Raw genomic sequence first — 72089 nt, 5'->3', positions numbered from 1 at the left:
ACCATTTAGGATATAAAAATAATACATTGGTGAAACAAAAACTCTTTCATGACGAAACATCTTTGATGGTAAAATTAATAGCAAAGAGCTCATGTCTTTCTGTAGAGAGAATTATCCTCCAAAATCTTGAGAGCATCCCCTCCCACTTGGCATAGAGATGGAAGCTCTGTTGTATTCACTGCTATACTCATATTATTTATACACTTTCTGTTTATAGATGAGGCAGCTGTGTGTGTAGTTGGCTAGCTGGCTATTTCAGCTGAAAGTAAAAGGTACTGGACACATTGCTGGTCAATACAGCTGTCAGGCTTGGATATATGACAGAACCACATAAACCCACTGGCTCACCTGAATTTGATAAATGGAAAGCTGAAGCATGGAGAATTCAACAAGGCCAGGAGGACAATGCATGCCTTTCAAATGCTACTATAGGTAGGTCTCTCAGAATGTAACTGACACATTATGACTGTCTTGCACCTTCCCTTTTGGTTTCTCTCCATAAAGCTTCCTACCTGTTTCCACAATGTACACATTTTCCAGCTGACCATTCCTCTCCTTGCTCTAGGTGTTGCTAACCAGATCCTTCAACTTTATTCTTCACAGCACAGCAGGCTATCTGTCTTGATTTCTTACCATGTTAAAGTCCAGACTCATCTAAGCAGTCCTGACACACTGCAAGGCTGATCCTCCATGAGAAGCACATTCCTGTCATGCTGCATATTTGACTTCTGTTCAGCTTCTTCTGCTCTTTTTTGACCATTTCAAGAGCCAACAAAAAGCTGGGTGACACATTTGGGGATGATTTACATATACAAATACTCCAGGCTTAGGTACATAACAGCATAGATAGGTCCTGGATGAGGTTGGGGATAAAAATGTGCTGAGAAGGCATCTGCCTTTGGAACAATTTTTAGTCAACTGGAAAGCCAATCTGAGTATTTTACCTTCCAAAAAACTGCAGTAGTTGCTAGGTCTGTGGAACTGGCCTGCTGTAGTGCATATTATTACTGTCACCCCTTACCGGACTTTACAGAGCTACAGCTTGTGTTATGTTGAATCAGTATTTTTCTTGTGAACAAATGCATTAAATCTTTAGCTATTTTAACAGTAAACTTAACTAAATTACTAACACTAGTTCTAGTATCTTGTATTACTGAAGCTTTCATAAGGTAATTCACTGGATCAGAAAATCAGCTGGGAAAAAAAAAAAAAAATTACAATACTACTCTCAAGGGGCCTAGATCAACAGTAAATATTTTGACCAAATGTGATACTTTCCATCAAAGAATTTCCATTTAAGAATACCGTTTAATTAAAGAATGCTTTCTTGTGATATACTGGAGTTGTATTCTGCTTTCAGGCAGGGCTTAATTTATTGCTGGAGATTCTGAGACATTTTTTAGATTCTATAGAAGAAATCTTGCTCTTAATAACATTTAAAGGTGCAAGCAGGTGGATGACCTGGTCCACCTCGTGGAAAAACTCAAGGAGGAGGTTGAGAGGTTGAGGGATATCAGTGAGTGTGAGCACAAGATACACTTGTGGAGCGACTCCCTGCGTGGCCTGAAGGACAGGACCCGGGGTGAGATACCCCAAATGGGAGTGGACCCCCTGCCCTGTTGCTGTCAGGAAGAGGAAGGGGACCTAGGAGTTGAGGAGGAATGGAAACAGGTCCCTGCTCAACATCACAGATGATGCCCTCCCCCACTGACCCCACCTTCCCAGGTGCCCTTATGCAACAGGTTTGAGGCCCTGGAGCTTGAGAGACCAGTAAGTGAGGATGAGGTAGAAAGTCTACCCAGGAGGATGCCTAGAGTGAAGAAGTTGACTCCACACCTCAGGACTGCCTCCACCAGGACAGAAAGAAGGGTGATTGTTGTGGGAGACTCCCTTCTCAGGGGAACAGAGTTTGTTGGCCTGACTCTACCGGGGAAGTCTGCTGCCTCCCTGGGGCCAGGGTCAGGGACATTGCCAGAAAGCTTCCCAACCTGATTCACCCCTCTAACTATTATCCTCTTTTAATAGTCCAGGCTGGCAGTGATGACATTGAAGAGAGAAGCCTGAAGACCATCAAACAGGACTTTAGGGGACTGGAACGGTTAGTGAATGGAGTGGGAGTACAGGTGGTGTTTTCGTCCATCCCTACAGTGACAGGGAGAGGAACAGAGAGGACACAGAAAGCCTACCTAATAAACACGTGGCTCAGAGGCTGGTGCCAACACAGAAATTTTGTTTTTTTTGACCATGGGGCGCTTTACTCGGCACCCGGCCTGATGGCCGCAGACGGGTCCCTATCTCTAAGGGGAAAACGGATCCTGGGCCAGGAGCTGGCGGGGCTCATTGAGAGGGCTTTATACTAGGTGAGAAGGGGGACAGGACTGAAACAAGGCTTGTTACAGCTGTGCCAAGGGGAACAATAGCAAGGCTGGGAGAGAAGGCAATGGCCCAACTGAAGTGCATCTACACCAATGCACGCAGCATGGGTAACAAATAGGAGGAGCTGGAAGCCATCATGTGGCAGGCAAGCTACTACTTGGTTGCCATCACAGAAACGTGGTGGGACCACTCTCATGACTGGAGTGCTGCAATGTCTGGCTATAAGCTCTTCAGAAGGGACAGGCAGCATGGAAGGGGTGGTGGAGTGGCTCTCTATATCAGAGAGAGTTTTGATGTTGTGGAACTTGAGGCTGGGAATGATAAGGTTGAGTCCTTACAGGTTAGGATCAGTGGGAAGGCCAACAAAGCAAGCATCCTGATGGGGGTCTGTTATAGACTGCCAAACCAGGATGAGGAGACTGATGACGAGTTCTACAGGCAGCTAACAAAAGTTGCGAAATTGTCAGCGCTTGTTCTCATGGGGACTTCAACTTCCCAGATATATCCTGGAAGCACAACACAGCCCAGAGAAAGCAGTCTAAGAGGTTTCTGGAGAGCGTGGAAGATAGCTTCCTAACGCAGCAGGTTAGTGAGCCTATCAGGGGAGGTGCCCTGCTAGACCTTCTCTTCACAAACAGAGAAGGACTGGTGGGAGATGTGGTGGTTGGAAACTGTCTTGGGCAGTGACCATGAAATGGTAGAGTTCTCCATTCTTAGAGAAGCCAGGAAGGGGACCAGTAAAACCAATGTATTGGACTTCCGGAGGGCTGACTTTGAACTGTTCAGGACACTGGTTGGTAGAGTCCCTTGGGAGGCGGTTCCGAAGGACAGAGGAGTCCAGGCAGGCTGGGCGCTCTTCAAGAAAGAAATCTTAATGGAGCAGGAGCGGTCTGTCCCCACGTGCCCAAAGACAAACTGGTGGGGAAGAAGACCAGCCTGGCTGAACAGAGTTGTGGCATGAGCATAGCAGGATAAAGAGGGTTTGCAATCTTTGGAAAAGAGGGTGGGCCACTCGGAAGGACTATAAGGATGTTGCGAGGCAGTGCAGGGACAAAATTACAAAGGCTCATCTGGAGCTCAATCTGATGACTGCTGTCAAAGACAACAAAAAAAATTTTTACAAATACATTAATGCAAAATGGAGGACTAAGGAGAATCTCCAGCCTTTACTAGATGCGGGGCAGAACTTAGTTACGAAAGATGAGAAAAAGGTGGAGGTGCTTAATGCCTTCTTTGCCTTAGTCTTTAGCGGCAAAACCAGTTGCTCTCTGGATACCCAGTACCCTGAGCTGGTGGAAGGGGATGGGGAGCAGAATGTGGCCCTCACTATCCATGAGGAAATGGTTGGCGACCTGCTACGGCACTTGGATGTACACAAGTCAATGGGGCCAGATGGGATCCACCCGAGAATACTGAGAGAACTGGCGGAGGAGCTGGCCAAGCCACTTACCATCATTTATCAGCAGTCCTGACTATCAGGGGAGGTCCCAGTCGACTGGCGGCTAGCAAACATGATGCCCATCTACAAGAAGGGCCGGAGGACAGACCCGGGAAACTATAGGCCTGTCAGTTTGACCACAGTGCCAGGGAAACTCATGGAGCAGATTATCTTGAGTGTCATCATGTGGCACTTATGGGGCAACCAGTTGATGAGGCCCAGTCAGCATGGGTTCATGAAAGGTAGGTCCTGCATGATGAACCTGATCTCCTTCTATGACAAAGTGACGTGTTGGTCGATGAGGGAAAGGCTGTGGATGTGGTCTGCCTTAACTTCTACTTGACTTCTACTACTTGACTACTACTACTTGAACAAGAAACTGTCTGCTCTTGGCTTGGACTGGCATATGCTTCGTTGGGTTAAAAACTGGATGGATAGCCGGGCCCAAAGAATCGTGGTGAATGGAGTCAAATCCAGTTGGAGGCCGGTCACTAGTGGCGTTCCCCAGGGCTCAGTACTGGGGCCAGTTCTCTTTAATATCTTTATCAATGATCTGGATGAAGGGATCGAGTGCACCCTCAGTAAGTTTGCAGACTATATCAAGTTAGGTGTGTGTGTCGATCTGCTCGAGGGTAGGAAGGCTCTGCAGGAGGATCTGGATAGGCTGCGCCGATGGGCTGAGGTCAACTGCATGAAGGCCAAGTGCTGGGTCCTGCACCTGGGGTGCAACAACCCTAAGCTACAGGCTGGGAGATGAATGGTTGGAAAGCTGCCTGGTGAAGAAGGACCTGGGAGTATTGGTTGATAGTCAGCTGAATATGAGCCAGCAGTGTGCTCAGGTGGCCAAGAAGGCCAACAGCATCCTGGCTTGCATAAGAAGCAGTGTGGCCAGCAGGTCTAGGGAAGTGATCGTCCCCCTGTACTCGGCACTGGTGAGGCCGCACCTCAAGTACTGTGTTCAGTTTTGGGCCCCTCGCTACAAGAAGGACATCGAGGTGCTCGAGTGTGTCCAGAGAAGAGCGACGAAGCTGATGAGGAGTCTGGAGAACAAGTCCTACGAGGAGCAGCTGAGGGAGCTGGGATTGTTCAGCCTGGAGGAAAGGAGGCTCAGAGGCGACCTTATCGCTCTCTGTAGGTACATTACATTAGAGGCTGTAGAGAGATTGGGGTTGGTCTATTCTCCCACGTGCCTAGTGACAGGACGAGGGGGAACGGGCTAAACGTTGCACCAGGGGTGTTTTAGGTTGGCTATTAGGAAGAACTTCTTTACTGAGAGGGTTGTGAGGCATTGGAATGCTTTAGTGGAGGACTTATTAGTGTTAGGTCGGAGGTTGGACTCGATGATCTTGAGGTCTCTTCCAACCTAGACGATTCTGTGATTCTGTGATTACATAGATACGAAATAATTCCAGTCTCATCACTGTTGGAAATGTAACAGCAGCAAAAAGCACAAACCATTTCTTCTTTTCCCTGTAGTAAATATGAGGAAAAGTTATGGTAACTGTGTATTTAGATACTTCTAAATGCTCAGTGGGTAAGTATGTGTGAAATACATATTGCTGTGGTCTAGAAAAACTACAAAAGATACATGTGGCTGTGAATTTCCTAACACACATTAGACTGTGGAGATTACCTAAGCAGCACTGAAAATATAGACTTTGGTGGTATGCCACAGGTCTCAGTTCCAGCTTTCATCCTATGTAAGGAGTTCAGAGGAGCTGAGAAGAACAGGGGGAAGTGGACTTGACATGTTTTGAAGATGGCATGAGCAGAAATGAGGCTCTCAGGGAGGTTGCGGAAGAGGCTGAGGGTCTGGACAGTAGTCTGAACCCGGGAAGCAAACACGAGAAGAGAATCAAGACTGGGGGAAGTGCAAAACATAAGGATCAGGGCTGGATGGAGCACCGCATTGTAACCGGTGCCACAAAAATAGAGCAGAGAGTCCTGGTGACTGGGGACTCCTTGCTGAGGGGCACTGGGGCTCCCATTTGTTGCCCAGATAACCTATCCAGAGAGGTGTGCTGTTCCTGGAGCATGTGTCAGAAATTTTAGGAAGGCTCTGCCATAACTCATTACACCGGAGGACTACTATCCTCTTGTAGTCATTCAGGTTGGATCCCAGGAAGCCACTATTAGAAAAATGAAGAATATTTAAAAGATCTTTGCATCCTTGGGGAGGATGTTGAGGGGATCAGGGGTGCAGGTAGTGTTCTCCTCTGTCCTCCCGCTGGGTTACTGGGGTGCAGATAGAAGGAGCAGAACAGGACAGGTAAATGACTGGCTGAGGGGGTGATGTCTGGACCAGGGATTTGGGTATTTTGATCTTGGGCTGTCCTTTGAGAGGGCTATGGACAGACAGCAAGCAAGTGGGGTGCAAGTGTGTTGGGGAGCAAGCTCTCTGGGCTGATTACCAGGGCTTTAAACTAGGTTTGATGGGGGAAGGGAGGGGAGCTAAAGGTGACAGAGAAGGGCTGGGGGAAGTCGTCACTGCTGTCACTGTTGAAGACAGGGAAAAACTTCTGAGCTCTCCTGTAGGACTGTCTGAGGGCTCCTCAGAAAAGGTAGTCTTCCCGATCCCCCATCTAGTATCTTCTTCTTGCATCCCCCCAGAGTAACTGCACCTGCTGCTTCCCCAAAGTGTCTGTACACCAATGCACAGAGCGTGGGAAATAAACAGGATGAGCTCGAGATCTGTGTTCGGTCGCAGGGCCACGATCTCATTGTGATCACTGAGATGTGGTGGGAAAGCTCGTATGACTGGAACGCTGTCATTGAGGGCTATGTCCTCTTTAGGAAAGACAGGCTGGGGAAGCGAGGGGGTGGGATTGCCCTTTATGTGAAGGAGCAATTAGAGTGTACCCAGCTCCAGCTGGGGGAGGGTGAAGGACAAGTGGAGAGCTTGTGGGTAAGAATTAAGGGGTGTGCTGATATGGGAGACATGGTGGTGGGGGTCTACTACAGGTCTCCAGATCAGGAGGAGGAAGTCGATAAGGCCTTCTACGAGCAGCTGCTAGTGGCCTCACGATCACAAACGCTGGTCCTCATGGGGGACTTCAATTACCCAGACATCTGCTGGGTCAGCAACTCGGCCAGGCATGAGCAGTCCAAACAGTTCCTGCATTGCGTTGAGGACAATTTTCTGATGCAGGTGGTGGAGGAGCCAATGAGGTAGGAGGTGCTCCTGGACCTCATTCTTACCAACAGGGATGGCCTTGTTAGGGATGTGAAGGTTGGGGGCAGCTTGGGATGCAGCGCCCATGCGATGGTGGAGTTCCAGATGGAACTAGGCAAAGGAAGTAAGGCTAAAAGCAGGATTGCTACCCTGGACTTCCAAACAGCCAACTTCAACCTCTTCCAGGACCTGCTTGGGAGTATCTCATGGGATAGGCAGCTAGAAGGCAAGGGTGCTTGTGAGAGCTGGGCTACATTTAAGCAGCACTTCTTCCATGCTCAGGATCGGTGCATCCCAAAGAATAGGAAATCGGGGAAGGGGGGCAGGAAACCCGCGTGGATGAGCAAGAAGCTCATCAATAAGATCAAAAGGAAGAGGATGGTCTATAAAATGTGGAAAAAGGTCCTGTCCTCTTGGGAGGAGTATAGATGTGTTGTCAGGGCCTGCAGGGACGCAACGAGGAAGGCTAAAGCCCACCTAGAGATGAGGCTTGCAAAAGAGATAAAGGATAATAAGAAAGGCTTTTTCAAGTATGTAAACAGCAAGAGGAAGACTAGGGTACAATGTGGGTACCTTGCAGAATGACAGAGGTGCCCTGGTCACGGGAGATGCTGAGAAGGCAGAGATACTGAATGCTTTCTTTGCTTCAGTCTTTGCTTCAGGGACGCTCCCCCGGGACTCCTCACCCCTGACAATAGGACAAAGTGTCTGGGAAATGGAGGTCTCCCCCCTGGTGAACGTGGGAGTAGTTCAGGAGCATCTGAGTGGGCTCAACGCACACAAATCCATGTGTCCCGATGGGATGCATCCATGTGTGCTAAGGGAGCTGGCAGATGTGATCGCCGAACCACTCTCTATCATCTTTGAAAGGTCCTGGAGAACGGTCTGAAGACTGGAGGATAGCCAATGTCACTCTGGTCTTCAAGAAGGGCAGGAAGGAGGATCCGGGAAATTACAGGCCAGTCGTTCTCACCTCTGTCCCTGGAAAGGTATTGGAGCAGCTTGTTCTGGATGCCATCTCCAAGCAATTGGAAGAAAAGAAGATTATGAGGAGTAGTCAGCATAGATTCACCAAGGGGAAGTAGTGCTCGACCAATCTCATTGCCTTCTATGATGGCATCACCAGCTGGGTAGAAGGGGGGGAGAGCAGTGGATGCCATCTACCTTGACTTTAGCAAGGCTTTCGATACTGTCTCCCACGACATCCTACTAGCAAAACAGAGAAAGTGTGGGATAGATGAGTAGACGGCAAGGTGGGTTGAGAACTGGCTGACTGGCCAAGCTCAGAGGGTGGTGATCGGAGGAGCAGAGTCTGGCTGGAGGCCTGTGACTAGCGGTGTTCCCCAGGGGTCAATGCTGGGTCTGGTCTTGTTCAACATCTTCATCGACGATCTTGATGAGGGAATAGTGTCTGCCCTCAGCAAGTACGCTGATGACACAAAGCTGGGAGGAGTGGCTGACACGCCAAAAGGCTGTGCTGCCATTCAGCGAGACCTGGACCGGCTGGAGAGATGGGCAGGAAGAAACCAAATGAGATTTATAAGAGCAAGTGTAGAGTCCTGCACGTGGGAAGGAACAACCCGAAGTATCAGTACAGGCTGGAGGACGACCTGCTGGAGAGGAGCTCTGAGAAGAAGGACCTGGGGTCCTGGTGGACGACAGGTTGACCATGAGCCAGCAGTGTGCCCTTGTGGCCAAGAGGGCTAATGGCATCCTGGCGTGCATTAAAAGGAGCGTGGCCAGCAGGTCAAGGGAGGTGATTCTCCCCCTCTAGTCTGCCCTGGTCAGGCCTCACCTGGAGTACTGTGTCCAGTTCTGGGCTCCCTGGTGCAAGAAAGACAGGGATCTCCTGGAAAGAGTCCAGCGGAGGGCCACAAAGATGATACGGGGCCTGGAGCATCTTCCCTCTGAAGAAAGGCTGAGAGACCTGGGTCTGTTCAGCCTGGAGAAGAGAAGATTGAGAGGGGATCTCCTCAGTGTATATAAATATCTGAGGGTGGGGGACAGAAGGATGTAGCCGACCTCTTCTCAGTGGTTTGTGGGGATAGGCAATGGCTGCAAGTTAGAGCACAGGAAGTTCCGCACTGACATGTGAAAGAACTTCTTCACGGTGAGGGTGACGGAGCATTGGAACAGGCTGCCTAGGGAGGTTGTGGAGTCTCCTTCTCTGGAGATATTCAAGTCCTGTCTGGACACCTACGTGGGCAGCCTGCTCTGAGGAACCTGCTTTGGCAGGGGGGTTGGAACCGATGATCTTTTGAGGTCCCTTCCAACCCCTACAGTTCTGTGATTCTGTGGTTCTGTTATTCTGTGAAATGCATGATGTTGTTTCTTCTGGAGAAGGTCTATGCTTCCTGGACAGAAAGCTGACCCTGGGTTCCTGCACACAACCTTACTGCAGCCAGACAGACTTGAAAGACCCCTGTTTTACTTTTAATTTACATTAATTCCAACTTTCCAAAGGTCTCCTCTATCCAGCCTCAGAGATGAACAATTTTCTTTGCTGCTTCTTTTCTACATGGTTGCCTGGATACTCAGTCGAATTTTTCTTGCAGCACTACTAGCAACAAGATATCTCCCAGACTCCTATTATCAGGTCTCTCCCATATAGATATTTATGAGGCATACAAGTTTCTCCAAAAGGCCAGTTTCTAAGTCTGGGAGAATACATTTCTGAACCAGGCTCTGGGGTGCTGTCTTGCTCATTTCACCTAGGTGTTGTGGGATGGGGCAGTGGTCCATGGATCCCCTGCCCAGCTCTGTTTGCTTGGGGACCTAATCTTGCAAATTCCTGAAGCCTACAGTCACCTATGCCTTGCTCCAGTATTACAGTGGTATAGTCACCCAAACTAATTCCACATCTGGGAATTTTGAATGCTTATCTGAAATGGCATTTGCAGCTCATCATTTGGCTTTCTGCAGGAGTGCTGAGTGTGCTCTTCTGCACTGGCAGTGACACAGGATGACTCTTTCTCTGGGGGAGAGTGGCTGCCAGCAACTGCCACTGCACTAATTTGCTAGTGGAAATGTCCAGAAAGTCTGATAACAGATTTCAGCATAATTTTTTTCAAACCATGTAAGTTTAATGCATGAACTTTATGTATCTATGTGTATATGTATGTTTCTATAAGAGGTAGTACTGCTTGCTCAGTTTGCAATATTCATATCCTTGTTTCAGGAGTTGGATTTAAGACACACATAAAAATAAACACAGTTTGTATCAGCCTCTGCACAAAGACACATACAGCTTCACTGGAGATAGGGTAATTTACATCAAAGATCTGACTGAAGCATCACAGAAAGCAGAAAATAGGAGTCTTTGTAAATAAATACTTCTAAAATACATTTTGGATTCCACAGGTTTAGGATATAGGGGTTATGTATAATATTACTGAACAAATGTAATTAATTTCAACTAAAAAGAAATAAGCATACCTCATCAAAATGAAATACATAAGAAATCTCAAACAATGAATTATTTTCTATATTGCAGTGACTCAGGCTGCCTCCTAGCATTAATAACAAAACAACTTGTAACATTTAAAAAAGGGCTCTTGATTATTCAAATAAATCTGTAACATTTTGTTATCTTAGCTTTTTGTTTCTTCTTCACAACCTCTCTGGGCAACCTGTGCCAGCGCTCCGTGACCCACTCTGTAAAGAACTGTTTGCTGATGTAATCTCTTGTGTTCCAGTTTGTGCCCATTTCTTCTCGTCATGGAACAGGGCACTATTGAAAAGAGCCTGGCTCCATCTTCTTTGCACTTCCAGGTATTTCTTAATAAGTTCTCCCCTGAACCTCCTGTTCTCCTGGATGTACTGTCCCAGCTCCCTCAGCCTCTCCTCATAGGAGACGTGTTCCAGTCCTTTGATCATCTTTCTGGATCTCCACTGGACTTCTTCCACTACATTTTCCTGCATCACTTTGTAGTTAAGAACCTTTTAGAAGCAGTTGATTCTCATCCATAATGGAAAATACATTGAGAATTACCGACAACAGGCTTGCTGCAGTTATCTGTTCATATATGTAAAAACCAGGTTTATATGTCTTGATGTTGAATTCTGGAAGGGTACCTCTTGAATATTTGCTGACATTTCAGATTGTAGCAAAAATTGCTAATTAAGGCAGTGGGTTCTATCTTGTGTATCGTAGAGATGTAATGTGTCCTTTACTTGAAAACAATAGTATGCTGTTGACTTAAACTGAAGTACAAATCTGACAGCTGCCAGGAAAGGGCAAGACAACCACATACTGACAAGATTTTCACTTGTTTGGTATTATGTTTAAAACTGGAGGGAAATGAACATCCCAAGGAACGGATTTGATGTGCTGTGATGCAACTGAAACAAAGTGTTTACAGCTTCTCCTATATGTACTAGACTTTACATAAATGCACAGTAAGCTCTTAAAGTGATTTACAATACTGAAAACATTCTCATATAGATAGTAAGGTTGTACAAGTGACATTATAATCATAATGGTGGATAATATTCTGTGAACTGCAGGATATCCATAAATCTCAACAGGATTGTCTTAAAGCCACTTATGCCTTATTTTCTCCAGAGGGAGAAAAATATTTTCCAACATTCCCCAATCTACAAACAAGTCCTGCTTCTAATAGAAAACAAAACCAAACAAATACCAAACAACAACACAAACCAAACAAAATAACAAAAAAAAAATAATAAAAACACAACAAACACAGTGTTGTGTTTGGGTCATAGACAGAAAGGGTGGGAGGGTCTAGGTTCCTTTCCATGTCCTCATCTTCTGCACATAGCCAATGATATCCAGTCCTGCTTCGAGGGCACAGGAATTTGCTCAGAAAAATGTTGCTTAGCAGGTCAGACAGCTCAGCTGTCAATCAGGAGACGTATCTTCACATATCTTCCTCCAAAAGTTCAGCTTCCCGGTGTTTCCTCAGAAACATTTTCCTCTTAATACTAGTGGTGCCAGATATCTGGCAATGTTTGAAGTTATGAGCCTTTAATTTTTCTCTAGCCTAGTCTTCCTTACACTTGAAGATGGCAAGAGAACTATGGATCTTACCAAACCATACGCTTTGACCATACAACAGTCATGGTCGTAGCTTATGGAAAAAATTCATTAGCTTGTCAGGAAACCTTGGTCACTTCTATTTGAATAACCAGCTCTTAAATTTTCCCTTAAGAAAGGAAATAAAAAAAAAAAATAGACTGAAAAGGGAGAAAATTTAAAGGATAATTTCGTGAAAGAAAAATCTGGAAACAAGAATGTTATAAAGGAAATAAAGTTTAAATGGTAGAAAGAAGGGTTGTGCCTGGGTCTTATCAACCTTTACCATGCTCCACTCTTTATTAGCCAAAGGAGTTATATATTTATATTTATATTTATATTTATATTTATATTTATATTTATATTTATATTTATATTTATATTTATATTTATATTTATATTTATATTTATATTTATATATTTTTTTCAATATAAGTCTTTCCTTTCTGAATTTAAAGGGTACTTGAATATCATCACAACCTCATATTGAGTTGTACCATTCTTAATCTTTTTGTGCTCATTTTGCTCACTCAAATAACACCTACATCTGCAGTGAGTTTAGTTATGGGATAAAGAATCACATAAAAAAAAATCTAGAAAAGATTCTAGAAAATCTAGAATCCACTCCATGATTTCTCTCAGTCTAAGAATTGAGTATTCTGTAAGTCTTTGCATTCAGATATCCTCCAGATCATATGTTAATTAAGACTTGAGGTCATTTTTCAATGGTCCTAAATGAATGCAAAATCCAAGGAGATGTCAGTATGCCCACTGTTAACCCAATTTTAATTAATATTTACGTTTTTTTCTTAGTTGTTCAGAAAAGATAACAACATGATCTTGACACTAGAGATGTAAATGCATGGCATGTTTGGAAGAGGGTGAGAAACATCTTTGTAATTTACTGCTACTCATCAAACATATTGCCTTACTAGCAGCTAAGAACCAGATACAAAGTACACAGAAGTAATGGAAAATGAATATAATAGACTTTGATGATCTTTCTATCCTGTCATTTTATTTCATGTGCTCTGGAAGTATTTACTCTCCATGAAAAATTTTGAAATGAATGGATTGTGTCCTCCAGTTTTTATTTGAATCCCTTATAAGGATTCATAAAGAAGTGATGTTAACAGCTTTATCAATCCTTCTGATAGATTCAAAATTGTTTTCAGTTCATCTCAAAGTCTCATTTTTTCCAAGGGGAAAAACAAAGCCAAATACCTTAACCTTTGTACGTGATTTATAGTAAATCTGTTGCATTGAATCTATTGTTCAGACAATGTTTCATTTGTCTTGGCCTACACTGCACTTTTGACAAGGAAATAACACAGTTTTCTTTCGCTGATTTATGCTAGAAATGTAATTATTAAATTCCAAGTCTGTGTCTTGCACTTCCTTCTCAGTCTGACACACACATACACACACAGACACACACACAGACACAAAAAAAAAATACACCACCAAAAACAACAACAAAAACTTTGAAACTGAAAGAAAGGAAGAAAAGACAAATCAGGGCCAATTTCTTGTAAACATATCTGGGAAAGTCTTTTACACCTGTTCATACTGTGAAGCCCTGCAAATATGTTTTAGTGGCCAACCAGGAGTAAAGGGGAAAAAGGATAAGAAGACAATACAGCTGCTGTGGGAAGTGCTCTCACCTCCAAGCTATGTAAAGAGCCAGAGTCAGCATGTTCTCCAGGTATGCAGGAGACCTTTTGTTATGGGTTGCTGAAAGACTTGTGAATTTTTCCAAGCCTCACTTAGCTCTGATGTCCTAAGGGTATTATTTGTTTCAAAGGTTCAACAGTTGCCAGAGAGTCTAAATCCCATTATATCCCTTGCTTTCTCCTTGGAAATTAAGACTACTTTGCTACTCAAAGAAATCAGACAGACTCAGCTAGTAACCAATTTTAATTGGTCTTGCCATGATCCATGTTAATGAAAGCTAAAAATATAACAAGGAGTTGAATAAGGAAATGTAAGTAATAGACACCAATAAAATAGAAAAAAAAATAGAAACACAATAAGCATTTTGCTTGTGATAAGGTAAAAGAGAAAACAAAAGAAACAAATAACCTGATATATAATGGAAACAAACAAACATATTGTTATATATGGAGTGGTAATTCGTGTCAGAAAAATGGTGATATTAATAAAGAAGGGGGAGATTTGGGAATGTGGCAATGGGGGTCGGAAAGCCTCGTGGTTGGTGATAACATCAAACTCTTAACGATGAGTTAAGAGTTTGTTTACATCAGGAATGTAAAGAGTTTAGAGGAAATAAAGAAGGGTGATTGAGGCGACGCCCTGCCATCTGGGATTGCTTGTTTTCCCCTCTGTTAAGGGACGGAAGTTGCGGGGAGGGTGTTGCTGGTTAGAACTGTTTAGTGTTTAAACATTTATTGTTTAGTGCGTTTTCAAGTGTGAAACGCGGGAAAAGCGATCACGTTTTGTTGCTTTAGGGAACCTTGTGGTGGGCAGAGCATGTGCAGAAGAGGAAGACGGTCAAAGCCGCTCCTGCAGTCTGGAACAAAAGGTTGCTAATAGTGATGGGGAAACCGTGAGCCTTTCACCCACAACGACCACCACAAAGAGAATTATAATATGAAGTGGGGATAGGATGTACATATCTATAGGCGTACTCGGGGTTTTCTTGTAAATATGTAACAGCAATGTCCTATATATATTTGGAAAGTTCAACGGTTGCGTGTGCGTGTTGGTAGAGCATAGACTCCCCGCGTGCCCAGCGCTGTTTACTTGCCTTTTATAAATATTCTTTTATGTTACTAAATTCAGAGTTGAGACTTCATTTATAACACTATTATATAAAAGAAAGTTTTAGAAAGAAGTGACAGATACGTGAAGCAGATCGTAGCTTTCAGAAACAGCTCTTAAACTGAATGAGATTTCGTTATAATCTTCTATACGCTGGGGTAAAGCACAGATCAGTGTAGGAGAGGTTTATTTCCACTGCTAATATCTTCATAGGAAACAATTGACATGGATGAAGAGAGGTTAGATGATCCTAGATCCTAACCACAGATGACTAGAAGAGAGTTCTGGAGACTTTGCTGCTAGAGGACACCTATTAAAAAAAAAAAAAAAGATGGAGTTCTGTTTAGATTGTTACAAAAGAACATTGTAGACCTATTAATTGTTAAGTAGATTTATTTCCTCAAGTTTTCTGATATAAAATAGAGAAAACAGATCTCTGGAAAGAATTATTTTAAAAGATAGTATTCATTCATTTTCAAAAACTAGTATTGGGAATAGCAAATGCTGTTTTAAGAAACCTTTCACATCTCAACATGGAGTGTATTTTAAGCATAACACATTTGTAAACTCAAAGAAACAAGGCTGTAGCCTTGGGATTATTCTCAAAAGTAATCATTGTGGTTATGAATGTGCATGAAAAAATATATAAAATGTTAATGTTACAATGCTACAAAGATTACACAGGGTGATCCAAATGGTCATTTTCATTCCAAGATGCTCTACTTTACGTAGACCATCATTGTTAATGTGAAAAACTTGGTTAATCAAAGTTTTTCCTTATAGAGAGTATAAGAGACACAGTGAAGTGATTTAACCTTCACAACATCAGCTCCTGTAATTGAACCACACATTTTTATTCACAAAGAAACAAGAATATGGGCAGCTTATTGAAAATGACAGAAAAAAAAAAAAAAAGAGGACAGGGTTTTGTTAAGTTCAAGAAGAGAAAATATCATATTTCAGTACAAACTTATGAAGCTACCAAGCAGCTGCTGAATCTATCTATAAGAACAAATACACAATTGTTGCTATTTCAAGTGCGGTTTACTATTATCAAAGCAGAAATGGTCAGGTGCAGGAGGACATCCCTTTATTGATTTTACGTCACAAGATTCAAAGTATTAGAGAACTGTAAACAGATGCTAGTACAATGAAAAACACATGCTGTATGATAATACTACCAGAAGACAAGCTGTTTATTTTCATTTGGATTCAGTGTGTATTAGGAGAAAGACTTACTTGAAAGGAAAATTCTAGCTGAATAAAATTCTGCAATTATCTGCTCATGCAACTGTGGACAGTACTCATTGCAAAGAGCATGAGATATAGAAAAGATCAAGAAGGGACTTAAGAAATATTCAGAGATCATAAAACTGAAAAAGAAAATGAAACAAACATTGCTCATCACCTTCAAAAATGAAAGGGGAAATAACAAGATGTTAAAAAGAAAAAAGATGTTAAAAAGAAAAAAAAAAAAAGGAAAAGATAAGCACTGGAGAATTCTAAGCAAAACTCCTTACTTTTCAAGAAACTGAGTTTGATAAGAAATTTTCTTGATAAGAAACTTTGGCATGAGGCTAAAAGGTACAACAAGAAATAACAGGCGAAATTAAAGCAAGCATAACTTGTATATGGATATCAAGGAAAAATTCCCAATGAGAATCTTCTGGGGAATAGCTGCAGCATATTTTCCTAAGTGGGTTAGTACTAATATTGGTCCTTGGGCCATTTAAAACTGTTTCATGTGTTGTTTTAAAGTTTACAGATCCTGAATTCCTGGTTTCATACCTTGAGTACATATTCAGTGTTTTTTTTTTTTTTTTTTGTTTTGTTTTGTTTTGTTTTGTTTTGTTTTGTTTTGTTTTGTTTGTGTTTTCTTTCCCTGTGAGTTACTTAGGATACAGGGAGGGAAGGTGATGGCATTGCAGCACAGCAGAGCATGTGCACATTCTTTAAAAGGAATAGAAGAGATCTGAATGAAGAAATTACCCAGCCTTGCTTAAATATATGGGCTTCAGGCACAGTGTCAAGCTCAACAACAGAACTTGCCTCACCTAGGCTGCCAGAATTTGTATTAAGAGGAGCTCACCTAGTGTCCCCATTCCACTGTAATCAGCCACTGGAGGGAAGTGAACTCTCCTGGATTGCACTGCACGTCCTGTGGTGGAAGTCTCTGTGTGGCTGGGTGGATGCATATTCTCAAGATGAACACATTCAACACCCATGTCCGTGGACACATAGGAATTTTTTATTGCCTGCTGGCTGGAGGCGAGGCATGAGCAAGGCTGGTTGTGTCTCTGGGAGAGCGGATTGAAGAAAGGGAAAAAGAACTGCTGTGTTACAGCAGGTGGGAGAAAGGACTGAGAACCAGCCCTGCAGCCCCCAAGGTGCTGCCCATTGCTGCAGCCTATGGAGGAGCCCCTGGTGGAGCAGGTGGATGTGGCCTAGAGGAGGCTGTGGCCCATGGAGAGCCCCCACAGGAGCAGGCCCCAGGCTGGAGCTGCAGCCTGTGGAGAGGAGCCCACACAGGAGCAGGGGGTGTGGGGGGAGCTGTTGCCCGTGGGGGATCCGTGCTGGAGCAGTTTGCTCCTGACAGATGGACCCCTTGTTACGGAGACATGTGGGAGCAGTTCTTGAAGAGCTGCTGCCTGTGGGCAGCCCCCGTAGGCTCAGTTCAGGAAGGATGGCATCCCGTGGGAGGGACCCCATGTGGAGCAGGGGCAGAGAGGGACCGTGTAGGATTGCCAGAGACACAGCCTCAAGGACTGATGGCAAACTCCATTCCCTATTCCCCGTGCTGCCTGGGGGGAGGATGTAGAAGGGGAGGGGGGGAGGGTAGTGGGGGGTTGACACTGGGGAGAGATGTTTTTAGATTGTTTGTAATTTCTCTGTGTTCTAGTCTGCTAATGATAGGCAATAATTATATTAATCTCCCAAAGTTGGGTCTTTTCTTTCCTCTGACAATAGTTGAGTTATCTCCCTCTCCTTATCTCAGACCTTGAGCCCTTTCCATTTTATTTTCTTCCCTTTTTCATTTGAAGACTGGGAGTAATGAAGTGGTTGTTGTGGCATTTAGCTGCCCAACAGGGTAAAACCACCACAGTCCTGTAGCCAGGGGAGATTTAGGTTGGAAACAGGAGACATTTATTCTCAGAAAGAGTAGTCAGGCATTGGAACAGGTTGCCCAGGGAAGTGGTGGAGTCAGCATTCCTTGTGGGTGTTTAATGAAAGATTGGACTTGAAGCTTAGGGACACAGTTTAGTGAGTGACATTGGTAGTAGGGTGATGGTTGGACCAGATGATCTTGGAGTTCTTTCTCCAACCTTAATGATTCTATGATTCTATGATCCTTGATGTCTATAGAAACATTAGAGGGAACTAGCCCCAAAATAGAGTCCTGTGGAACCCCACTAATGACTTGCTATCATCCTGATGTAATCCCATTTATTATAACCCTTTGAGCCCAATCCATTAGCCAATTGTTTGCCCATCATATTATATATTTATTTAGGTATGTGCTGGATGTTTTATCCAGAAAGATACTGTGAGAAACAGTAGCAAAGCTTTGCTGAGATCCAAAATGATTACATCAACTGGCTTGCCTTGTTCAACTAAGTGGGTAACATTGCCATAACTGGAAATTAAGTCTTTCCCCTTATGAACCCACGTTGTCTATGACCAATGACTGCGGTGTCTTTCAAATGTTTTTCAATATCTCACAGAACAACCTCCTCTGTAATTTTACCAGGCAAAGAATTGAAACTGACAGGCCTGTGATTAGCAGGGTCTTCTTTCTTGCCTCTCTTGAAAACTGGAAATATTTGCCAGCTTCCAGTCAGCTGGAACCGCTCCAGATTCTCAGAACCATTGAAAAATAATTGAGAGAGATCTTATGATGACATCAGCTAGCTCTCTGAGTACCCTGGAATGAATTCCATTGGGACCTATAGACTCCATGCATCCATCTGGAGTATCAAATCCTGCACAAGTTTAGAGTTGGCTAGGAGTTTAGTGTTTCTGCAGTCATGGTCCTCTAACTCAGGGCTCTAGGGTGTCCCAGGGTCCCTCATTGGTGTTCAGGACAGAGGTGAAGGAGATATTAAATGTCTCTGCTCTGTCTATGTTCCTGTTTATGAGGTGACCAGTCTCAAAAAGTGTGGCAGTTTTACCTTCCTAGGCAGCTGAACTCCACCACAACCACCCACTCACTCCCCTTTCTCAGTACAAAAGGGGAAGAAGTAAAGCAAAGAAACAACTCACAGGTTGAGATAAGGACAATTTAATTTAAGGAAAAATAATTATTAAGGGAAAATTATTAATAATTAAATAATAATACTAAAGGAGAAGGGGAAATGGATAAAATAAAACAACCAACAAAACAAAGGCCATGTGGAAGTGAAAAGAAATTACTCTCTACTTACTACTAACGAGTGATGCTTGACCATGTCCTTGAAGCAGGGCCTCAATGCATGTAGCCGTTTTTTGGGAGGACAGATGTTTTCACGAGAGCCTACAGCTGCCCTCTTCTTGCTTTTCCCACCTTTTATTGCTGAGTGTGACATCATATGGTATAGAATATCCCTTTGGTTGGTTTACGTCGGCTGCCCTGGTAATGTTCCTTCCTCCCCTCTTGCCTACCCCCAGCCTGCTGGCATGGGGGGGGGGAGGGGGGGGAGGGGGCAGATAGAGGAAGTCCTGATGCTATGCCAGTATTGCTCAGCAGTAGACACAACACTGGTGTGATACCAATGCTGTTCTAGCTACATGTGCAGAGCACAGCAATGTATGGACTGCTGCAGGGAAAGTTAATTCCATTCCAGCCAGACCCAGTACAAGAAGTAACAAACCAGTGTCATCCCTCGTCCTCCTTTTCCTGTTTACATACTTAAAAAAAAAATTGGTTTTATTGCCCCCCAGAGTACCAGCCAGCTTCAAATCTAGCAGTGTTTTAAAGACATGTATGTTGGCCCTTCAATGGCCAACAGCATCTCTGTAGTCCTCTCACGTCACCTGACCTCACTTCCAGTGTCTATGTCCCTTCTTTTTTTCTTCACCTAAGCACTAGAAGATCACTGATCAACCAAGCTGACCTTGGTTGATCTTCTTTCCTACGTTCTTGACTTCTGCTCTTTTGCTCTTAAGAGGTGAGTCTTAAAATTAACCAGCAACGATGGAGCCCAATATCTTCCAAAAGTTTCCCAGAGGACTTTACCTACTAGATCTCTGTACAGCCTGAATTCTGCTCTCCCCATATCCAGGGTCAAAGTTTTGCTGGTAGTTTTCCTCCTATCACCAAAGATTTTAAACTACTTCATTCTCAGTCACTGTGGCCAAAACAGCCTCCAAGTACCACTTCACCCACAAGACACTTTCTGTTTACAAGTTACAGATTTGGGAGGACACCTTTCCTAGTTGTCTCCCTGATAACCTGTACACAGAAGTTATTGTCAACATGATTTAGGAATTTCCTGGACCTGTTTGTATCAGCTGTGTGGTACTCCCAGTTAAATTCTGGGAATTTGAAGCCACCTATAAGGACAAGGGCAGCTGATCTAGAGATATTTCTTAGTTTCTTAAAAGAAACTAAGATATTGGTGGTGTCATCCTGGCTGCTGTCATCCTGAGCCTATTGTAGACTCCCACGATGACATCCACTTTATTTGCTTTTCCCTTAATCTTTTTCCAGAGGCTCTCAACCATGTCATCACCAACAGCGAGCTCCATACAACCAAGTTCCTTTGTTAAACACAGCTCCACATGCTGGCCTCACCTATCTCTTCTGAAGAGCTTATAACCATACATCATAGCACTCCAGGCACAGGAATCTTCCCACCAAGTTTTGCTTGTTATTTGTCTCAAAGTCTTCTTAAAGCATACACAGTGAAAAAGATATATACTATTGTTTTACTTATTTATATCTCTTTATAGATAAATACATGTAGGTAACATGAGTTTGTCAAAATTAAATATGTGAGACTAAATTACTTCCCCACTTTTCAATTACCTTTGTGTGTGACCAATATGATATAAATGCATTGATCACTTGCATTTGCTGCTTTACATAGTGCTTATCTAACCACCTGTATTTTTATAACTGTTCAAAACATATGACATCTAGTGTTGTATCACCTGCTGTTAAGTAACAGATGTATTCTCTTTGCAGTCTTAAGTGTGGGCTGAGAGAGATCAAAATCAATCTGAGCCAGGAAGGAAGCCTCCCTGTCCTAATGCATAATAATTATGCATTGGCAACAAATGAGCTTTCATGCTTTCACAATGCTGGAATATTGTGAGACTGAAGAGGTGATCAGATAAAAATGCAACACACCTTTTAGTTCTCACCCTGAAATCAAATCATAGAGCCAAAACATCACATTATAAAGTTATGAATAAATCTGTTCAGGTACCCTTTCCCCTCACCTTCCCCCTCCCCCTTGTGGTGGTTTTACCATGCTAAGCTGCTAAACACCTCAACTGCTCTCTCACTCCCCTTCCTTAGATGAGGAGGGGAAGAAGTAAAGGAAAGAACAACTCACAGGTTGAGATAAGGACAATTTAATTAAAGGAAAAAAGAAATAATTATTAAGGAAAGATTATTATTAACTAAACAATTTAACTAAAGGGAAATAAATAAATAAGTAAATAAAATAAAGGCTATATGGAAGCACAGAGGAAAGAAATTATTCTCTTAACCACCAAGGCTTGATCACATCTTTGAAGCAGGGCCTCAAACCACGTAGCCAGCGTTCAGGAGGAGGACCAACATTTTCACAAGAGCTCAACCCTCCCCTCTCCCCTCTTGTTCCTTTTTCCACCTTTTATTGCTGAGTGTGACATCATATGGTATGGAATATCCCTTTGGTTGGTTTAGGTTAACTGCCCTGGTGATGTTTCTTTTCTCACTTTTTTGCCCACCCCCTAGGAGGGTCAGAGAGAGTCCTGATGCTGTGCCAGCCCTGCTCAGCAGCAGACACAACACTGGTGTGATACCACTGCTCTTCTAGCTACAAGTGCAGAGCACAGCACTGTATGGGCTGCTGCAGGCAAAGTTAACATCCCAGCCAGACCCAGTACACCCCTCCCTTTCCCTTTCCCAAAAACCAAAAACCATCACCATTACCACCACCAACAACAAAAAGAGAACATTTTATCAGAAGCTATCAAAAGACTTTTCTCAGATGATTTGTACTCTGAATTTGTTAACAGAAGAAACGTGGGTAGCACTGATAAGCTTATTGCATTTTAGGTACTGAGCCATATTGCTTGGCCTAACTTTTTTTGAAGCATCTGATAGCTCCTGTAGTTATGAGTATAGCTTTAATATAAATTTTATAGGGTAGAGCTATTAAGAAGTTATTCAAACACTTATATTTTTAATCAAAAAATGCTGGTTTTGCAAAATGTAAAACTGATTTCAAATAAAGTTTTAGCTCCAAATATTTCTCTGAGCAAAAAGCATTTATTTATGAAAAGAAAAATCAGGTCAAACCTTTCATGTTAGAATACCTAATATTTTGTCATTAAGATATCAATCTCTCAGGATTTTTTTTTCCTAATTCCTACAGTGATTGACAAAGGGTAAAACCTGTCACTGAGACTTGAATATGTGCCCTTTGCTGTCTTGGCATTCTTCTTCTACTCTCAGTCCTACTTCAGTCATTTTTCTTTATGTATATACAGTACCAACTAGAACATTAAGGTAAACATTAAGGTAAAAAAAAGGACCATGATTTGCTTTAACAGGAAAAATTATGAGGCCTATTTCTAAGGATGAATTCTACACAGTATGGAAATGCTACTTTCCCCCAGTCATTCTCCAGGTTTCTAAGCTGTGAAAACAGGCTGTGTGGCACTCATATCTGGGATCACAATAGTTGATACTGCTCAACTCTGGATTTTTCTCTCATTATTGTTTAGTTTATTTTTGATTGGACACTGAAATAAATAAGTTTTCCCATCCCCAGAACTCTAGAGCTCTTGCTGACTAGGGGCTGTAAGCTCAAAGCTGTGATCTGTATGTTTCTTTTTTGATCTTTACCAGATGGGACTCTGTTGTTGATTTTAGGGTGGTATTCAACTTACAACCATCTGATGGTTTGATGGTTGTATAGTCTAGCTTAGTCACTGATGTCCTACTTATAGTCAGTGAAGAAATTTAGACTTCACCAGGGTGTGATTCAATTCAATAGCTATCTGTGGTAATAGGAATTGTCCTCTGAAGGCAACTAATCTCTTTCCATTGGCTATAAAGAGGGTTTATCCACATCTCTAAAACCATGCTTCTGTGTTATAGTTGGAGACGAATCACACCTTTTATGCTTCAGTTTTCAAAACAAAAGATAGGAATAGTAACACATTCCTACACCAACATTCTTGTCAAGATAAATACAAAGACATGAAAAACCGTATGGTAATTAGTGCCATCAAATAAATGTCATAGAAAGAAAGGACTCATGTTCAAAAAAGGTTCATTTAAGAGCTTTTGCAAATACTGACCCTGGTACAGCACTACAACTTCAGATCTGGCAAGATGTTTTATGTTTTTCATAAAAATTCTATGAGTAATCATATAGTTTTCAGATGCAAATAGATGTAGAATTACTGAAATATTTCTCCTCACTTTGGTTTTATGACTAAAAAGTGTTGTATTTACACCTGTCTTACATGTTATTCATGGTTATTTATTCTTTCTTTAAGGAAAAAAAATATTGTATGCTTCAACATTGTCATGCTTCAAGTCTCAAAATATGAAAACAACAAAAGAGGAATATTTTGTGTTGATCAGTAGTAAGTTAAAAATTTTGCCAGTAGCAAAACTGGTGGCTGTATCCAAGGCCAGCAGACAAATAAGATCCAGTTCAACTGACATTTTAAATGTTGGTTTGCTTCAGATTACTTGTTTAATCTTGTTTTATGACAACAGGAACCTAGGTACAGAACAAATTTCTACATTTTCAGAGGTAACCTATAATGTTATGCAATATATTTTATTTCTCACTTTTAGATATCCTAAGAATGAATGACTAAGCACATTCTTTTCTAGGTCAGAGCTATGCAGATTATATTCATTTAAATGATAAACCCCTCACATTTCACTGAACTTTTTTTTCCTTTTTTTTTTTTTTTTTTCCTCACATTAAGTTGTCTCCCACGTCCCAGTTTATTCAAGATTCCATTCACTCACAAGATAGCCCCAAGCCACTAGAACTGGTCAGCACATTGCTTGGAAAATAAATCCTTTGCTACTTTCTCAAACAGATTTTTTTCCTTAGCCCTGAAACTGTTCTTACCAAAATCAATACTGGTATCAGGATAATTAAAATCTACCATGTTTAAAGTTTTGGCATTCTTGCAGGCCCCTCTTATCTGTGAAACCATTTCCCAGCAGAATTTGCTTACTGCCCTTGAAAACCATGGTTACATTTGAAAATCACCTCAACACCATTATGTGTTGTTCTATTCAAAACTTTCCTAAGTTAGCTGCAATATTGTAATATTTGTTTTTTTCTTCTCCCTTGTCTACACCAACAATCATCACTCTCTCTATCTCTTTTTGCCTATACTTGTCCCATCATTTTAATTTTCTATTAATTTTCCGACCTTAGCAATGACTGTATTAGTACATTATTGAAATTTCATGGAAATGTATTTCTAGCTCAGAAATGTTGACATGCCATCTTGTTACATTTGCACAGACAGAAGTTTAACTCGTTCATTAAGATCTTCATTTGCTCATTACAACAGATGAAAGAATATATCAACAAGACAGCAAATGTTTGGGTTACCCAAAAAGTACTTTAGTACTTTAGAATTTGCTAACTTAAAACATGTCAACCATGTTGTGGACTTCAGATTATTTATTTGCTAAAGCCTGATTAAATATCTTGCTGACTTGGCATCTCAGTTCTTGTGCAGAGGGATTTAACTTTAACTAGTATAATGTTTTCTGTCAACAACTGACATGTTAAGAACTCCAGCTTTAAGAAGCGAAACAGTCTACATGTTGGGATCTAGACAGTTTTCCTATAAAATTGTCTTTTCTCACTTTGCTAATCTAAAACTTGCCCAGGTAATTTTCCATATTAGCAGGAAAAAAGAAAAATCAATACATGATTATAAAATTGTATTTCTTATCTTCTAGTGTTTGCACTATCAGTAAGAAATCTAGTTATCACAAGCCATCCAACCTTCACAAGGTTAGTGTGAATTTGCAGTACAGTAGTTGTATCTGTGCTATTTTTTATTATAGAGCTGCAGCATGTACCTTTTAATTTGGTTGTCAGGGGAGACAGGAAGCAATAATTAAGGCTAAAAGATGGGGTATGGAAGCTTTATTAAAGGATATATTGAAGATGGGAATTTGATCTGAGAATTAGATTATGATTAGAGTTGTTAATGCAGCTGTGCCACTCTTGAGTGACAGAGCAGCAGATGAACTGAACAGGCAATTATAACTACAGGAGTCTCCCTAATCTTTACAATCCCAACCTCACAGTCACATCCATTTAAATTAATTTTCATGAAAGCTGCAAATTTACGGCTTCACCAGATTGGAAATTTGTTTGTTTATTATCCACAGGAAATATTTTTAGGGAAGTAAATAGCACTGAAAGCCATCTTGTCTTTCTGCTTGTCTTTTTAACTTGCAGAATTAATAATATGAGATTAATCTGAAGGCTGCTGCCTTTATGAAAACTGATTGATTCTCAGCAGCCCAGCGTTATTACGATTATCTGTGTGAAGGTCAAAGGGAAGGCATGTAAAAGTCACAGCTGATTCATGAGTTCCCTATATTAAGCAGAAGATAAAAAGGGAGGTTTGTTGATCAGTGTTATAAGTGAGGAATCAGTCTTCCTTGCATTACTGAAATTCTAGGAAAAGGATTTTAAACAACTTTGGACATAGTTATTTAAAGATGTCTGTTGAGGAGAGATAGCAATAGTTCATTACTATGCATGGTGAAAACCTATTTTAAGGAGTTCTTTGCTGCACAAAGATTAATTTACCACTACGTTTTTCCTCCTTCACTACTAATATAAATAATGGTTGTGGCTTAAATTGGCATTATATTTTGATAGTCTAGTTTTGAGCATGCAAAGAAATACACGTATGCTGCAGAACTGCACAGAAACTTGGAAATGTAAACCATGAAACAGTACTGTTCTGTTCCAGAGTTCTATTTGGAATGTCAGTAATCAATGGAATAAAATCTGAATATTTAAAAACTAAGCATTGTTTTCACAAAATATTGAGCAGACAGATGTGGCATAGAAAAATAAACCCTTGACGTGAAAAATTGAGAGACAGAAAAGATATTCATTTTCTCTAGTTGCTATTCAAAAGACCTGGAAAATATTTCCAGAAAAAATGATTGTCTGCAGTTGCCAGATCAGCAAAATATTTAAACACTTAGCTTGAAGCATGTAAAAACATCCATCGATGAATAGTCAGTACATACGCTTAATCTACTCAAATCCTGTAATTTGTGCTGCATCCCCTTCTTAACTCCTTGACAGGATGACTCAGTCATGGTCCATCTTCACAGCTGACTTGGTTTCCTTTGGAGAAAAAAGGAGGTCAGCACACCAGCAGGAAACTCTGGTACATCCTTGCTAGATCTCTGATGTGAACATCTAGATGACCAGTTAATGGAAAAAATTAGAATTTAGCTATAACCAAGGTGATTTCACAAATGTAAAAACTCACACACTATCAGTCAACCCACTTCTCACGGAACATACTTACAAGCTCAAAGTTAAACATATTCACTATTTTCTGGAGTGGGAATCTCAAGTTTGGGCGAATGTGGTTTTAGTTATATTATTAATCAAAAGTATATCTTAAATTTGTTATTCTGCCATTGAATGGAAATTAGTTTGTTTTACAATGAACTTGGAAAAGACGATCAGAGGTATCATTTGATATTCATATACACTATTTACATTTTTAAAGGACAATTACTGAAATCTGCTGTAGGAACCACGCCAATAGCATATCCCAATATTTTTGTTCAATGTTAATATTTTAGTAGTATAGAAGTATAGAATATGAAAGATGGTGCTGGAATTAGGCAAGTAAAATATATTAACAGTTGTAAATATAGGAATTATTTTTATTATGAAAAATATACATATATATTTTTCTCCAGAAAATTTATATATTTAAGACCTTTTCTAGATTCAATTTTATTTTAAAAATCTTAATTGCTGTCATATTTGGAGCATTTACTCTGTAAGGTATCCTGTCTTCCTTGATCTGAGATTGTCTGGGTCAAGGTTTTAAGGACAATAGCATATTTCCTCAAATGCTCTCCTTCAGGAGGCACCAAAGATCAACTCCTCGTGACTCAGGATGCGTGTGAGAATACAAAAGTACATCAGAATTAACAATAAAAAAAGGATTTTAGAACTATATATATATATATATTACCTAAAAGCTTTACCAACTGTTAAACACATAAAAAGATTTGTTCTTACAGAAAGATTAACATAGTAATTGACATAGAATATGACAGCAAAAATCTGACAGATAATTCATATATGATTAATATAACCTGAGGTAAGAGAGATCATGAGTCCAGTTTTTCTGTGGAAAACTTATTCTAAATAAGCATTAGCAGTTTACTTTAAGCTATTGTTTAATTTATTCGTGTTCCTCTTGTTGACTCATTATAATTTGAAAACATTCATCACATGTTTAGTTAGGTCACATAGGCAAATGAAAATTGGTCTGCATAAATGTTTGGAAAAAAAAAATAATCTGAAAAACCTCTCCTCCCTTTATTCAATTTTCTCATCAGTCTTCCTGTCGTTGATTAACATTGTGCAATTATGACTCCTTAGTATTTCCTCATATCCGAATATTGGTTGATTAATCTTGATGATAATGGATCGAGAACTGGGTTTAAAAACTAAGGATATGAAGTATTTTATTCAAGGGGTTGTGACTGATCTTTTTAAATATCCTTGAATCACTTGGGAATTGTACTATTTATAGGAGGTGAATACTTATCAGCTGCAGCTATTACAGTTTGGGGAGTAGAGGAATGAGATTTTTGCTCCAGAATGTATTCAAAATTTTAAGTTTCTGGGTAATACAATTTGTGTTGAAACATATTTTTCTGATAAGAATCAATCCTATTCAGTTGGCTGGAATTTATACTACTCCGGAGCTCTGTGCCAAATGAGAGAGAGAGATGCACCACCATTTCCCCAACTGAGAGGACTTCTCCTGGAGGAATTATCAATACAGTTATTTCATGTATTTTTGAGTGTCTCAGTGGATCTGGGTACCACTGAAGGATAAATGATTTCTTCTGCTTTTCTTCCTGAACTTCTGTGAGCAAGGATCAGGTGAAGTATGATTCCTGCCCCCTCTATGAAAATGAGCTCTCCACTAAGCATTTGCATCTGAATTATGGCTCCTTTGTAATAAGGGAGAAAAGGACCTTAAAGTGGCTGAAAAATATGATCCACAAACTACATACATTTTTTTAAATTTATTTTAAATACTGTTAAATCACAGTTATATATTTGGATTGTTCAGCTTCTTCTCACTATTATTTTAAATAAATTGTAGTTTTTCAGATGTAGAATAACAGAGTCATAGAATATGCTGAGTTGGAAGAACCCAAAGGATCATTGATTCCAGCTCTTGGCTCCACACAGGGCTATCCAAAAATCAGGCCATATGCCTGGGAGTGTTGTTCAACAACTTCTTGAACTCCAGCAAGTTCAGTATAGTGACCACTTCCCTGGGTAGCTTGTTCCAGTGCCCGGCTACCTTTCCCTAACGCATAGCCTGACCCTCCCCTGTCCCAGCTCCATGCTATTTCCTAGGGTCCTGTTGCTGTCCCCAGAAAGCAGAGCTCAGCACCTGCCCCTCCACTCCCCTTGTGAGAGAGCTGCAGGTTGCCTTGAGGCCTCCCTTCAGCCTCCTCTGGCTGAATAAACCAAGGGATCTCAGCTTCTCCTCATATGTCTTTCCTTTTAGCCCTCCTTTGGACTCTGTCTAATAGTTTAACATCTTTCTTATATTGTGGGGCCTCAAACTGTACACAGTACTTGAACTGAGGCTACAGCAGCAATCCCATTCTGAGACTGGCTAGTAATGCTGTGCTTGACGCACTACAGGATGCAACTGTCCCTCCTGGCTGCCAAGGCACATATTGACTTCTATTCCAGTTGTCTTGATATATAAAGTCTGAGATATGAAGTTTGCAAGATCTGATTCAAAGCTCACAGCAGAATAGCAGAATATCCACATTGGTAGGTCAATTCATGTAATGTTAAAATGTATATCTGACAAGAACATCATCAATTGTCAGCATACATTTTATTTTTATTTATTTTTATTTATTATAATGCATTAGAATAAATGCAGAAATGAAGAATTACATAAGTGTCTTATTATAAGTTAATACCACAGGCATCTGAATAGTTTTATTCTGTGCCATTGCCACCTTATCTCTTCATTTACTACGGTAAAAAAAACATTGATCATTTGCTTCCAATATACAAGATTTCTGAACGTCAGACACGAGATACAATAGAAAGGTCAAAACACTGTTGGATATGCAAATCTATGCTGATTTCGTTATAATAATTCTCTGACTTAATACTGACATCATCAATAATATAAAATAAAATAAAATAAAAAATTAAATTAAATTAAATTAAATAAATAATGAAATGAAATGAAATGAAATGAAATAATAAAATAAAATAAAATAAAATAAAATAAAATAAAATAAAATAAAATAAAATAAAATAAAATAAAATAAAATAAAATAAAATAAAATAAAATAAAATAAAATAATAAATCTTTTGATGTTAGCTTGTAATCCATAAAGTACAAAGAGACAGTCTCATTCCAAAAAGATTGAAGCTTTTTGATGGGCAGTTAGATCTGTGGACAGAGCTACATCCTTTATCAAAGGGACAACATCTCTGAATAAAGGAAGGCAAAACCATCCTTCCAAGGATCCAAAGAAATGTAAAAGCATTTCTTTGTGAGGATACATGTAGATTACTGCTCAGTTTAGGCACCTCTGTATGTTAATGTGTGTCACCACCTATTCAATACAAAGTACATTTTTCTTCAAAGTAACCTAGGGATTTTAGTCCATTTTTAAATGGAGTAGGCATATAAGTGCTTTGAAAATGATAGTAATTCTTTCTTTCTTTCTTTCTTTCTTTCTTTCTTTCTTTCTTTCTTTCTTTCTTTCTTTCTTTCTTTCTTTCTTTCTTTCTTTCTTTCTTTCTTTCTTTCTTTCTTTCTTTTTCTTTCTTTCTCTCTTTCTTTCTGACAACAAACTATGTAGATTGGCAATGCCCACAAAACTTTCTTCAAGTTTGGGGACAGACATATCGATTCATACAGCTGTAAAAGTAAGAATAAAATACTACTGATCACATCACCAGGTATTTTTATGTTTCTTTTAGCCCCTTGATCCTTCAGAAAGTTTCTTAATTCAACACTTCTTAGTTTCTTAATTCAACATTCTTCTAATCACACAGTGACCAAGTCCAAAACTTTAAAGATCCCAAAGAATTTTCTGCATCTCAGTTGAGGAAGAGTAACTGTAACAAAACCTCTGTTATATTAAGCACAAGAATCGCCAGAACAGACATCTGAAATGAACTTTAAGCTCAGAAAATCCTGTCCAATCACAAACTTCTTCCAGATAACATGACTAATTTATTATTCAAAAAAAAAAAAAACAAAAAAACAAAAAAACAAAAAAACAAAACAAAAAAAAAAAAACAAAAAAAAAAAAACACTGTTTTTACAACCTCAGTAGGAAGGAGAGAACCTGATCTGAACCAGGGGCTTTCAGATAATACTGAAAAAAGGATAGAAGCAGAAATGAAGTAGAGATGGTAATTTTGAAAATCTGACACATGTAAGAGGAAGAAAAATTAGTGTATCATACCATCATACCTAAGGAGCAATGTGAAATTATGATGCTTAGTGTGTTCTGTATATAAAAGCAAACAGAAACCGGGTGGCACTTGAGTTTTATAGCTACATGTATATTGCTGTATTTACAGTAAAATATAGCTCATGGGAACCCAGTTTTGCCATGTATTTTTCTGTTGAGCTAAGACTGTACTTTTGATTTAGTTTTCTACGGTAATTAAATTGTATTACCTCACAGGAAAAGACGTGGTACATCATAAATCTGTTCTCATTTTTGTGTAAATGTAGAGGGATTCTTCACCACAGGTTAGAACTGCAATAATGTCCCCACACTCAACATTTATAACACTTGTGTTATATATGTGTGTTATAACACACTCAGGTGTTATATGTATTTCTAGAAAGTAAATACTGCATAACTTTTTCCACAACATGAGGAGGTTTATTCTGTTTAAGAGACGTACACCAGAGCACACATATTTAAAAAAAAATAAAAATCACAGAATAAAAATAATTAAGAGTATAATAATTATTTATAATTAAATGAATAATTTATTCTGTAGTAAGGAGTGAACTATACAGTTCAGTAACTCCAGAGTTAGTGTTCATTTCTCACATATTATGAAATATCTCCAATAAATTCAAGTAATTATGCTATTAAGCAGTTCCTCATCTATCGAATTAATTAAACTTTATGTTCATTTCATAACCTCTTTAGACACCCTCAGTTACTGCAGATTTAATCCTCTGAACCTTTCTATATTTAGTTTTCTGAAGACTGACTAATACCAATCACTCAGTGCCATGGGATTGTTTTCTCACTTCATTATACTATTCATTTCCTACACATGCCACCTCTTTTTTGTATCCTGGGTCGTGAAATCAGGCAACTTGTGTTAAAAACTCCAAAAGTTCTATTGATGAAAAGAAGCATTCTATGTGTATAGGAGATTTTGTCAGATTACAATATATTGTTGCTGATTTGTTTTTTTCACTTTCTTTTAAGGGCTGTGTAATTTTATTGCTTAACACCTTCTAAGATTAATATCAGTAACACAGTTAATTAGAATAATAAATAAAAAGTAAAAAAGAAGAGGAAAAGATGAGTTCTGTCTTCTCACCTAGAAGGCAACATATATTTTCCCAATATTTTCCAGTCTGTCTACTGCTTGCTAAGACTCTTCAGTATCTAAAGAAAAGATGCATAAGTGTTTATACCAGATGGCATAAAGCTTATTTAAGTGTCTGACTTTCAGTATCTATCTCATCAGTAAGACAGGTAAACATGTAATTGTGTATAACATTGAAAAAAGAGATTATTACATGTTATCTGAACACAAAGAAACCAGAAAGAAACTGACCTCTATCATTTTGCTGTCTTGACTTGTTATCACATTATTCATTTCCATTACTTGTTGCTCTGCCTGGGGAGGAGAATTAGTGACCCTTACTTTGGGATAAAAGGAATGGTGACAAGGAAACTGCAAAATCTATGTCTCTTTCTGAAAGAGAAAGTAATCCACTTTGCACCATTTTCAGCGGGAGGACAACTCCTACTTATCTGCAATTTATATGTTTATTGTGTTGGAAGCAAGGCTAGACATTCAGCTCAACTTCACACATGTAATTATTTTCTTTTGAGAAAGAAATTTCATAGGTAATTTCATAGGTATGTATATATATATATATGTATATAAAGCTACAGTACTAGAAACAAATAAGTGAGAAAACAAATCTGATACTGAATTTCTGCAAATAGTAACTGCAGTTATACTATATTTTTCCTAGCAAAGAAATTTAACAAAATCTTTAGTTGAACAAAATTTCACTTCAGCAAAATTTTCAGTTTGTTAGTTTGAGTTATTTTCCTTTGTCCTCAGGTCTGTCTTTATTCAATAACATGTTAAAATCATATGCATACATTAGGTATTGCTGGATAAGAATAGAAAGACTACAACCTTATGCACTTTGATTTGTAACAATTCAGTTTTCTGAGTTATATGCAAGCAAAAAAGAAGCCTTAAAATGAACTGAAATTGGAAGGTTATTTTATTTGCCTCTCTGTAATACAGAAATGACTGAATAATTGCTGGAGAAAAATTCAAAGCTTTCAAAAAGTTATGACTAATTGAAAAAACAAGGGATATATAAGTAATGACTTGGAAAAACTTAGCCATTTCTGTCAGTGCAATTACTGTTCTTATTCTGCATAAAGCAAAAACAACCAAAGAACAATTTAGATGCCAAGCCAGGTTATGAAATTTTAGGTTCTTCATATCAAACTAGTATAATATATATAATATATATATATTATATATATATAACATAGAATATATAATAAATGACTAGAAATATTTGTTAAGTATATATTAAGTCCTTTCAGTTTCTGGAGAACCTATATTTTCTTAACAATTCAGATATTTTATCTATCAGGAAAGATTTATGAGATATAATTTTCAATTTCATTAAACTTGGGAAATGTATCATACAATCAATTTTTCAGCAAACTGTCTTACCTTCAGAGATTGACTGGAATTTATTTTTGTAAATACTTTTTTTCTATTCCACAGGCAAAGGAGGAGAATTTTATATTTTTGGAAAACTACTTCCTGACAATTTTTAAATCATGTATTTATCATGTTTTGTCTTATTTGCATGGGAGTTTGATTTATTTATTTTTTCTCTGATGGTGGCATGTTCCTGTAGGTTTACAGTAACTTTGCATGCTGTCTATTGGTTTATTAGATTCTAATTCTTACCATATTTACTGCTAAACATGCTGTAATTCTAAAAAAAAAAGAGCAAAGCTGGCAGCAGACACAGACCAGCAAGAAGTTTTTCTCTTTCTAAACTATATGATCTGGAAAGGAAGAAACACAATGCTGGTCATATCATGGTATGATATATTGTGTCACAGCTTTTTTCCAAGCATAATATCAAAAGTGGAACTTGTGACAACCATGAGAAAACAGGGTTGCAATGTATGTATTTGCATGTGATGTTCTCACTCTGGGAAAGGTTTGTGCCTAATTCTGGAAGCAGCTACTAAACAAGACCTACATATAATAAGAATATTAAGTGCTGCTTTGTACAATAATACAAATGGTGAGTTAAAATCACTAAACTTCATTTCCCATTTAGTATATTTATTGAAATAAGGGAAGAATCTATAAATCACTGTGTTGTTTTTTTTTTTTTTCTAGGTAACTGTCTCTACATAACTCTGTTAAAGAAGGCACATTAAAACTATTTACTTTATTATTTTATTTTATTATTTTATTTTATTTTATTTTACTTTTATTTATTTATTTATTTTTACTGAGTATTTCTGTCTAAGTGACAGAACAGGGTCTTCAAATGACCAGATTGCAACCACACTTTAATCAGCAAGATTCTTAAGGAGACTGAGTTTCCAGGCAACCATGTAGAAAAGAAGCAGCAAAGAAAATTGTTCATCTCTGAGGTCGGATAGAGGACATCTTTGGAAAGTTGGAATTAATGTAGAATAAAAGTAAAGCAAGGGTCTTTCAAGTCTGTCTGGCTGCAGTAGGGCTGTGTGCAGGAACCCAGGGTCAGCTTTCTGCCCAGGAAGCATAGACTTTCTCCAGAAGAAGCAACATCATGCATTTCTGCTCATGCCATCTTCAAAACATGTCAAGTCCACTTCCCCCTGTCCTTCTCAGCTCCTCTGAGCTCCTTACATAGGATGAAAGCTGGAACTGAGACCTGTGGCATAACCACCAAAGTCTATATTTTCAGTGCTGCTTAGGTAATCTCCACAGTTTAATGTGTGTTAGGAAATTCACAGCCACATGTATCTTTTGTAGTTTTTCTAGACCACAGCAATATGTATTTCACACATACTTACCCACTGAGCATTTAGAAGTATATAAAATACACAGTTACCATAACTTTTCCTCATATTTACTACAGGGAAAAGAAGAAATGATTTGTGCTTTTTGCTGCTGTTACATTTCCAACAGCAATGAGAGTGGAATTATTTCGTATCTATGTAATCACAGTATCACAGAATCGTCTAGGTTGGAAGAGACCTCAAGATCATCGAGTCCAACCTCCGACCTAACACTAACAAGTCCTCCACTAAAGCATTCCAATGCCTCACAACCCTCTCAGTAAAGAAGTTCTTCCTAATAGCCAACCTAAAACACCCCTGGTGCAACGTTTAGCCCGTTCCCCCTCGTCCTGTCACTAGGCATGTGGGAGAATAGACCAACCCCAACCTCGCTACAGCCTCCTTTAATGTACCTACAGAGAGCGATAAGGTCGGCTCTGAGCCTCCTTTCCTCCAGGCTGAACAACCCCAGCTCCCTCAGCTGCTCCTCGTAGGACTTGTTCTCCAGACTCCTCATCAGCTTCGTCGCCCTTCTCTGGACACACTCGAGCACCTCAATGTCCTTCTTGTAGCGAGGGGCCCAAAACTGAACACAGTACTCGAGGTGCTGCCTCACCAGAGCCGAGTACAGGGGGACGATCACTTTCCTAGACCTGCTGGCCACACTGCTTCTTATGCAAGCCAGGATGTTGTTGGCCTTCTTGGCCACCTGAGCACAAATTATTGTCACAGGTTGAACAGACTCAACACAGGGAAATTAAAATAATGTATCATTAACAGATTAGAACAGTGAGAAACTAAAAGCAAACTAAAAACACCTCCCCCTTCCCAACCTCCCATATTTTACATCTTCCCCCTGAACAGCACAAGGGAATAAGGGGCTGTGCTCAGTCCCTGACACTTCATCTCCACCACTCCTTCACAGTCATTCTCTGCCCCTGCTCCCCATGGGGTCCCTCCCACAGGATGCCATCCTTCCCGAACTGAGCCTGCAGGGGCTGCCCACAGGCAGCAGCTCTTCAAGAACTGCGCCTACACGGCTCCGTACCATGGGGTCCATCCATCAGGAGCAAACTGCTCCAGCAATACAACCAGCATCACTTATTTGCTTGGCTCTGGCCAGCGGAGCTCCATGGAGCTCTCTCTATACCACGGAGCCAAGAGTTAGTTATTCAGTAATCTAACTTTGGTAATCTCTCACTAATGCATCAAGTTGGTATAAAGTAGATTTCTCGCCATTTATCATTCTGAACTGATTCATCTGAACTGTTCATTCATTGATGAAACAGCGAAGGGAAAACTGTATCAGAGTGGTTTTGTTAGAAGACTTTTAAATTTGATGGAATGCCCATTCAGTACAAAATTACTGTGCATGAATTTCCTTTTCACATCGTTTACAATGAGTTGTAACAGAAATAATGAATACCTCTGTTATTATAGAAAAAAAAAATGCACAAACATTTAAATATGTAGAGTAATATAAAAATTATTCAGTGCAATTGAAGCACCAGAGGTGCTTAGAGGAGGTCCTTGCAAAGCTAATGATCTGTCCATGATAGCTACATAAATTTATGTTCACCGACTGCTCAGTGCAGAAATATCCAAGATGACAGAGACCTTGTTATCTTGCCCTACTCAGATGGTGTTTGATCCAGCACCTTCAAAATAACAAAGGGTCTGGGAGTTTCAACGGATGATGGCCTAATTATAACTGAATGTTATAAAAAGGTCTCAAAAACTCTCAGAATCAGAACACATAGGGGATAATTGCACCCCTATGTGCAGAAAGTAGATGGTCACACATAAATAGTTGCTGTCAAGGGCTTAATGTCCAGGTGGAGATCAGTAATGAGTGGTGTTCCTCAGGGGTCAGGGTTGAGACCACCACTGTTTAACATCTTTGTCAGTGACATGGACAGGGGGATCAAATGCACCCTCAGCACGTTTGCTGATGACACCTAGCTGTGTGGTGCGGTCAACACGCTGGAGGGAAGGGATGCCATTGAGAGGTGGGCCTGTGTGAACCTCATGAGGTTCAACAAGGCCAGTCACAATGTCCTGCACCTGGACAAGGGCAACCCTAAGCACAAATACAGGGTGGGAAGAGAATGGATTGAGAGCAGCCCTGTAGAGAGGGGTTTGGCAGTGTTGTTGGATGAGAAGTTCAACATGAGCTGTCAATGTGTATTTGCAGCTCAGAAAGCCAGCTGTATCCCAGGCTGCATTAAAAGCAGCATAGCCATCAGAGCAAGAGAGGTGATCTCTACCTCTGTTCTGCTCACATGAGACCCCACCTGGAGTGCTGCATTCAGCTCTGGGGCCTCCAGCACAAGAAGGACATGGACATATTAGAACAAGCCCAGCGGAGAGCCACAAAGATGATCAAGAGGCTGGAATACCTCCCCTATGAAGACAGGCTGAGGAAGTTGGAGCTATTCTGTTGGGAGAAAAGAAGGCTCTGGGAAGGCCTTCTGGTACCTAAAGAGGGGCTATAGGAAAGCTGGAGAGTGACTCTTTGTCAGGGAGTCTGGTGATAGGACAAGGAGCAATGGCTTTAAACTAAAAGAGTGGAGATTTAGATTAGATGTTAGGAGAAAATTCTTCACTCAGAGGATGGTGAGGCACTGAAACAGGTTGCCCAGAGAGGTTGTGGGTGCCCCATTGCTGGAGGTGTTCAAGGCCAGGTCTTTGAGCAACCTGGTCTAGTGGAAGGTGTCCCTGCTCATGGCAGGGGGGTTGGAATTAAATGACCTTTACAGTTCCTTCCGACTCAAACCATTCTATGATTCTATGATCATATTTGAATTTATTTATATAGGCTGAAAATGTCACTAAGTTATCTGAACTTAGAGTAAAATGCAATTGCCTAAATATAGTATCCAGTGCCATTCAAAATTACCTTAAGCTCAGAGATGTGTATTGGTGTCTGCTAAATATGTTTGAATACTTCCAGAAGACCTGCAACTGAAATAATTTCTCTCTGAGGTGGTAGAACAGGAGGGAATCCCTCAATTCAATTGCAGTCTTGGCTTGGGCTGTACCCAGCCAAGAATTTAGCTGCCAGTCTAACAAGTGTTGCTTGAAACTCTGTGAATCAACCAGACAATCAGATACAGAGTATATAACTAGTATAAGTATATCCCATGTTTATAGTGGTTTATGATACTTTATTTTAGCAAACAACTTAAGGAAATGTATTCAGATATTTTTTTCAGCAGCTTATTCAGAAGAATTTCTAAATTATTCTCTGAATCTCCTAATACAACTCTCCAAGTAATTTTACCCTAAAGCAAGTACACAGTCAAAAATAAATAAATAAATAAATGAAAGAAAGAAAGAAAGAAAGAAAGAAAGAAAGAAAGAAAGAAAGAAAGAAAGAAAGAAAGAAAGAAAGAAAGAAAGATCAGTCCAGACTTTCATCTTGGAAAAAAAATGGAAACCAGTAACAATCAATTGAACTATCTTTACTTTAGGCATTTCTACTTGTTCTTTAAATTAACAACAGGCATCACTTCTGACCTGCTCTAACATAAAAATTCAGAATACAAAATCCCAGCAAACACTTCTGCATTTAGTGGGATAAACAGCAAATGAGAATAGCTATTAATTTCACAGAGAGGAGCAGAGCTGAGCTGGGGTTTGGCCTGGGAGGAATTGATAATTCTACAGTGAGAGATAAATTGCATTTTATTTTATGTTCTGCAAGGTGTACAGTACATTAGCTCTCCTTCTGTTGACTAGTGTTTTAACCACAACAAATCCAAATGCTTTCTCTGTACCATGCTGTGAGGTTCAAGCATGTTCTGCTGCCTGAGAATCTCTTGTTTGCAATATCACTTTCTGGCAATTGTTAGAGCAATTTAGAGGTAACAGACCTTCAGCCAAAATAGATTTTTAAATAGTAGCTGTTCTGTTTCTTTCTTATTGTATGTGGCCTCATGCTGCAGGACATTGTTTATTATTGAAAACAGCCATCTTTTTGTTCCATTAGATAGCTGTGTTTGGAACTATAAATTCAAAACATTTTTTTTTCCAGACAGCTTCAGAGACATGAATAAAATGAGATAACTTACAGTAAATAATTTATTTGATACATATAATTATGATAATAAAACGTCTTCAATTTGTTCTTTAAAATGGTCAAGGTAGTAAAAAAAACAAACTAGCAGTAGTCTCCCCCTTTGGAGATATTCAAAAGCAGTCTGGACATATTTCAGGGTAACCAGATCCAGGAAAACCAGCTTGAGCAGGCACATTAGAAAACATGACCTCCGCATGTCCCTTTCAAACTCAAGCACTTTGTGATTCTGTCACTTATGAATAGATGAGCTTACATTCTGCATGAACAGTACAAGCAAAATACAAAATAAAAAAAAAAAAAAGATGTCTATTGGGTAAGATACCCTTGAAATCCTTGCACAACTAGAATTGCAATGAATTTCCACACTCCCATTACAGTTCTCCTGTTCAACAGAGCAAACAAGACTTGTATTACTAGATTACTAGTACATAAATATGGTTTTAAAGAATATGTTCTATAACATTGCAACTGAGCACCTATACTTACAGACAGTCCCTATTGGGAGCCAGCTGAAAGTATTATTAGGCTTTGTTAGATATGTTTTAGTCAGTACTTATCCACATCTTTGAAATGCAGGCTTCCACTTTGAGGTGAACAGTATGTGCTAGCTGAGAACACTCATGAGGGCAAAAAAAAAATAATAAAAAAAAATTGGTTCCTAATAACTGAAAAAAAAAAAACGATATGATGATGGAGAAGCCTAGCTGGTTGTTAAAGTGGAGCATACTGTGAAAAAGGAGCAAAAGTGAAAAAAAGACATAATAAAATAATTTACACTGCTAATACCACCAATCTGGTTCCAAAATCTCTGATATTTCAAAACTAAGTCAAACCCAGCCTTAAGGAGGCAGCCAGTTATTCCTCATGCCCCACACAAAGAGTTAAAATATTAGACAAAACGTACTGCATAAATAGACATGAAATCTCCTGTTGCTGAAGACCTTCCAGTGACTTCCATGTCAAGTGTCCAGTAAGAAAGTAATTTTTGGATGTTAGCAAAAGAGAAGAAGAAACATTGGGAAAAAAATAGTTAGAAAAAAATCTAGTTATGATTAACCCTCTTGGTTACTTCAGTTACAGAAGTAACCTCAGTTACTTCTTGTTACTTCTTTCCCACCACTCTCCATAATACCATGGTAAAAGTGCACAGGATAATGTTTTCACATTTAGTACTTATCCTGTGATTAGATAGCAGACCTGAAAAGTGTGATACTCTACAGCTCCCTGTATCATCCCTAAGGTGGTGTACATTTATCACACAAAGAATGACTGGAAAATGTAGCAACATTTTCTCTGTTGAATATTTGTAAATGGTTATTTTCTGAAGCTCATGATTCATCCAAACAGAGGGTTCTCATGAAAAATCTCATGATTGCCTGTGCGGTTTTGCAGCCACAATGGGTGGTGTTTCTTGGGAAAAAGGTTTTACCAATGTTAAATAACAAAACAATGAGCACTTCTGCCACTCTCTCGCTGTTGTGACTACTATTTTAGATAAAATTTAAAATAATTTTTTCAAGCAAAACCAGAAATAGATATCTAAAAATTAAGTATTCAGGAAAAACCTTTAAGTTTAACCATCGTAAGCAACTAACACAGAGCCTAATAATAGCAATTTTGGTCCTCTCTAATTGAAATCTTTAATCTATAATAGTTCCAGATAGAAAGAAAGAAAAAAAAATAAATGAAGAAGAAGAAAAAAAAACAAACCTGATGAGCTTAACAAGAATGGGAGACAGAAAAAAAGCAGAACATTTTTACATTTTGTTTAAATAAATTAAATAAATTTTAATGGCAGTTCCTCATTCTTTATCAGTGATTTCCTTAAAGTAGGAGTTTTCATTCACTGTTAACTTTCAAACAAACAAACAAAACAATGAGATACTATTATTATTCTTCACTATAACAAACATATATATATAAATTACATAAATAAATGAAAATATTTGAATTCTGAGCACAAGAGAAGTCAGCAGAAAATGTCATGAAGGCTGCATTTTAATTTGTCCCTTCATTGTCTAGGGAGAACCTTTCAAGGTCATTTGCAATTAGAAGAGCTCTGAACTCTTCTGTTGAGGGACAGGAAAAAAAAAAATACAAAAAAAGATTACCTCAGCAGAGATTTGAAAAGACTGTGTAATGCATCTGAATTAAAAAGATATATCTGACAAAGAATGAACGGACTTGTCATTATAGCATGGGGGAAAAACAACAGCAACAACAACAACAGCAACAACAAAAAAAAATCTGATCTCCAAATGTTTTCAATCTGATCCTGAGGAAGACATTTAGGGGGAGCATCTATTGCAGCAAACTGCAGCAACCCTTTGACCAGTCGCTATGCAGAAACACAGCTACATCCCTAGAGCCAACAGGGGCCACCCCATGCACAGTACAGGCTGGCAGCCACCTGCCTGCCCACACATCTCGCAGAAGGCAGACTCTGAGTGAGCCAACAAAGGGAGCTTAGCATAAAACTTCTGCATTAAGAATACATATACATATATATCATAGTCTGAAAAACACCAAGGAAGTACAATATCATCCCTTGAGCTTTGTTTTCTGTCTCCTTTCAAAAGTGCTTTTTATAGGAATGGCATATTTTACAGGAGTCAAGCACAGCAAGTCTAATTTACATAATGCTATTTATCACTATGTACAGATCCTTGCAGAAAGTTACAGAGGCCCTGGAGATGTATGTTCTCAGCCACTGCAAGGATCTAAATGCTGTCCAGAAGTCCATTACATAAAGAAATACCTAGTGTATTTTTAGAAAATGTTCCTGTTTTTTGTTACTGTCACTATAGAAATTTTATACAAAGTCAAAGAGAAAAGAAATATTGAGAAACCATGGTAGCAATGGTGTTGTGAGGGGGGAAGTGTGGATACAAAATCAGGCCTTCCCTCAGAGACAGTTGTGGGTGTTTAAACCAGCTGGATAGATTCCAGCTGGTTTAATATATTGAATATAGGAATCAGTGGGAATATATAGAATAGTAGGTGAGGCCATACACCAGGCTCCAAGGAGCCAGAAACTCAAGGTCCTAGCATTCACAAAGTGAATGACGAGTTCTGCTTCATCACAAGAGAAGTGTGTCTTGTCATTCCTCCTGAGGTCTCATTCCTTCAATATCAGAGCCACGATGTCAGTAGGTGAAGCTTCTCGCAGATGGAAATGATTTCTAGAGTATGAAGTTAAGGTTGCACAACAAATTAGTTTAAAATCAGAGTAGACTGTAACAACTTCTATTTTGAGAATTTATTTTCAGCTTTAATAAAACTGAGAAGTCGAAATATATTGTTAGGCAACTAAAATCTGTTAAAAATACCAGGTGACAAACACTGTTTTTCATATTACAGGAAGCATAATCTTCTTGATAAACTGCACTTTTTTATTTTACTTAAACTTTTTTTTTACTCTCTTTTTTTTTTTTTTTTTTCTCTCCCCTAACACAATCTATAAAATCTTCTGGTTTAAATTTTTTAGAAATTTTTTAGAAACAATTTTTTTATTCTTGTACTATAAACTAACATTTCCAATATATTTTTCTAACTTCTGTTTATAAGTGCAACTTGGTGCAAAAATGTTTGGAAACAAAGTCTGAGAAGTCTAATAATAAGGTAGAATTATTAATATAATAATAAATATAATAATACAAACTTATTTTCATAACATTTTGCTTGTATTAAAGTCATCCACATTGTCTCTCTGGACTTGAGCTTTTTGCCTTAATTATGAATTTGTCAACATGAAGAATTAAACCAAGCTAGCTAATGCTGCTATCTTAATCTTATCTGTATTAATACAAATTAACATATATTCCTAGGTGTCTTTCTGTTTTCCCCTAAACTGAATGACAAAGTTTATTTTGGCATACAGTAAATCCTAATTTATACGTTACTTTTTCTTTGTTACCTTTTGAGCTCCCTGGAGTTGATCTTCTGTGTAAACCACTTTTATTTGTGTAAGATGAGTAAAAATGAAACTAAACAGAAATTGAAAGCATCAGTTCCTCTACGTACCTGTTCAAAAAGGCTTCCTGAACTCCACTTCAGTAGAAAAATGTAGTAATTAGAATCAATTTTATCAGTTTGAAGTCTTGTGTTGCAGGGTATGGAATCTATACGGAAATATGAAATATTATTATAGTAAGCAGAATAAGAAATTCATCAAGTTAAATCAGAGATTGGACTGCATTTCAGTGCAGCCCAGATCAATTATACAGTTTTCAAAAGGCAGTATTTTGCAGTTTTAAAAATGTCAGGTATATAGTTTTCAGTGTTTTCCTTCAGCTTTGTGTTCATTCTTCTATTAACTTTTTCAAGAAGCATTTCAGCTTTCCTTTAAAACTTCTTATAAATATCTGGACTTTCCATGTAAAGTATCTGAACAAAAGGATTAGTATGCCACCTACGCGAGTATTTATTAAACTCATTCTAGGGCTTTTTACACAATTAGAAATAAAACAAAAATATGTTTCAGCCATAAAATCAACACTTCTACATTGTGTGATGCATCAGTTCAATATTACAATAGAAGACACTGATGAACATAATGATAACAGACCGAGATAATAATTCTGAAGAGAAATGAGAGGGCATGTTGTGTCAAACACTAGACTCTACTATACAGTTTGGCAAGCAAAACCCATGCAAGCACAGGAGCACTAGGGAGATTTGGGAGATATCCAGAAATGTAAAAGTGTGAGAACTTGTGAGCGCAGTGGTTTCATATTCATAGACAGTTAAACTCCACCACTTTCTCAATCTCTCTGCTCAAAAGAACTTGGGAGGAAAATATAGTGGAAAAAAAAGATTCATGAGACAACGTAAGGATCAGTTTAATTAAAGGAAAAAAATAAGATAATAGAAAAAAAAAAGTCTACACAGAAGCACAAGGAGAAAACATTTATTCCGTAATTTCCATTAACAAGTGATATTCAGACACAACTTGGGAAGCAGGACCTCAGTACACATAGTGCTCGCTTGGGAAGGCAGATGTTCTCATAGCAAGAATTCTCTGCTTCTTCTTCTCCTTCCTTCTCCTTCTCCTTCCAGCTTTTTATTTTATTGAATATGATGCCACATGGCATCATATGGAATATCCCTTTGGTCAGTCCAGATCAGTCCTGCTTCTGTCCCTTCCCAGCTTCTGGTGCACCACAAGACTCCTTGCTGGCAGGAGAGCACGAGAAGAAGAAAAATCCTTGGCTCTTTGTAAGCACTGCACTGCAACAGCTAAAACATTGGTATGTTACCAGTATTAAAAAATCCAATCAGCATTAAAAATCCAAAACACTAAATCATTCAAACATCTATGAAGAAAATTAACTTTATACCAGACTTATTAACTTTACACCAGGATAGTGCAGGAAGACAATTTTTTAAAGAGATTTGCAAAACATAAAACAAAATATCCTGCTCTTGGTACTTCCAGTGCCGCTTCTACAGAAGTTATATGAACTCTACAGCAGTAGATATCTTCTTTCCCATTGAAGTCAAAGCATATAATCCCCTTTATAGTTATGCATGGATATTGATGTAAACAGTTGATTCTTTATAATTATGTTAAGATTTATGCATTGCAATTTCCCTTGGAAGTAACCACCACACTTTAAACAGAAAATAAAATTAAATTATATTTGTTCAGCTTATTTTTTATCAGTGGCTGATCAGCTAAATTAAAAAAAAAAAAAAGATTACACCATAGAAATCTGGTGCTTTCTATCCAGCCAATTTTCAAGTACTTTACAGATTTGGTCACTTTTGTTACACACATCAACTTTAGATAAAGCAAAGCATTTTGTAAAGAAATTGCTTGATAGTAGTCAAAAGCTAACATATAGCTATCCTCTAAAATTTATGTGGATATTTAGTCAATGCAATAGAAAAGCTTATGTTCTGTTACAGATTCCCTTTAGCAACAATGTAACCCTGTTAAGTAAAAGCCAACTGCCAGACGACAAACATCCTTATTTTCTCTGTCACTTCCATCCATCACTTATGTCGCATCAAATAGAAATAGTCACTTTGCTCTTTTTCTTCATCAATTTGCAATTAAGAACTGACAAATAAAGACTAACGGGTAAGATAATACAGTACACTGTATCACCAAATGTGTCATAATACTGGCACAAGGGAATGTGCTAAATTCAAAATATATTTTATTGTACTACTAAATTTCATTTCTAATCAACTCAATAAGTATGATCAATCTGTAACAAATAGTGCTTTAGCATACATATGTTTTGTATAAATATTAATAAAAAATAAAAACATGCATAATTTTGCCTGTTACGAGAAATCATGGTGCAATATACCTAGCTGTAACTGTCTGAAAATATTTTTGGCATTGAAATGCACAAGTTCACAGTCAATTTCTAATTTTTTTTGAAGAAAATTTCAGGGAAAAAAATAGTTGTATTTCATCCAGTAAGTATTTCAGTACAAAATTTGAGATAACTTTTGTACTAAAAATAAATTTTAGAAATGATGAATTTTCAAATAATCATTAGCCATAGGAGGTTCCGCACAAATTATATACTTCTTTTATATTTATTGGAGAAGTATATTTATTATACTTCTCCAAATTATTAGGCTCAAAGCTAAAACAGTGGTTTAAATAAGGACCGTAGAAATGCTAGCAGGACCACAGTCTCATACTTCCAGTATGCACTTGAAGCTTGGTGAGACTGTCTCCATTTAGCTAACGCAGCCACTTACAACAAGGACTTTAAGATATTGCCCATCCTCATGTGGGGCATTTTAATTCCTATTATGGAAACATAGAAAAATATATTACACTTAAACAATGACTGGCACTGTGATACTCAGATCATGCCAACAAATTAAAGAAATTATTTTGAGTGAGGCAATGCAAGTAAATAGTTGTACAAAATGAACATTTTGAACCCACCCGTAACAGTTTAGATGTGCACCATTTAAGTCCTTGCTTTCAAGTTCTATATCCTTCTCAGGCTTCTAAAAGACCGTTTATTCAATAAATTAGCTGTGGAAAAACAAGTATCCTCTAAATAATGCAAAATACCAAATGTACGGTGAGTAGTTCTCTTCATAAGAAACAAGATTGATTTTGCTTTTGATTATCCTTGCTATAAAGAAATACTTTTTCCAATTAAGGTTCAAAAGTTAATGTTACAGAGTCGACAGCTTGACAAAATATCACATTAATCAGTAAGTATAAACTCATTGGAATTCCACTTATTATGCTACAGGAGCCATTTCTGGAATATCAGGCAAGCACCAAGATAGTTCTGGAGCACTGATTAGCAAGGCCATATTAACAGTAACATGTTGTTCGTATCAGTAGTGTATCTTCAAAGTACTGAAATATTCGGTCTCTCACATTTATTTATTTTTTTTTCTTCCTAGGAGCAATCAGGAATTTCAATTAAACAGTTGAAATGATTTCTATATAAATGTTATGTTGTATAAAATATTTCTTTTAAATATAACTGAATGTACCTACCATAACAATGCTACCCCGTTCTGCTCTTAACTGTAAAGATATACTTCTTCTATATCCCTAGGTCCCCACTCAGTGTGTTCAGGGACCTTGCTGTGCTAGCTGCTGGAATAGCTCCAGTCTGGGACTGTTATCACCACTTTGTCTATAACATGGAGGCTAAGGTGGTAAACTTAGTTGGATCCTGTTGTGACTCTGCCCATGTCTCTTATCCAGTTCAAGCATAGGATCAACACCTCTTCTGTACGCTTGAACTGGATAAGCTGGGAGCACAAATCATAGACTTTTTAGCAGTTCTGGACTGGCTTGGGGTCTGTTATGTCCTGTCCAAACTGAGTGCTGAAACTCACAGCAACTTCATTTTCCTGGAAGGGCTTCTGGAAACAGACAGCAAGTAGGCATATAAGAAAGGGAACAAGTGAGAAAGTGGTGTCATCAGCCATTGGGACTTCTTCAGAAGCATCCTTTATTTTGTGACCTGTCCCTACTGGAGCTTCTGGTGCTTTATACCTCTGACAATCAGACACAGATGGCTTAAAGTGCTTGTAAATTGTTGTAAACAACATAATTGTGGCACCATGATAGTGGTTCTTATATTCCAGACTGGGGGAAAAACATAGTTTTCTAGACAGCAGAAGTATACAGCAAATTAGTTACAATGAAAGCAACCTGCCAAGAAAATTCATTTGAGTCTGCCATTCGGAGACTCAGTTATTGGCTCCCATCCATATGATGGACATTTTCAGAGGACTTCAATAACTTGCAGAAGATGTTACATCTTCTTTGCATTCTCACAGATAAAGTTCAAATTATGATGCTGCAGTGATGTTTGAATAACATAAAAGATGATTTGAATAGCTAACAGAGGGTAGATTTAGATTAGATATAGGGAATAAATTCTTTCCTATGACAGTAGTGAGGCACTGGAACAGATTGTCCAGAGAAGCTGCGGATGCCCCATCCCTAGAAGCATTTAAGGCCAGGCTGGATGGGGCTTTGAGCAACCTGGTCTAGTGGAAAGTGTCCCTGCCCATGGCAGGGTGGGTGGAACTAGATATCTTCAAAGTCTCTTCCAACCCGTTCTACAATTCTATGAGCATGTTGTCAAACCTATAGAATTATGATACCATACATGATACCGTACTGAAACACAAAAATATGCACAGATAATGTTGACTATAATGTAGGAAAGTATCACAAAATGAATATTAATAAAGGACAGGTTCAAAAATTAAAATAATTGCTTGATAATTTTGTTAATGGACAGGGAATAGCACTCTTTGCTGTTGGTATTGATAACAGTAAAGCAAATGAATAAAGTAATAGAATAAAATAATGATAAAAGTTGTTTTTCAGGTAAATTAATAACTCAGAACACTATGAATACGGCTGCTATTGTTTTTGTGATTTTTCTACCTTCCCCAATGGATACATATTCTCCCACTGTAAAATCAGTTATAAAAAGATATAATGAAAAGACAAATTATGGCCATTAATTTCATTTTGAAAACCTTTCTTCTTTATCCCAGAGTGTAGCTACAAAAGAGGGATTCATAATTTGGCCCCTGGCAGTGAGACATTCAATAGGAACAAATAGAAACATCTAGTGTTGCCTGCAGTAGTAATAGCCTTAGTATGAATATCACAGAGAGAGAAAGTGATGAAATTACAACATCATTTGTGACAGTGAGACAGTATTTGAAGTGCTATCCATGCCCCTGTCATGGCAGATTTCAATGTATATGGCATTCTGGTAGCAGCTCCTTTAAGTATTAAAACAAACTCTGATCACTTCTACCTGAGCTAGGCCTTTAAAATCAGTAAGATCATATAGATTTAACTAGAATAATTTGGTTAGTACATTAAAGATTAAAAGAACTATTTTGAATTCTATTAATCAGGAGTCTGTCAGATATGAAATTTAACTTCAAAAAAAAATTATATCGTGGTGGAAAGACTTAATTCTGAGTAAATTATCTGTGGAGAATTCAGAACAGCAATTCATATGCTGAAGAATACATGTAAAGACATTAAGTGAAAAAAGGAGGACGTGGTGTGAGGTGGAGTGAAGTGTGGCAAGGCAGGGAATGAAGGAGAAAAGGGAAAAAAAGAAAAAAAAAAAACCTGCAAACCTCTTTGAAGATAGTGGAACAAATTGAAAAAAAAAAAAAAAAAAGTACAACTCTTTGGCTTATGCAATTCAGGAAAAACAAACAAACAAAAAACAACAACACTTAAAAAACATGATGAAATTTTCTCAAGAAAGAATCTTAGCAATTTGAACAACTGTTGTGTGGATCACATCACATCAAAGAACAATTTTATGTTTAGGAATACAAAATGCCATCAAAAATGTTTTTGAAGAATGACAATTCTTCTTTCTTCTCTAATCTATGCACTGACATTTTCACGGTAAACATGGTGGTAATAAATGGAGTTTCCATATTTTTATGATGCTGTGAAAGCCGTGACAGTAGGGACAGAAAGGCTTGATTCATTTCTACTAACTTCAGAAAGTCTTTATTTCTTATTTTTTTCCCCTCTTCCTTTATAGCTAGGTAGGCACTTATTAAGGCACAATTCTTGCTAGATGTTTGAGAGATCAACTTTAGTAATCTGAACCAGCAGTTTATTTCTCAGTAACTGCATTGACTTTATATTCTTTAGTTATAGAAGGAGTCTGGAGTGACCAAGTCAGAACAGAGGTGTTTATTTAGTGAGCTGAATCCCGTGGAAATTCTCATGGAGAAGAAATAGGTATCTGTGGATTCTTTTATGAAATAATCATGTTTTCTAAGATATTTATTGAGACATAACAGGCATCAGAAGTGCAACCCAGAGAGACAACTGGACAAACATTGTTTTAATCTGGATGATACAAGTCCTTGAATATGCAAATAATGCTTCAAACAGATGAAAGTTAAAAAATTAAATTCCAGTTGCAGAATAAATATAAATTATTTAAACAAAAATGTCAGTATGGTCATGGACAGTCTCCATGTTTCAGAGAAAGATGTCATGAAAGATTTCATGTATTATCTTTCAAGGTTGTGTACTGCTCAGTTCAGGTGTTGGAGTGAATGCGTCCGTGTACAGTTGCACTGGTTAAATTATAAACAGAGGGAGATATTGTGCTGTTCATGTTTTAAGAATATGCTTTCTGAGACTTCTAATGTAGGTTTAGCAAAAAAAAAAAAAAAAAAGAGGTAGTTCCAAGACAAGAGTTTCTCGGACAACAAGTTTACAGATGAAAGAATTTATTTAACATAGAACTAGATAAAGAATATGAGCATCTGGTGATATGAGAAGTGACTTGGTAGGCTACCAAAGTTTTAATTACAACATATCTATCCTTCCCACACACAAACACCATGTTTGAACCTAAAAAATGTGGAGGACTTTTTTTCTAAACAGTCAATAACAAGTCAACAGTCAATAACAAGATAAATTTACACAGAGTTTAATATCAAGCTTTCAGGAGTTGTTTTTTGTTTGTTTGTTTTTCTTATTCTGTTAATACAAGATATTGAGGACAAGTATAAAATCTCAGGAAAGATGTTTCCTAATCATACGGATTTTAAAATGTCTAGAGTTTCTCCATGTAGTCATTTAGATTTGGAAACAGAAGAAAAAGTAAAAGCTATATATTCCCAGCTTACCTGTAATAGATAGCTGTAATGAGGACAAAATGTGCAGGAAGAAGAAAAAAAGTAATGTTTAAAACAATAGTTGAAGCAATTATGTCTTCTAATAACCCCCTCAACCACTGCCACAACTGTTTTCAATCTATCCTTATTAACAAGTATAATGCAAGAGATTAAAAACTAGAGACTTTCAGAATCCAAATGCTCATTACCAGCTGTTATGTGCAGATGTCAAAAATTAAGGCTTTCAGGTGGGTTACTTGAACCACAAACAACCTGAAAAAGCCTGGGTCAGGTTTTGTATCTCCTCATCTTAAACTCATTGAAGAGAAGACCTGACTGGAACAAAATATGATTTTACCAACAAGTAATATCACTACCAAAAACAAAGGGAGAAAAGAGGCATAGGGAAGAAAGTAAAAAAAAAAAAGAAAAAAAGTTGGCTTCAGCAAGAAAATTTATGTCTTTATGATATATACGTACTTTCTTTTTCAAACATTTCCATTCCTATCCCATCCCATATAAAGCCATTATCTTGTGACCTGTGCTGTGCACTTTCAAAATTAGCAAACAGGTGGTAAAGCTGGTATTTGACAGCAATAGCAATGACAGGCATTGTCTTCACAGCTGTGGTAACTGGCAGCCATTGTTACCATAAGAAATGCTGGCAATTGAATAGAATAATTTGCATTATTTTGCAATTGCATAGAAATAACTATTGTGCAGCCACTGCAGCCATCAGTCAGCTCTCTGGGCAGAGTATTCGATATCTTTTGTATCAGTGGAGACAGTAGACCATTTATCTTGTAAACTGGCACTTAGCATCAATTTGTTACTTAGTAGATTAGGCAAATGTATGAACATAATATCTGCAGTCTCATGAGTTATGAGATCTTTGGGCTATTGTAGTTAAAGGTGGAAAGAGACAGGACCATCTACTATGACCTTTCTGTCCAACCTTAAAAGGAACTGATTATCTGATTACTGTTCTTTAATATAAACCCCAAAGCTGAATTTTCACTTGAAACAGAATTTCCAAATCTACATCCAGACAGACACTGAAGTTCAGATCCATAACTAAACATAAGGGGTCTGTGATACCAGAAAAAGCAAGCTTTTCTTATATGGGCACAGATATACCATCGTGATCAAGGATTAGGAAATCCCTTGAACACCTTCTTCTGCTTCCTGACTCCTTTTTTCATTACCTGTTTACTGTGTGGTGCAAAAAGCTACTTTGGGGACCACAACATCAGCTACCTTCATTCTAAGAGCTCTCACATTTTCACGTACACTTTCTGCCAGGCCAAAATCAAAAGATTTAGCTTCCACCACCACAGCAATAGTTGCTAATAACAGCAAAAGTATTTAAGGTGCTTCTGCTCCATTGTTCTTAGAGAGACATTTTTATTTTTATTTTTTAGTATTGCTCTCTCAAATCTACAAGACCACAGAGGATACTTTTCAGCATTTTTTTTAATAATGTAGCAGACTAAAGAGTAAATTTCTCATGATTTGTTATGTAATAAAGCATCAGAATACGTTACAAATAGAGCCATAATTAAAAATCTAAGTGTTTAAAGAAGGAAATCTGTAAATCAAACACTTTGCTTAACTTTATGTTTAAATACACACTAATAAGCAACGTTTTTCCACAGTGAATTTATCACAAATCACTTCCTAGAATTATTTATATTTTTTGGAATACACAGCCCCAATCCATAAATATTATGTTTAGATTGATTTATTTTAGTATTTATACACAGTCTGTTCTTCAAGCTTCTGGGCTTTTAATTAATCTGGATTTGAGGCATAAATTCTTTATGCCTTGATTAATACCAAGCAGGTTTTATTTAATTAAAGAGACAGACTGGTGAGAGACATTTTAATCAAAAAAATCATATGCATACAGTACATCTGTACTTTTTAATACAAGCTCAAGCACATTAAAAAAAGATTTATTTTTTCTCAGCTGTTTTCCTTTTTGAATGATGGCATATTTGTGATTCAAATGAGGAGTTACCTTCATGAACTCTTTCAGTCCCTTACTTCCTCTCTCCTCAGAACAACAGAGCAGGAAAAACAAATGAAGTAACAGGAACAAACAGGAAAAAAAAAAAAAAAAAAGAAAAAGAAAAGAAAAAAAAAAAGGTTAAACAATCACATGTTGAGAAGCAATTTGCTAGATATCACAGAATTTTCTAGATGTAAAAAAGGATGTTATACAAGCCATTTTTGTTGATAAGCAAGGTGATTCCAGCAAAATGTGGGAATTCCGTTGGCTCTAAGGAATGCAATGGAAAATTAGAACGTTTCAAGGAAGTTGGAAGTCTATCATATGGTCCAATCCTTATTGTCTTTTCAGCAAAACTGTTTAGAGTTAATTTTAAAGCAGTATTCATTTGATTTTGTTTAGAAAACAATTGTTTTGTGCAGTAATGAACATTTGGCTAAAGTTTTGCATCTGGCTACATCGTGTGTATATATCATCCTCAGCACAATATTATCTTCAGCATAATATTATCTTCAGCATGTTTATTTACCAGCCAATTATTTTTTTCCATGTTAAATATTTTTAAATATATGTAATATATCAAACAGTTATTATATATATACATATTGCAGGTTATAACACAGATAAAGTCATAGGGCTGGAATCACAAGAGTCATCAGCACTATGGTTAGAATGAGATCACAACATTCTGGAAGGGATAAGATCAGTTTTCTTTATAAAAATATCATATTAAAATATCTTTGAAAAATTGGATATCTTTGAAAGATATCAATATAGACAACCTATATCATTCATATACATCATAGACAAACCTTTATTAACACTGAAGAGGTCAGGCAGTTGGACTGGACGTACAGTCCAACTAAACTAACTCCACTCAACCATCTATTCTATTCTATTCTATTGGGCTTCCTCTAAGATCAAAGGCTATGTTCATAATGTTTTGTCTTTTCTATACTTGTATTTTAATCTTTTAAAAAACTGTTTTGTGCAATTATATATATATAGGTTCAATGTATACTACTGTGTCAGCAAATTTAGCTGACTGGTAAAGAAAAAGTGTGAATGTTCCTGCTGTTCTGGAGAGATCATAATGTTCAGATGCAAATCTTCCTCTAACAGGAGTGTGCCTATCCAACAGGCAACTGGAATGCTCAGAAGAGCTTCAAGAAACAGCTTTTTAACAAGTAAAACACTGCAAATGAGAATCATCACACCAACTTTAAGGGTGTTTCTAATGTAGTCATACAAAGCTGAGATTTCTTTAGGTTCCCTTTCTAACTTGCAGTTAGATGAGGGTTTAAGGTGTCCCAAGAAATTTTTTTCTACATATTTTATTTCCAAGAAACTTACATCCTCAACACCTGATAAAAGAACAGACAGTGATAGCTACTTCAAATTTTCATGTCTTTTTTACAAATATCAACAGTTAGAACAATCCTCTCCAGAGAACTATTGCCCAAGTCTGCTGGCCTGCAGCCTAGCAGGAAGTGGGAAATACCTGAGAGGAGTGTGAGCTTGTTGGCAACAAGGGAGGCTCCCCTTCAAGGGTGATGGGAAACATGGAGAAGAGTAGGAATTGTGCAATGCAGAAAGACCCTGAGGCATAGTTATGGGGAAAAAAAAAAATAAAAATGTCTTTCCACCCTTTCACCTTTCATGCTTTCTGAATTTATGTCATTATGTTGTAGTTTAGCATTTCACATTTTACTAAAATCTAGGTTTAGGAGCTTGTCATCTTTCAAAGTATTTGTTTTAAGACAGGAAAAGTAGTTTCTTTAAAAAACTGGCAATTAAATTCTCTATTAAATGTTGCTGTTATTAATTATGGAAAACTTTGAGAAGACAGATTTTTCAACAAAGGAAATTCTTAAATTTCCCAAACTATGTCAAAGGTACAAAAGCTGAGAGTTTATGATGGTTTATTTGTAACCCATTTCACATCTCAGTTAAAGCCCGACTTCACATTTTGAACTTTTCAGAAGCATTTTGTTGTTGCTATTGAACCCCAGTTTTTGGAGAATAAAATTACCTTAGAGGAAAATCTCTCATATCTAGACTTGACACCTGCACTTAAATTAATCATTGTATATTTCCTTCATAAATAAAAATAAATAAAATAAAAACTAGATTTTTTTTTCTGGAAATGCAGTACTGATACTCATCTATAAATAAAGAATATACCCAACTTTTAGAGATCTAAGCAAGAGGTGATGAAGCCTATCAGATGACTACATACAGAAAAAGAAAAACTAGTATCCAAAAATCAAGCTGATCCAAGATTACTTTGTGTTGTTTGCTACATTTATAGACAATCTGGTTGGAAAAGCAAATAAATATTAGTATGTAACAGATGGCAGGTAACAGGTAGCATTATTGGCAGGGGATAATGTTCACATTATTGTAATATTGAAAAGAAAATAAAAGCATTTTTCTAAATAAACACCAAGATTTCAAAAATCAATGACTATTAAGATATCTGATTTCTGAAATCCAACACCAGGTGTTTCCTGTCTCCAAAGTAGTTATTCTAAACCAAGTATATGTTTAAGAATGTCAGTTTCTGGAAACATGGGAAAAAAAATGTCCTTAGGAACACATAGACTGTCTCTAAAAGCCTTGGAGTTCAGATTTAAAAAATAAACAAAGCAGAGTGTTTTTTTTTTTATTGTTTGCTTGTTTGTTTCTGAAAAATATATACTTCCACATTGCATGATTACAATAAGTAAAATCTGACCAGAAGAATCCAGTCTGCAGCCTGCACATTCTTAGAGGTTGCCAATGTACTTCTAACAGGTTCACTGAAGTTGAATGAGAAGAGCAGTTCACAATATGTGATATTTCAAACATTTTAAGCAGAAAGAAGAGGAAGGCCAGAAGCAGAAAAAAAAAAAAAAAAAAAAAAAAAAAAAAAAAACACTGATGTGGAAACAAAAGGTATAATACCATAAAATAATACCATCCACACACTAACATTCCTCTTTTTAATAACAATCAACTGTCATTAGTTAAATTGAAAATAAAGACAGGATTAATATATCAAAGATGATAACATATCAAATATTCATTTAAACACAGTTCACATGGGGTCTTTAAATAAATGCTACACTAGATTAAACTGGTGGTAGAAAGGTGAGGAATTGCAATAGTTTTAGTCCTTGTTGACTTTGGATAGCTAAAGGAAAATGTAGAAGTTTTGTCTGCCTTCACCGCTATCATGTCAGTGATTTTTCACATTTTATTCATTGCAATGCTTCAAAGCAGTATTTGTGCCACGATTTTTGCGTGTTCAAGTTGTGCGGCATCTGGTTTTACAGAAAACATACACAAAGCTGCTCTTCCTCTGTCTGACATACTCTTGAACACTGATACATAGTGTTTCACCAGCTGTCTGTCAATATCACCCTTCTTTCAACTGAAACCTGCACTGAGATGTTGTTTCATGTTTTACAGGATTTTATACACAGAGAGCACTCCTAGATATTATTGTGAAATAAAATAGTCTGTGTATTCATATCAATACCCCAGCCTCCTGGGACTACAAATGCACGGAGGAGGCTGGGTGTCACTGCTATACTCTGTTCCTGCCAGTCCATATGTAAGTTCTTCTTTGCCTATAAAGTAGTTGTAAGAAAGGGTTTCACAAATATGTCTACCTACAAGGCAAAGACTAAAAAATATATTAAAGAGACATATGTTTTAAATATTACATAATATACAATGTTCTTCTGATCTCAAAATTCTGGGATGGAAAAACTCCCCCTGTTTTCAGTAGAAGCTAATATTTAGCAGAAATAATTGAGTGCTTCTCAGAAAAATAAAAATAAAAAAAAATAAAAAAAATCTATATGTTTCTAATTTCACAGTAAATTTAATTAAATTGGACAAGTTTTGTACAAGCTTTGTGGACTTGGCACAGGTTTTGTGCAGATTTTGTTATTATATCTTTATATCTATATATGTTATTATATATTTATATCTATATTATATCTTTATATCTCTATATCTTTAGGCCATTTACATCCCTACCCCTTTCATATTGACATTGCTGGAAAAGTAAATGGTGTCACTGAAAGAGGAGAAGTTCAGATCAGGTTAAGCAATGAAGATAGCAAGTTTTACGCTACCTTTTGAATAATAGCACCATCATGACTCACAGCTTTTCCATAGAGTCCCAAGAAGCAGCAGACAGCTATAAATGATTCCCTTACAACTTGCATCTCTGGTATTTCAAAGACTTTAAAGATCACAGTATACTGACAGTATACTGACAGAAAATAGCATTTTCTTGTTTAGATGAAAAAAAAAAAAAAAAAAAAAAAAAAAAAAAAAAAAAAAAAAAAAAAAAAACCACCAATAATCCAATACATGGGAAATCTATGTTAGTTTTGATCTTTTGATTGCTGGAAACATCTGAATAAGTTTTCTGGTATATGTCAAAAAGTAATATAGCAGTTCTGAGAAAAACTTCCTCACACAAAAATTCTGTGAAGTTGTCTTTATGCATATATTGTTTTTTCCCCCTTTTTTAGACTGATTTTGGAGTTTATCAGTCTTATTGCCAGACAAAATGGTTGCAATGCCCCAAATGCCCCAGAGTCAGACTTCCTGTGGAGAAAAAAATAAAAATAATAATTTCATTAATTATTTTATTACCACAAATTGTTTGAAGAAACATGTGTTCTTGGATGTTAATTAATAGTTCATTATTATTATACAAATTAACTTGGCAGCACTATGTACCGTATATTTGCAGAATAATGAATTACATTAAAGGGAAGCCAAGATAGCAAACACTGAAGTGCATGCATCTATTATCATCTCCTTATAAATGCATAAACCTTTCCTCTGGCATTACATAGAAATCCTCATGAGAAGCACACCAGAGTTAAGAGAAAAGAAGAAAAGAGTAGGGAAATAGCATAAAGAGTGATACAACTTGAAGTATTACACTGAGAAACAAGAGTTACTGTTTCAGTTCCACTGGCATTTTGCTTTTCAACAGGTTGTCATAAAAGCTAGGAAAGCCAACAATGTACTGAACAACCATGTAAGTTTTGAGGCTGAACTGTGAAACTGATAGAAACGATAGGCTCATCTTAACTGCTCTGAACAACTTGTGCAATGGAAACCGTACTTGCCTTCCTTTCCCTTTCCCCCCCCCCCACCTACTCTGGTGGTAGTGGGGATACTAAGGTTAATTCCAAATTCTTAGATTTTTTTTTTTTTTTTTTAATATTTATACACTTCAAATTTTTTAATGTCTTTAATCATCATTACAATTTGGCTTTTCTACCATAATTTCTCTATTTTTTTTATATATATATATATATATATATTATATACAGGGCTTTATATTCTCTGCTGATCTGTTCTCTCTCTAACACTATGCAACAAGAGGATCTCTGCCAATGTGGATATGACTACTGAACTAGTCTGGCCTGAAAGATGGTCCTTGCAAGTTTTTCTTCTTTCTTTAAGAAAAGCTTTAATTAGTTTCATTTAAAGCTTTTTCAAAACTTTATTGCAGGAGATATTTTGTCCTGTCTACTTCCTTGAAGTTTTCTCTAAGTTTCTCAAATTCTATTTTTTTTTTTTAAATAAACGACTGTTCATAACTTTTTGTTTTGTTTTTTAATGTAGGTTTTTCTCTTACCTCTTCATTGCTCATGAGAGCAAAGTTTAAACTCTGTATTGGTTGATTGGTAGGGAAATCTAGAGGATGTTACAATCCAAAATTATAAGGTCTCGTTAGTACCAGTAATGATATTACTACTCTAACTATAGGAAGTGAAAGTCTTTCATAATGATATAATTTCTAGCATTATTTATCATTCTAATTATGTCATATTCATAACCAAATCCAATACTAACTGTCTATTGCAAACTCTTAACATTGTCTCCAGAAATCCTCTTTTACAGTCCTTTCCAAAGCTCAATAGGAACCAAGTCATTTGTCTTATCTGCACTATAATGTCCAGTGTTGAAGCATATCACTTATAATCACAGAATCGTCTAGGTTGGAAGAGACCTCAAGATCATCGAGTCCAACCTCTGACCTAACACTAACAAGTCCTCCACTAAACCATATCCCTAAGCTCTACATCTAAACGTCTTTTAAAGACATCCAGGGATGGTGACTCCACCACTTCCCTGGGCAGCCCATTCCAATGCCTCACAACCCTCTCAGTAAAGAAGTTCTTCCTAACATCCAACCTAAAACTCCCCTGGTGCAACTTTAGCCCATTCCCCCTCGTCCTGTCACCAGGCACATTGGAGAATAGACTAACCCCCACCTCTCTACAGCCTCCTTTAAGGTACCTACAGAGGGCAATAAGGTCGCCCCTGAGCCTCCTCTTCTCCAGGCTGAACAAACCCAGCTCCCTCAGCTGCTCCTCATAAGACTTGTTCTCCAGATTCCTCACCAGCTTCGTTGCCCTTCTCTGGATTCGCTCGAGCACCTCGATGTCCTTCTTGTAGCGAGGGGCCCAAAACTGAACACAGTACTCAACATGTGGCCTCACTAGTGCCGAGTACAGGGGGACAGTCTCTTTCCTAGCCCTGCTGCCCACACTGCTTCTTATGCAAGCCAGGATGCTGTTGGCCTTCTTGGCCACCTGAGCACACTGCTGGCTCATATTCAGCCAATTATCAACCAATACTCCTTCTCCACCAGGCAGCTTTCCAACTATTCCTCTCCCAGCATGTACCTCAGCTTGGGGTTATTGCGCCCCAGGTGCAGGACCTGGCACTTAGCCTTATTGAACATACAGTTACATAATGCTACATTAAAATGTATACATTTATTTAGCTATAAAATTCAATTCAGATTATTGAAAAAGGTGGTTTTATCTTCTGATCGGTCAGATAGCAGTGACCATTTCAAGCACAAGTCTGCATCCAAGAGTAATATTTCTATGCAAGGTTTACATTTTCTAGTGGATGGTTTGGCTTGCTTCACCACAAGCTAAAGTAATGGACAGAAACACCACGTTTACCAAAGTCTGTTTCACAGATTAAGCATCCAAACAGAAATTTAGAAAACCAGCTATATAGTTGTATTCTTCAGAAACATCACAGTTTTGGGAAGAAAAAAAAATATTTGTATGTTACTTTTTTTCTTTTAATTTATCGCATAGCAAACTGAATTGTTAGTGTATTAAATCAATGAGGTTTTAGGAAAATCTCAGTTTCTTCATTATTTCAGCACCAAACAGTATTTCTTCAAAAGTTTCTTTCTGTTATATTCAGATAGCAAAATGAGTTATGATGAGATGTGAGTTGGAGAGATAAAAGGTACAAAAAGTAATCCTTAAAAACAGTCCAGGGAACGTAGTGAAAGCAGTGAAATTATTTGATAACACTGAAGTCTGGAACTAAAGCAATCCTGATATTATCAGTAAAGGGAGTTGATGACAGTTTCACCTGTCAAAAGAGATTTTTTTTTGATGTCACTTTAATATGGAACTTTCATCTAAGTTTCTTCTCTCCTAGCCAAGATAAACCTATCCAGACAATTTCTATCACTTTTTTACTTAGTGTTTTTAATTTTGTCTGCTAGGATTATATTATACTAAATGCCTGAATGATTATTTTCCAGAGTTCAAAGGAAGAATAGTTTAACCAAAATACTGGGCTGGTCTGGATACAGCATCTAAAAGATAACTTGAAGTTTAAAGTTAAAAATAAGCAAACATGTAAACACAGTAAATCCAATTCTTTAGTACTTAATCTTGTAAAATAAGGAAAACATTGAAATCCCAATGCTATTGTTTTCTCAAAAATTGGATTTGATATCTGGGATTCTTAAGTTCTGTTGTCATCTGCAGTGCATATTTCAACTGAATAAGTCAATATTAAAAAAAATCAACAGTCATTTCTAGACTATAATTTCTCTCATCAAAATTATATCAAATATATCAAAATTAGATGAAATAATTTCCACTCTCCAAATGTTTATTTCCATCCTTTAGCTACAAAAGGGCCTCATTGACAAGCTTACATGTAGATGAAGATGCTGAAGATGAGTGTGAAAGATGAATGTTTAATGCTTTTATAGATAGGATATATAAGGAGATTGACCCATAATAGTGGAAAGAGTGAACTCTGCCAAAGATATAATTATTTGTTTTCAAAATAAAATCTGTACAGAAAATAGAACTAAGATGTTTCTAAGTGAACTTCTTCCTGATGAATCAGATGAATATGATTTTTAGATATAGGAAACTGAGATCTTTTTAATTTTTATTTATTTTTTCCTCTATCATTACATAGTGCAAACCATTGGTGTTTGTTAAATTCTCTTGTCTAAATCAATTTTATTTTTGCATAAGAGAAGTATTACTAAATACTAAATTCTTCATAACATTCTGAGGAAAATCCTGCTTAAAGCATTTGTCTTGTACAGCACATCAAAGATCTCAGCTCTTCAAATACACTGAGGGGAATTCTGGACTGAAAAATGCCATTTTGTCCACAGGGAGACTTCCACTCCAATGTCACAAAACCAAAATGTGGAGTTCATCAGAATTTCAGCTTTTCTTGCTTGCTTCAGTAACTTTTGTGAAGTTTAATGAAGATCAGAATACACCATCAAAATATGCTAAAATAAGATGCAATATAATTCCCAAATTGCTGCTGGTCATCTAAAGATATAGCAGGTACTTTGTAGGCAGGTCTGTTTGTCTATTTATGTCAATCTGTAACCAGAGAGTAAATTGCAGTGTTTTCCAATTGTCATAGAAAAGCTGGCTAAAGATTTCATATTTTAAAGAAAAAATAAAGGAAAATATGCTGAACATTTTCTCTTTGACAACCCAGGTGATGTTAGGGTACCGTCTCCATGTACACTGTCCATGTCTGAGGATCCAGGTGCTGAAGTGGAGATCTTATCTTGGATGTCTTCTTGTCTCCCTGGATTAGACGGAGGTATAGGATCAAGATCTACATCAAAAAATCTGAGGAAACAGATACAGTAAGAATATGATAAACATCAGAATATTTTATTGGTCACTTGCTTATAAGGTAAAAATAATCAAAAAAAAAAAAAAACCACAACACATTGTTTTATAATTCCCTAGTCTACAGGAATTTATTGATAATTGCTTTCAGCTTCCAACAGCTTTATACTAATTCTTTGTGTAATTTTCTCTGTCAATGATTTTTGTATCAGAAGAAAGTAATGGTGAATAAAGTACAGTATATGATCTTTTCTATTTCTAATTGTTTCATATTATGAACAGTTTTTAAACCTCAGTATAAAATATCAGCCAAACATAGTCTTGAGCAGAGTTTGGAAGCAAAACAAATTAGTTTTCAAAGGGATTTCCTGATGATGCCAGTTCTGTTGGTAAAAGTACTCACTGAATTGCCACAGAACCAGAATCAATTGTCATGTCTCATTTGATTTTGTATTGCTAGAAGGTCCCAGGGAAGGGTTACCAGGAAATTGTGCTTTCTGAGTTGTGTAGACGTAACTAGTTATTACAGTCTGAATATCAATAATTATTTATAATGTCTATATTTTTTATAGATATATGTTTATATTTTTAAGAAAGAGTGAATGAGATCAGTGGGAGCAAGTGTTAAGTCATAATCTTGATGGTTTTAGGCAGAAAACACAACTAGTGAATTTTATAAGCAGAAGCTAACTTTTGTTTTGAGAAAATGACAGATTGTGCACAATATTTTTCTTCAGAGTCTGGTTATAACCAAGCATAATTTAGATCATAGAGGTAAAACCAAAGCATCTCTTCACATGATTCGTTATTTTCAAAATTCTATATATTACACTTCTGTAAGAGAACCTTTTACAGAGGACTGATACGTTAGATATTATGAAACTACTATGAAAACACTGTCTTTTGTTTACTGTATTTCTATGTTAGCTATCATTTGTGAGACTATAGACAGAAGTACAAACTTCACCTTTAAATAACATCTAACCTTCATCTAACCTTCATCTAACTTTCATCTAACGTCTAACATCACTAACCTTCTGTTTTCCAAGAAGCCAAGAGAGCAACCACCTGATCCTTTAAGTTCTCTCCATAACTGGCAATATACAAAAATCCAGTATAATTATATAATCATTCTGGACTGAGCAGCATTAGCCAGCCCTGCAACACTATGTGTAAAAATCTTTTTCAGAATGTTTTTGAACACCTTAGGGCCTGTTGAAATGTCCTAAAAGTGAAAATATGGGGTGTTATTCAAGACCTATCAATTCCATAATCTTTCACTAGTGGTTGTAAAATTTTCAATTGTACTATGGCATTTAAAAATTTTCCATCAGAAGTCTTTTTCAGCATTGAGCTCTTAGAGAAAATGTGTGTGAGTATTTTGATGTTTTGAGGAGAAAGAGTTATAAGTAAAAAAGAGTGTTTGCTTGCAGTGGAAAAGGTTTTAATTTTCACTGGAGGTATTATGTGTTCAGAAACTATGATATTTCCTAGGAATTTTATTTTATTTTTTATATTCCTCTGAGGCCAAATTTTTCAATCCTAAGAAGTCTCACATTCTCTTCCCTTGAGGAATTACAAAAATTTTCCTAAAAAATATTTGGTGCTATCTCCCCCCCTCCAAAAAAAAAAAAAAAAAAAAAAAAAAAGTTTCTTTTTAAATTAACTTTAATTTTAAATTAAATAGAAACTGTGGTATAATTACAAACCTTTTGGAAAAAAAAAAAAAAAAAAAAAAAAGAAGTAAAATAAAGACATGATGATATTCTCTAAAAATTAAAAATAAAATAAAAATTAAAAATTTAAAAAATCTAAAAAGAAAATCTAAAAATTAAAAAATGATATATACTAATCTCATTTTTTCATTTATGATATTTTTATGAGTAAAATAAGATATGATATATAAAGAAGAACCCTGTTCTTTAAGATATCAAAGAATGGAATGTATGATGTGTTGTGTTTCTGCAAATTTAATTAAGTGAAAAGAATCCGAAGTTGGTGGGTTGGAGGTGAAGTGTAAATCACTCTATGTGTGAAACAGTGAAGATAATTAAGATCTGTCCAAATTTGGACAATTCATGTCCAAAGCTGTAAAATGTTGAATCCTCACAACTCATGCTAAAAATAGGAATTCATAATCTTTTTTAGTAAAAAGACGTGAAGCTCAGGAAAAAAAAATAAAAATAAAAAAGGAAAAAAAGAAAGAAAGAAAGAAAGAAAGAAAGAAAGAAAGAAAGAAAGAAAGAAAGAAAGAAAGAAAGAAAGAAAGAAAGAAAGAAAGAAAGAAAGAAAGAAAGAAAGAAAGAAAGAAAGAAAGAAAGAAAGAAAATGTCTAAATGTCTTAATTGCAGGCTGAAAGCTCATATTTGATACTGTCTATGGAAATATATCACTGAAATATAGGACATGCCATGTGAGCAAGAACCCTTACAGAAAAGGGCACTCATGTATGTGCAATTAAATGCTTTCCAGTACTTCATTTGAAGGTAGAGGTTTGGCACTGGTTCTGTGCAAGATAGGTTTTAATATGTGGCAGGTCTACACTCAGTTCTTACTGGAGCTCTGTGGACATGTTCCTCCTAATTCAGCATGCTGTGACAGGTCTGCACAGCAGAGTGAGGAAAATTTTTACTTCATTTCTCTGTTGAAGAAATTGCAGCAGGAGCCTTTTGGTGATGGAACTGGAGAAAGAGGTTTCTTTTCAGCTTAGTGCTCACAGAAAAGGAAGGGCCTTCAGGGCACTGAAGCTGTTGCTTGAATGCTGGAGGACATTACCAGACCAAGGCAAAGATCAGGACTATGATTACACTTCCCCTGAAGTGTATTTTTTAACAACTGAATAAGTTGTCTTTTCTGAAAGATATTTCTTTTCTCTAACCACCAGTAGAGTTGTAGTCCTGTATCTGAACACAAATATAGGATGTGTCTTTTTCATAGCTGCAAGAGTAGAAGGTATTAAATTCCCTTTAGAAGCTTTTTTAATATATACATTTATATATTTATATATATAAATATATATATATATTATTTATATATATTATTTATATATATATATATATAAAATATATATTATTTATTTATATATATGTTTATATTTATATTTTTGAAATACGAATACATTTAGAATCATTCCACTATACCTACATTGCAACTAGAACTCCCTAACATATTCTTATTTTCATGTTTATATGAGGAATACTAACGTATTATAAGTATATAGGAGATGTAAAGGTAGCCCTGATAGCAAACTGAGGTATAGTCTTTTCTTAAATACTTTTAGGTACTGAAATTACTTTCTTACATACACTGACTTCAATTATCAGTAGAAAGCTAAACTTCCATCAATTGAAAATACAGCCTAAAAGCCTAAAAAAGTATAGTAATTATATTTTCTAGATTTAATGGATAAATGATATAGACAGTAAAGATAAACTTTTGCCATAAATTTTATAAAATAACATCTCAACAGCTGCTCATGCTGATTATCAGGAAGACATTACTGAAATGGATCTGGTCATACTAATTCTAATATACCTAAGATTAAACTAATATTCACATTTTGAGTATGAAAATGCAGAAAAAAAATAATAAAATAGTTGCTGTAGAAGCACCTGTACCATAGTATTTCTATTTATATAAACTGTCCTATAGTTTTACAAGATTTACTCATAGGTAAAATAATATATATATATATTGGTTGGGCAAACCTTATATATTGTCAGGAATATGACAGGCCATATTTTTCTCTACACATATTTCTTCTTTCTTCCAAGGAAATATTAAAAATCGTCCAGCAGTTATTTGTTATGACATACTTAGGGAATAACCTTTCCCTTATTCTACTAAAGGTAATAACCTTTTGGTTTTTTGATTGTTTTCAAGACAACATTGGAACTGTTTTTGAGATAGCTAAAATGTAGCAAGTGTATCACAAATGAATGAACTGAAATTTGATGTGTCATAATTAACAGACATTGACATTTTTGACACAAATTACTCACTATTTCTTCAAGCTAACTGTCTAGCACATACACTAGTACAATGCATTTATATAAGTCATCATTTGATCTTGAAGTTTGGATAAGACCTCAACCTTTTTTTCTGCATCTGCCAGCATAACTCTCTAGTTTGCAGAGATCTCAGTTTTATGACTTTAAATATATGGAAGTGTAGAGGGTGGTCTTCTCACATATTTAAATTTCATGACCATTTCCATTACAATGTATAAAATTTTCCAGTTATAAAATGCCACCTAACTCAACCATGAGTTTACAGGTGAACACAGGAATTATAGAGACATACTTTTGTTGATGTAATTCTGCTTGCATATGTTCCATATATACAAATAATTTTTGTGGTAGAGTCTTAAAAATAGACAGATGTGGTGTTGTATGTGAAGCGCTTTTGTCCTAATACGTTAACTGCAAAGAATGGCATGGAACAAAACCAGTAACAGTCTTTGTTCATCAGTGTAACTTATTTAAAGAGAATGACAAAGCAGAAAAGGAGAAAAACATTTTATTCATTGACATATATGATTTGGATATTCATCAATATCCAAATAAGAAAAAAGTTTCAGTGAATAGATCTATTTTAATTCAGTTCAACTGCTGAAAGAAAAGTTTCTTTTCTCTGAAAGAAAAGTTATGGAAAGGAAAAAACTGAAGGCTGAAATTTTCCATGACTGTACCCACTGTATAGTGGGTACAAACTTCGTTAAAATGAAGAATACTGTACCATGAGATTCAACTGTAAATTTACATATGTGTCAGGACTCCTGACCTTTTTTTTTCAAATTCTATTTTTATCCACTACTACCTCATACCAAATTGTCACAGGTATTTTCCTTCTCAAGACAGAATTGGACAGCTTGACAATAACTGATAAATATTTGATCTGGTAAGCCTGTGCATTAAAGAGTTCAATTATGAACTCTTATAATAGAATGTTTCATAAAGTGATTGTCCTGGTTTCAGTTAGCACAGAATTAATTTTCTTCCTAGTAGCTGGTGGAATGCTGTGTTTTGGCTTAGGATGAGAAGAGTGCTGATAACACCCCGATGCTTTAATTGTTGCAGAGCAGTGCTTATACTAAGCCAAGGACATCTCAGCCTTTTGCTCTGTCCTGCCAACGGGCAGGCTGGGGGTGCAGTAAGAGCTGGGAGGGGACAGACCCAGGACAGGTGACCCAAACTAGCCAAAGGGGTATTCCATACCATCTGACGTCATGCTAAAAAATATATAGGGGTGGCTAGCTGGGGGGAGGGGGGCCGGACTGCTCGGGGTTAGGCTGGGCATCGGTCAGCGAGTGGTGAGCAATTGCATTGTGCATCACTTGTTTGTACATACTATTATTACTTTCCTATTATCACCATTGTATTATTATTGTTATTATTTTATTATTATTTTGTTATTATTATTTTCCTGTCTTATTAAACTGTCTTTATCTCAACTCACGGGCTTCACTTTCCATTTCTCTCCCCCGTCCCAGAGAGGGAGGGGGGAGGGTGAGCGAACGGCTGCGTGGTGTTTAGCTGCCGGCCGGGTTAAACCACGACAGTGATGAAAAATAAAACTAAAAAATAAATTAAATATACTTAACAACATATTTAATCAATATATTGATCAATAAATACAATAATATACAATAAATTTAATTATGTGAATGAAATACCTAAGTACCTAAATGAGAGCAGTAAAACAAAGCAAAAAAATATAACAAAACACAGTTTACATTGAAGTACTTCCCTAAATTTATTTATATATAAATATATGTATATGTATTTCCATCCAAAATAGTTGCTCAATCTGCCTCAAATGCAAATGCAAAATGTTTTATATTAACCATATGTTATGGTATTTCAACAGAAGTCTAGTCCCACTGTTTCACTCTTTCTTTTTGTCCATATATTTTCAAATGCATTTTCTCTTGCTAGGGAACAAATAGATGGTACAAATGATCTGTGACGGTTATTTAATGTTGCATTGTACATGACTGTTTCTGAGTCATTATCTAAAATGACAGCAAAAGGAAAGAAACTATCTTGCTAATTCAAAGAATCACTGGAAAAGTCAAAACAACATCTGCTTTTTCTGCCTTACCTTGACAGAACATACTGATCCATTCCAGTTGTCCATTTTCCCTAAGAATCCTTTGTGAATATAAATCTTCATTGTTTTAAACTTCTGTCACCTTAGATTTCAGAAGACTTTGTTGCCTTGACAGAATAGTTACACAGTCCACAGATTTTTACGTGCTATTTCTAATATATCCTGCTTATTATATTAGAATTCAGCTAAACTGGTTAGATGACTGAACTTTATAGGATAAGTTGTAGGCACCATTTCCAGATGTAAGGGAGAGGATTCTTTGGCCAATTAATCAGTTTTATCCTAAAAACTATCAATATAATTATTTGAAACTTCCCTAAACCTTGTTGCAAGAATTTGTTTTCACTAGTGAAAAGCAGATGTTAGACATCAAAGTAAAAGAATGTTACAGCTGCTCTATGTTTATCAAAGTGATCAGACAAGGTTTAGAGTAAAATCCTGATATTCCACTTAACTATATTGTCACAGCTAAATAGATGATGCAATTCATCCCACTGAAGTAGGTGGAAAGACACTTATTAAAATCAGTGTGTTGTAACAACATTTTCAACTAGAAGTGATAATTTTCACCTCTTCGAATTAGATGAGACTGTAAGTTGTTGGTAAGGCATAATAAGGCAGTCTGATTGTATTCTTGTATTTACTATAGGGACAGTTTAATTTACTAGTAAATATAAGACTTTTTGATTATATCCCAAAATAATACAATGAAATTTTCAAAATTAAAATCTTTTATTAGTTTTTGTAGCTATGGATTTACTTTCTTACTGGGCACATATGTAAGTATTCCTGAAATGGGGACCAATAAAAATAGTCTGTTTTTTAACACAAGTCTGTATGTACAGTATAGCTTCACAAGTACCACACAATTCCTGCGCACTTAAAGCAAACAAGGGTCATTGGAATATGTCTGTTGCTGAATTCACAATTAAACTATCTAGTAAGTTGAAGGAGCATTTTCACAGTTCATGAAATAAGTAATGTATGTATTTTACCCACCTTATCAGAGTGTTTCTTAAAGGCACACAGTGCTGCGTATACTAGAATATTTGGTAACTCCATTGTAGCTCTACGTGGAAAACATAGGCCAGATCTTGATTTACCACTTTTGTCTCAAGAGTTTTCCACAGCTACTCCCTACACCTCTCATTTAGGTCACAGCAGTATAGGAATATGTATGCATTCCATGAACATAGCTTCCAGGTCTGAGATTCTGCCAAAAATGCTTTAAAATGCAAGGGAACGCTAAGCTATGGGAAACTTGTAATTACAGTTTCCATAACATTTTTTAGCAATAGTGACATCTTTTTAAGCATATTATGAAACCTTCTCTAGCTTCTGAGTAATATAAATGCAGTCCAAGCAGGTATATAATCACTGATATTCTAGAATTATGATTTCAGTAACCATGCACACAGTAAGTACATTTACTGATATCATGTATTAGATTACTGAACAAAACATGATTTTGTCATTGCTGCATTGTACTTCAAGGCAAATCATGTTGAGACTGAATAAGTTGCTTGCACCTATTCAATATCTGTCACCATCGAATACACGTGTTTTGGGAGAATTGGGATACACTTAAAATGTCTCCTTAATGTAAAGGTCTCTGGATTTTTAGAGAACACTACCTTCTTTGCTCTCATTGTTTGTTTTTTTTTTGTTCTCTGGATCTTCAGTGTGGCAAGTTTAAGAAGTATTGAGAAAGTATTACAATTTTTTTTTTTTATTTTAATTTTTATTTATTTATTTTTTCCCCAGACTCTTTCTTTTGATTTATTACAAGGGACATAATGATTTCTCCTGTTAGAGGCAGGATCAAAGCAGCATGGTGGAGGTAAACAGACCAAATTTTTTTAATGGAAGCCCTACCAGTCCATCTCTAGTCTTCCTATCTGTCATGTAACACTTTCCACATTCCTTCTCAAGTATTTTATCTGTTCTGTGGGACAACCTACTTTATCAGAGCATGGCTACTTTAATCAAAGATACTAGAGCTCAAAATACCTTCTTTTTCCCATGAAAACTCCCTGCCACCCACCAGATTTTCCAATGTCCCTAGCACAGATTTATCTCTGCAGAGTTGCCTTGCTCTCTCATAAACGAACAATAGTTCTCTATGAGTTCTGACATCCTAATGGCTACCAGTTGGCCCTTTTTTCTACATTTCACAGGAAAATTTCACACTTCTGAGTATGCCATTTTTCAGTCGAATTTGACTTATAGTTCACAGATGGAGAGAGACTTCGGATAAAAAACTCTCTTTAAAGACAGTGCAAGAAAACACATTTCTGCATTGTGACAGGTTAATATTCTCCACATTGATTTGTTCGTAGTTTTCCGGGTGTGATGCCAAAACCTTTAGTAAATTGGATCCAACTTCTTTGAGAGTAGTTATAAGGTAGTATAGTCTTACTAGAAAAACAGGGAAATGACAAACCCCCTATAATAGTTGCTGCTACCTGCATAGAAAACAACAATTAGCCTTTTCAACAGCTTTAACACCTCACACCTTAAAGTGTGCTTATTAATAGCCATGGGTGTGGTAACCCTGTACATACATATATTGGCTGGGGAATGAGAGGCTGAAGAACAGCCCTGTGGAAAGGGATCTGAGGGTTCTGGATGATGGCAAGATGAATACAAGTCAAGTGCGCCTTGGCAGCCAGGAGGGCCAATTGTATCCTGTACAAGCACAGCATTGCTAGGCAGTTGAGGGAGGTAATTGTCCCACTCTGGTCTGCGCTGGTGTGGCCTCACCTTGAGAACTGTGAGCAGTTTTGGGCACCACAGTATAAAAAAATAAAATAATAAAATAAAATAAAATAAAATAAAATAAAATAAAATAAAATAAAATAAAATAAAATAAAATAAAATACCCTGGGGCCAGGGTCAGGGACGTTGCCAAGAAAGTCAAGCACCTGGTACGGCCCACTGACTACTACCCGCTACTGGTCTTTCAGGCTGGTAGCGATGAAGTAGCAAAGAGAAGTCCGAAGGCGATCAAAAGAGACTTTAGGGATTTGGGGCGACTACGTAGAGGATCAGGTGCACAGGTTGTGTTTGCCTCTGTCCTTCCGATAGGGGGGATCGAAGCTGAAAGGTGTGCTGTTCACATAAACTCGTGGCTTCGAGACTGGTGTGACCGGCAGAACTTTGGGTTCTTTGATCACGGGAAGGTCTATGCTACACCGGGCCTGATGGCACAGAATGGGATGGGCCTCTCTCGGAGAGGGGTAAGGATCTTTGGTCAGGAGTTGGCAGGGCTGATAGATAGGGCTTTAAACTAGAGTCGAAGGGGGAAGGGGCTAAAACCAGGCACGCCGGTGAAGACCTAAGGGATGGTACGCTAGAATCAGAGGGGCTGTGTGCCAGTGAGGTCCTTCGGTTAGATCCACAAGGTGCTGAGTGTAAGGAGACGCACCTGAAGTGCTTCTACACGAACGCACGCAGTATGAGGAATAAAATGGATGAGCTAGAAGTACTGGCCCAGTCCCGCAACTACGACATCATCGGCATAAGCGAAACCTGGTGGGATGAGTCCTGTGACTGGGGTGTTGCGATAGATGGTTACAGGCTCTTCAGGAGGGACAGGCAGGGTAGGCGAGGTGGTGGGGTGGCGATGTATGTGAAGCAGGGGCTGGACTGTGTGGAACTTCAGGTCGGCGATGGCAAAGTTGAGAGCCTCTGGGTAAGGATCAAGGGACGAACAAATAAAGGGGATGTCGTTGTGGGAGTCTATTACAGACCGCCTGGCCAGGACGATAGCGCCGATAAATTATTCTTTACAGAACTAAGAGAGGCCTCGAGATTAACTCCCCTTGTCCTTATGGGGGACTTCAACTTGCCAGACGTTTACTGGGAGTGCCACACGGCTGACACGAGCAAGTCCAGGAGGTTCATGAAGCACCTAGATGATAACTTCTTGGTGCAGGTGCTAACGGAGCCAACTAGGAAAGGTGCCCTCCTAGATCTGTTGCTAGAAAACAGAGAGGGTCTGGTGGGAGATGTGGTGATTGGTGGCCGCCTCGGTCATAGTGACCATGAAGTGGTTGAGTTCAAAATTTACGGTATTTTAAAAATTTTACGGTATTTACAGAAGGAAAAGTGCCACCAAAACCTCATCCCTAGATATGGGGAAAGCGGACTTCAGGCTGCTCAGGGAACTAGTCAGCAAGGTCCCCTGGGAAACTGCTCTTGAAGGCCTCGATGTCCACCAGTGCTGGTCATTCTTTAAGCGATGCCTCCTAGAAGCACAAGATCAGGCAGTTCCTAAATATCGCAAGTCAGGCAGGCGGGGCAGGAGGCCGGCGTGGCTGACCAGGAACATTCTTATGGAGATTAGGCGGAAACAGAGAGTGTTTCGCTACTGGAAGGAGGGCCAGGTGACATGGAAAGAATACAGGGATGCTGTTCGTGTTTGTAGGAAGAAAATTCGTGTGGCTAAAACACACCTAGAGTTGAAGCTGGCTGTGGCTGTGAGAGATAATAAAAAGGGTTTTTTTAGATATGTGAATGGAAAAAGGAGAACTAAAGAATACATAGGGCCGCTCCTTGATAGGGAAGGTCTCCTCACAGACAATGACATAGGCAAAGCAGAGACGCTTAACGCCTTCTTTGCCTCTGTCTTCAATGCCGATGATGGGCTTTGGGACCCAGGGTGCCCTGAGCTGGAGGACCGGGACGGTGGGGATGACAAACTCCCAACCGACCCTGAACGTGTGCGGGATTTGCTACTCCACCTGGATCCCTACAAGTCCATGGGTCCGGATGGGATTCATCCCCGGGTGCTGAAAGAGCTGGCGGACGTCATCGCGGAACCTCTCTCAATTATTTTTCAACGATCCTGGGAGTCTAGAGAGGTCCCGGTAGACTGGAAGCTGGCAAATGTTGTGCCGATTTTCAAGAAGGGTCAGAAAGAAGACCCTAGCAATTACAGGCCTGTCAGTCTCACGTCAGTGCCTGGTAAAATCATGGAGAAGATGGTTCTCGAACGTATTGAGGTGCACCTGGGGGACAAAGCAGTCATTGGTCCCAGCCAGCATGGGTTTGTGAAGGGTAGGTCCTGCCTAACTAACCTGATTTCCTTTTATGATAAGATCACCCGTATGGTGGACCAAGGGAAACCAGCTGATGTGATTTTTTTGGACTTCAGCAAGGCTTTTGACACGGTTTCCCATAGGATCCTACTGGACAAAATGTCCACCATACAGC

The 72089-nt window shown here is 37.6% G+C and overlaps 1 long non-coding RNA gene across 1 annotated transcript; it reads right to left on the bottom strand.

Moving 5' to 3' along the window:
• Positions 1-40434: 40434 nt before the first annotated feature.
• Positions 40435-49926, bottom strand: LOC137851652 (uncharacterized). Its single transcript, XR_011093324.1, has 3 exons — positions 49803-49926; positions 42681-42778; positions 40435-41839 (listed from the first exon to the last, which is right to left on the bottom strand). It is a non-coding gene; the product is annotated as an uncharacterized lncRNA (long non-coding RNA).
• Positions 49927-72089: the final 22163 nt, after the last annotated feature.

The sequence above is a fragment of the Anas acuta genome, chromosome 2 (assembly GCF_963932015.1).
Source record: "Anas acuta chromosome 2, bAnaAcu1.1, whole genome shotgun sequence".
NCBI classification, from domain to species: domain Eukaryota; kingdom Metazoa; phylum Chordata; class Aves; order Anseriformes; family Anatidae; genus Anas; species Anas acuta.
This window is presented reverse-complemented; position numbering and strand designations above follow the sequence as displayed.